The sequence below is a fragment of the Rousettus aegyptiacus genome, unplaced genomic scaffold (assembly GCF_014176215.1).
Source record: "Rousettus aegyptiacus isolate mRouAeg1 unplaced genomic scaffold, mRouAeg1.p scaffold_m13_p_19, whole genome shotgun sequence".
NCBI lineage: Eukaryota > Metazoa > Chordata > Mammalia > Chiroptera > Pteropodidae > Rousettus > Rousettus aegyptiacus.
In genome coordinates, this window is record NW_023416294.1 from 4999391 (window position 1) to 5067744 (window position 68354).

The 68354-nt window shown below is 63.9% G+C and overlaps 3 protein-coding genes across 7 annotated transcripts; 1 reads left to right on the top strand and 2 right to left on the bottom strand.

Annotated features, from left to right (window-relative positions):
• Nucleotides 1–5020: 5020 nt before the first annotated feature.
• Nucleotides 5021–21250, bottom strand: LOC107512583 (granulocyte-macrophage colony-stimulating factor receptor subunit alpha). Of its 5 annotated transcripts, none has more exons than XM_016148309.2 (12): nt 20835–21250; nt 18217–18317; nt 16738–16880; nt 15305–15428; nt 12625–12754; nt 12351–12523; nt 10297–10430; nt 9785–9814; nt 8837–8972; nt 8143–8239; nt 6282–6360; nt 5021–5234 (listed from the first exon to the last, which is right to left on the bottom strand). In XM_016148309.2, the coding sequence occupies exons 2-12, from the start codon at nt 18290–18292 to the stop codon at nt 5112–5114; spliced, it is 1245 nt and encodes a 414-aa protein (XP_016003795.2). In that variant the 5' UTR covers nt 18293–18317; nt 20835–21250; the 3' UTR covers nt 5021–5111. The 5 variants fall into 5 exon arrangements, with proteins under 5 accessions (XP_016003795.2, XP_036091625.1, XP_016003778.2 ...); XM_036235732.1 differs by lacking the exon at nt 20835–21250 and adding an exon at nt 19841–19940 and having other exon boundaries at nt 18217–18320; XM_016148292.2 differs by lacking the exon at nt 20835–21250 and adding an exon at nt 19764–19940.
• A 3272-nt stretch (nt 21251–24522) lies between these two features.
• On the bottom strand, nt 24523–26932 carry LOC107512609. The gene is made up of 2 exons (XM_016148345.2): nt 25495–26932; nt 24523–25316 (listed from the first exon to the last, which is right to left on the bottom strand). Exons 1-2 carry the CDS (start codon nt 26226–26228, stop codon nt 25112–25114), a joined length of 939 nt encoding a protein of 312 aa, XP_016003831.2. The 5' UTR covers nt 26229–26932; the 3' UTR covers nt 24523–25111.
• Nucleotides 26933–47958: 21026 nt separating this feature from the next.
• On the top strand, nt 47959–60570 carry CRLF2 (cytokine receptor like factor 2). The gene is made up of 8 exons (XM_036235748.1): nt 47959–48164; nt 49344–49446; nt 50768–50949; nt 52100–52233; nt 55458–55620; nt 56465–56570; nt 58663–58747; nt 60316–60570. Exons 1-8 carry the CDS (start codon nt 48098–48100, stop codon nt 60568–60570), a joined length of 1095 nt encoding a protein of 364 aa, XP_036091641.1. The 5' UTR covers nt 47959–48097.
• Nucleotides 60571–68354: the final 7784 nt, after the last annotated feature.

Here is a 68354-nt window from a genome sequence, read left to right on the forward strand (position 1 = left end):
CTCCCCCACACTTGGGGACATTTGCCCATCCTGCATCAGATGACAGATAGATGAGAGATAGGTTGATTGATTAATTGATAGATGATAGACTGGATAGATGTACGGATAGATGGATGGATGGATAGATACAGATAGATAGACAGATAGACAGATTGGATGGATGGATGGATGGATAGATAGATGTAGATAGATAGATGATGATAGGTAGATAGGTAGATAGATGATAGATGATATGTGGATGGATGGATGGACAGACGGACGGACAGACGGACAGACAGACAGATGATAGAGAAAATGGATGGATGGACGGACGGATGGATGGACAGATGGACAGATGATAGATAGGATGGATGGATGGATGGATGGATGGATGGATGGATGGATGGATGGGTGGATGGACGGATGGACAGATGGATGGATGGATGGATGGACAGATGGATGGATGGATGGATGGATGGATGGATGGATGGATGGACAGATGGATGGATGGATGGACAGATGGATGGATGGATGGATGGATGGATGGATGGGTGGGTGGATGGATGGATGGATGGATGTGTGGGTGGATGGATGGATGGGTGGATGGGTGGATGGACGGATGCATAGACAGACAGATGATAGATAAAATGGATGGATGGACAGACGGACGGACAGACGGACAGACAGACAGATGATAGAGAAAATGGATGGATGGACGGACGGATGGATGGATGGATGGATGGATGGACGGACGGACGGACAGACGGGTGGGTGGGTGGGTGGGTGGATGGACGGATGGACAGACAGACAGATGATAGATAAAATGGATGGATGGATGGACGGGTGGATGGATGGATGGATGGATGGATGGACGGACGGACGGACAGACGGGTGGGTGGGTGGGTGGGTGGATGGACGGATGGACAGACAGACAGATGATAGAGAAAATGGATGGATGGATGGACGGACGGATGGATGGACAGATGGACAGATGATAGATGAAATGGATGGATGGACGGATGGATGGGTGGATGGATGGATGGACGGACGGACGGACGGATGGGTGGGTGGGTGGGTGGGTGGATGGATGGATGGATGGGTGGGTGGATGGACGGATGGACAGACGGACGGACGGACAGACAGGTAGAGACATAGATAGATGACAGACAACGCACGGATGGACGGACGACGGACATGCAGGGAGACGCGGCAAGACCAGATGCGTCGCCCGCAGGCTGGAGCCGAGTCCCTGCGCCCCGCGGCCCACCCACAAATGACAGTCCCTGAACGGTCGCTCTCCCACGGTACGTCTGCCGCGAAAACCTGCAGCAGACGCTTCGCAGAGGCGAGCTTCCCTCAGGGCGCCGCGAACACACGCGGTTCTGGTTGTCCACTCGGCTCTCCTGCAGGACGTTACCATTTTACTAACAGCAGCTCGAGTCTGCAGAAACCGTGAGCAGAAGGTGCGGGTCCCCACGGGGCCTCCCGCCCGTGTCCCCTGAGCTCGGGGCCCTGCGCTGGGGTAGGCGTGGCACTGGTGACCCCCCACGACCCCCACCCCCACACACTGACACCGACCCGTGCTGAGTTTCCGCTGGGGTTCCCGCGAGGCCGGTGGCTTCTGGACAAGTGCACGGCACCAGGCGGCCTCCGACGTCACACGGGGCCCTTCCCTGTCCTCAGCCACACTGGCGAAGCAGCAGAGCCCTGGGGTCCTGTGGCTTTGTGGGGACCCTCGGCACACGGACTGGCCCTCAGCCGGGGCCCTCCCGGCCCTGCACTGCTCCCCCTTCCGGCATCTGAGAAAACAAAGAGAAGCGGCAGTGGGGTGCGTCCCCGGGGAGTGGGCTGTGTCCTGCGGTCCCCGCTGGGTGTGCTAGGGCTCGTGGGTGGTGGGAGGGGAGGGCTCAGGAACGCGGAGCGGCAGCTCGCGTCGGGGGAGGGGGCCGCGGACGGGTGCCGAGTCCTGCTCGCGTCTCCGGGCCGTCCTCCCCCCACGAGAGAGGCCCAGGCAGAACTCGCGTTGCAGGGCTGGACCCCGAGGCCTCTGTGGGGTGATTCCGATCTCCCTACCCCAACACTGGAGCCACTCCGAGTCCCAGAGATGCTGGGACCTTCAGTCCCTCCGAGTGAGTGGCCTCCCTGCCTGGCCTGGCTCCTCCCCTCGCCCCGCCCCCTGAAGGCTGGGTCCCCGGAGCTCCCGGCTGGTCCAGCCAGACTACAAACCAGGAACTGGTAAGACCACTGGGCAGCGGGTCCTCCGCCGCATAAGAGAACGGGGCGTGGAAAAGGCCCCTCCCGCCCTCGCGTCCCGCCTCGTCCTGCCCCAGTGGCCCCAGTGGAGCCGGGAATCAGGGACAAACGGCAGGAATCTCCAGGGATCAGCTGAGCCCCTCTGCGCCCCGCCTTCTGCACCCTGAGCCCCACATTCTGTCCAAGGACTTTCCGGGCTCCCAGTCCCCGAATCGCCACGCTCCCTGGGGCCGTGAGGGCCCCCTCAAATGCCATCTCTTAGACGCGGCAGACGGAGACGCAGAGAAGGTAAGGGGGTGCCCGAGGTCACAGAGCGGTGACAGAAGACCGCAGATGTGCCCGGGGGGGGGGGGGTGTCCTCGGTGCGGCTGCCCGCCCACCCTGCCCGGGACTCCTGGGACGCCGGCACCTGAGACCCCGAATCACCTGAGGCCCCAGGACACCTGCGTGGCGCTGCGCGGCCGGCGCACGACCGTAATGGCCGTGTCCGTGGGGACGGAGGTGGGAACGGGGGGTGACGCTTGCGGCGATGTTGCCGAGACGCGCAGGGGGACGCACGAGCTCAGGCTCAGGGGCAGGGGCGGGGACATGGGGACGCAGGCAGCGCGCAGGCTCTGGAGGGACCCACCACAACACACCCCCCTCCAAACGTCCCTGGCTGTGGTCAGCGAGCTCCCCAAAGCGACGCCCCGGGACAGACACGGACCGCGCCCGCTGTGGCGCACAGCGCGGGCTCAGGGGCGCGTCCTGGACGCCGGGGCCGGGGCCTCGCAGCTCTCACAGGCCATGTCCACGGACGCGCCTGCGACCTACAGGCGCAAAGCGGACACGAGCGCGGTGCAGGGCGGTCGCGCGGGGCCCCGCAGGGCCACAGGGCTGTGGGTCGCTGAGCGGCGCGGTTTTGGGGGCCTCTCCCACCCCGATTCTGCGGCATGACGCACGCGTGGTGAAGCAGGGCTGCGGCGTGTCCTGCGTGCTGCGTGTTCGCGGGTGTGGTCCAGGCGCCCCGGACCGTCCCGACACCAACGACCCGCAGTCCATGCCGCGGGGACCCCGCAACAGGCCAGGCGCCACCCCCGGTCAGCCGCGCCACGCACAGGCCATAAATCAGGCTCCCGCGCCCCGCCCCGGCACCGGTCGCTTCGCGGAACTGCGCATGAATCTCAGAGAAGCGCCGGGCGCACCCCACGCCCCACTGCGCAGGGTGCGCCCCAGGGACCGGGGAGGAGACCCCAGGGCGGTCCGTGGAAGGGACCCTGAGGTCTGACGAGTCCTCCACGTGACACCGGAGGTCGCAGGATGGCTCGGGTTCCCACGCGGCAAGCCGTGGGTCTCGGCAGGCGCGGCCGTGACCTTGTCCCGCGCCCCTGCCACACACCCTCCACCTGCCGCGTCGCGGATCCCGCCACGCGTGAGTGACGTCGTCACGATCTGACGTCAAGGTACTTTATTCGGTGACTGTTTCTGGGTTTAGCTACGCAGGGGACAGCCGTGTCCCCTTCCTTTTCCTCCGGTGTGGTGCACTTGGTGGAAGCCCCCGGACCCCACCACCGTCCCTAGCGGGCAAGGACCTGGGGACAAGGCTGTCACCTGCCGCCTTCGCGGCCCTGCAGTACCTCCCCCGCAGGCTCTCCCACACCCAGCCCCTGGGCTCCGGAGCGGCGCGCGGGCCTGGGGCTCTGCAGCCTGGGACATTCCTGTCCTGGGGTCCAGCTGCCCAGGCACACGGCACGGCCATCGGGAGGGGCACCTGCCACCTGGGCATTGCGGGGACAAGTGCCACCGTCGTCCCCTGCTGGCCCAGGCTCTCCCCGTGCCTCCTCTCCCTCACTGCGTCTCAGGCGCTGGTGACCAGGAGCCTCGCTGCATCCTGTCCCGACACCTGGCCACTGGACGTACAGGTTGGCAGAAGAAAGTTCCAGAAGGCTGCTTCTGCTCCCGGCCCAGCCCCCGAGCTTGTAGAACAGGGCTGGCAGGCGTTTGTAGCAGGAGCCTGTCAAACACCCATGGGCGTCCGGAGGTGACGGTGCCTCTGGGATGCAGGGTCCGGTTCCGCTCGACCCCGTGACCCGCTGTCTTTGTCCTTCCTCTGTTGTCCATCACGGCTTTACGTCCTGTTGGCCTTCGCTGTATGTGACGTTTACACAGCTGTAACCACGGCATCTCTTACTACTTGCGGTACATAAAATAATGTCCCCAAAGACTCCCATGTCCATATCTGTGTGTGGTGGACAGAATAATGTTCCCAAAAGGCGTCCATGTGCTACTCCTGAAGGCTGTAATGACGGGACCTCATCCTTTGCTCATGTGACTAGTCAGGGAACCTGAGAGCCAGTCTGCAGTTTCCGGGTGGTGCAGCATCGTCGGAAGGTTCTTACGGGGCGGAGGCGGGAGGCAGATAAGCTGCAAGGTGGCAGCTCTGCGCTGTGTTACGTCCCAAGGTTCGGGTCATTTGTCCCGCGTCCAGTGGAAAGCCACGCCTCGCTAAACCGTGGCTGGTGGAGACGGAGGAGGCAGACAGCGTTCGCACAGAGGAGGCTGAGACGTCCTCGGCCCCGGAGGCTGCGGGCGGGAGGGGAGGACACCTGACCACCGAAATATTTGGCCGCCCTCAGGCGAGGCTGGAAGGGACACTGCGCGGTCAGGTTGGACAGGCGTCGCACTTTTGAAAAAAATAATTTTAAAGTAGAAAAACAGAGCCCTGTAAATGCCACACACACATGGAAGGACACAGACACATGTACATACACGCACAGACACACACACATGCAGACACATATGCATACACACATGCTCAAGTACACACACACATGCAGATACACACGCATACACACATGCGCACACACACACTTGCGCACACACACCCCACACGCACACGTCTAGGGTGACGCCGACGTAGCAGCATCGCTGGTGGTCGCCGTGGGTTCCGCCACCTCCTCCACGGTCAGGAGGTCTTCGACGTCCCCTTTCTCTGCAGCTGGTGCGAGTGTCTCCCAGGGGACCTGGGGAGGAGAACACGGGCAGCCATCATGTTCTCAGGAGCTGGGAAGGTGGCCACAGGGACAGAGGGCAGGCATCTGAGGCAGAGCTGCGTGGGTGACCTTGGAGGGGACGGAGGGCAGGACCAGCCACTGGGAGGCCTTGGGAAGGGATGTCATGGACGGGGTTGGCAGATGCAGAGGTCCTGGAGCAGGACGGAGCTCCAGGGAAAGGGACAGCAAGGTGGCTCGTCCTGTCCCAAGGACGTGGGCCAGCCCCCGGGGTCCCGGGGAGCCAGGCTCCGGGGAGGGGCTGACGGCGTGGGCTGATGAGAATGAACCGAGGTGTCCAGGCCAAGGGCACGGTGAGCAGGAGGGGACCCGGGGCACGTGGCGGGGCAGTGGACGGCACCCCGTGCAGGCGGCCAGGGACGGAGCGGGGCTGCCAGCAGGGGAAAGGCGGGCCCTGTCCCAGGGAGACTGCGGCATGTCCCCAGGGGCGGGTGGGAGCGGATGTCACCCTGTCCTCTGTCCTTCTCCATCCTCTCTGGGCACGTGCTCCGTGAGGTCAGCGGAGGCCCCTTCCTGTCTGTCTGTCACATGTCTGTCTCTCCATATCTATCGTCTACTATCGGTCTATTTGTCGATATCTATCATCTGTATCTCTATCATGTATCATATCTATCATCTATCAACTACCTCTTGTCTATATATCTATTATTCATATCTGTCATCTATCAGGTGTCATATATTTATCTATCAATAATGTATCATTATCTATCTATCATGCATCTATCCATCATCTATCTTCCTTTCAGTCTCTGTCTTCTCTCCTTTCCATGTCTTCCCATTTTTTCTCCTACTTTCCCCCCACACCCTAATTTCCCCAGACACAGCTGACAAAGTAGGCGTGACCTATGACCCCGGGCAGAACGCCCCTGAGCAGGTGAAGGCATTGCAGCCACACCCCGTGGGCCCCCCAGTGGGACATGGAGGAGACTGCAGGACACGTGCAGGGTGGCTGTGCCCCTCCCCACGCTGGCCCCCCCACTGCCCACCCGCCACACACACCTGGTCGAGCTGATGCCCGTCGTTCAGTTTGTCTTTGATCTGCGGAACGGGCGAGAGCAGACGGTGCCTCCTACACAGCCTAGAGAGACGGGAAGAGCGAGGAGAAGTCACCCAGGTGCCCGTTTCCTCCTGGGCCGAGGCAGGATGCGGCGTGCCGCGTGACGGGCATCCGGCTCGGGTCTCCGGAGCTTCTCCACTCAAGAGTCCAGAGGGTGAACTCCATCTCAGGTCACTGCGAAGGCCGGGCAGGGGTGGGGGCTGTGTCCAGTCCTGCCCGCTCAGGGGGTCCGGGCTCTCGGCGGTGGAAAGGCCGGGGGCTCGGAAGGCAGGGTCGCTCGCCCCCCAGCCCGACAGGAGGCCTGCGGCTCGCGGTCGGCGTCCGCGCGTGCGCGCACCAGCTGCGCGTTCTCTGCCGCGTTCTCGCCGCCGGCGCGGAAGCCGCGCACTGAGCCCTGGCAAAGCGCCGGGTCTCGCCGCCTTCTCCAGGGGTGTTTTTCCTTCTCACGACGGCAGAAGTGCCCCCGATTCTCCGTCGTCACCCAGTGTGTGCTGAGCCTATCAGTTACCCTAGAAGGCACCATGTTCAGGCCCCAAACCCCAGACCTTTGAAAGTGGCCTTATTCGGGAAAGAAGATTTTTGCGGATGGAACTGAAATGGATCATGATGGAGTCCTCCTGGCGCAGGTAGCCCTAAATCAGTGACAGGGTCCTTATAAGGAGCAGAAAAGGAGAGACACAGACACAGAGAAGCCACGTGGAGACGGAGGCAGAGACGGGAGGGACGCGGCCACCAGCCCAGGGATGCTGGGGCCCCAAAGCTGGGAGAGGCGGGGAGGACCCTCCCCTGGGGCCTCCGGAGGGAGCGAGGCCCTGGGACACCTGATGTCGCCCTGCCGGCCCTCAGAACGGGGAAAGCATGACTTTCTGTTGTTTTAAGCCACCCGGGTTGTGGTCAGGTGTCCTGGCAGTCACAGGAAGCAGACGCTTCCCTTCACGGGACTGTGCATGCAGCGGGCGCTCTGTCCCCGTCCCCGGGACTAGTCCCTGTTTCCGCTGCCACACGCAGCATCCCCGGGGAGCAGGCGGACGGCTCAGCACGCGCAGCCGCAGCACAGCGTCGCCCCCTGGCGGCCATGTGCCGTGAGTACAGGCGACGAGCAGGAGCTGATGGCTCAGCGCACTGCGCAGGTGCGCGTCACGCCAGGGCGCCTGTGGGGGTCCCCAGGCCCCGTAGGGTGCGGGGTCCACACAGGTGACTGACGTGGGGACCGGGCCGCAAGGCGCCTGGTGCGTGTGTGGGGGCCGCGGCCGGGGTCCCAGCGGAGCTCCCGGGGGCTCCGTGCGTCTGCTGGGGGGACGGCGGGCGAGGCGGGGGGCACATTCCAGGGGCAGGGAGCTCGCGAGGCACGAGCGCGGGAACGGCTCCGCGGCCCAGAAGGCTGCGGTCAGCACGGGCCGGCCACCTGCTCGCGTCTCCGAACGTGCCCCTCGGCGCCGGAAGACGTCCCCGCCTGGTCAGCTGGCCGTCTCGCCGGCCACAGACCAGTGTGACGTCACGAGCGGGCTCAGGTCCCTTCCCCACTGTGCGCTTTTCCTCCCCCCTTCTCTCCCTCAGGCACGGCGTCCGCTGGGGACCCCGCCCGCTGGCTGACGGCTGACGGAGCCGGCCGGGGGGTCCCGCAGCCCGTCTGTGTCTCTAGGGCAGGGACCGGCCAACATGGTTCACGCACCCCTGTCTTCCACCCAACGCCCATCTGTTCCGGGGGTCCCGCAGCCCGTCTGTGTCTCTAGGGCAGGGACCGGCCAACATGGTTCACGCACCCCTGTCTTCCACCCAACGCCCATCTGTTCCTGGGGTTACCTTTGGATAAGGCAGCTGGCGGCCAGGGCGCAGATGACGGTCCCCAAAACCACGAGCATATAGACGTGCACGAGCTTGCCTCCCACTTCCTTTGAGCCTGCAGAGAGAGAGAGAGAGGGACATGCGAGCGGCTCCGTGGGGCCAGGTGTCAGCGCACGGCCACCTCGCTCTCTGTTTACCCCACAGCTAAGAAAAAATGCCAGAGCCGCATGGGAACCTTGAGGAAAAGCTGCAGACAGATGCTGGGGACACGGAACGCGCCCGCGAGCGTGCGGTCTCACAGTGCGCGGGGTCGGCTGACAGCCGCACCACCCCGGCCTGCAGGGGGCGCGCGCACGCAGGCCGCGCTGCTGGGCGGAGCGCGGGCGGAGCCGGCCTCCCGCCCTAGCGGCCTCCGCGTCTGCCCTCCGTGTGGGACCGACACTTTTCACAGTTGACATCCTCTTTTCAGAATGGAGCACATGTCTTATTTCGTATTGAAAAATCCAAGGAAAAACCCCCATTCTGCGGGAAGCGTCGTAGCAAACGCAGCGGCTGCTTCGTGGAGATGTTTCAGTCGCGATGGGGGGACACGCGCTTTCAAAACAACTCTGCGTTGGAGAGGCCACCTAGGAAGACCAGGTGCCGGAGGCATAAAAAATAAAAAATAAGATCCTTGCAATCTGCGAGGTCAACCAAGGGTCGGGACACCTACCGAAGGTGACGGGCTGGCTCCAGGCGCCCCACTGCAGGACCCGGGTGTCCGCAGCCCTGATCCTCAGCGTGTGGACGTCTCTGGGCTGCGGGCTCAGCAGCTGGTACTCGTTCCCCAAATAACCGGGCACCTCAATCTTTGGAGAGAGCAGAGATTTAGGGGGACTCGTCGCCCGTGGTGCAGAACAGGTCGGGCTGGCGTGTTCCGCTGAAGTGGCTCGGGGGCTGGCCCGCCCGGCCCATGCGTGCAAGTCACAGGAAGAACACGGGATAATCTGCCATGAAACCCACACCGTTCCATCGCGGTTCAGGTTGTCCGCACTCTGTAGAAACGTGGGGTTTGCAGCGTTCACATCTGTCGTCAGCCGCTGGGGACTTTGCAGGTGGCAGGTGAGTACCCGCCAGCAGTGACTCAGTCACCCGCTCGACCAGCAGCCCTGGGTGTCGAGCGTGGTCCACGGACATGAGGGATTATTGGCCCCCAACACTGGACACGGGACTGGCCCTCGAAGGCCGTCACGCGAATCGAGTCCAACCACCTCACTGAACAAGCAGGAAGGTAAGGCCACAGGGCTGGCGACACTTAGAAAACAGCACCCAAAGGACCTTTGTGGTTCTATCTGTAGCGGTATTTCGAAGGAAGAAACAATGTGTCCTTCACACGTAAAGGGACATTTCCTTGAGCCGCATGCATGGACGAGCAATAAGCCTTGTCAGCCATCGGATGGGACGAACTCAGCTAATGTCGACACACGGGGCGTGACGAGTGGCCAAGACGCGCCCCCTGCACCCGTGACGGGCTGGTTCCCTGGGAAGCCTCTGTCCCCAGTGCGCGTCCCCGTCCCCAGCCTGTCACCGCCAGGCCAAGCGAGCCTCTTCTCTGGTGCTGTGACCGAGGCTGCACGGCTGAGCTACGGGGCTCACATTTCGGGTCCCGGCTTCGACTCACCAGCTGGCTTCCAGCGCGTTCTATGTTGTCCTGGGAAAACAGTAAAACGGAAAACATCCACTTGTGCCAGTCTTGAAGGCCTTGCCCGGGTTTCCGCCACTGTCCTGTTTCAGTGCCCTCAGGGGACCAGAACCGGCGTGGGCCGGTGCAGGGGGGCGACCCGGTGATCCTCGGGACCCGGGAGTCACCGCACGCAGCGGCGGCTCTGCGCCTTGGTCAGACCTGCTTCTGGAACCCGCGCAGGTGACGGCTGCTCCCTGATGTCCCAGGGGACACGAGCTCGCGGTCCTGCCCCCGCACACGGAGGACGGCGCCGGCCCCGGCTCCGAGCGCACTGTCGCGCGGGGGCGTCTCGCTGCACTGGCCCCTCGACCCCTCACAGACCACTGGGCTCTGCGGCTGTGCGTTTGCTGCCGCCGCGCTGGCGTCCGCCCCGACCGCAGCCCCGCCCCGTACCCGGGGCCCTGGATCCTCGGGCGCGGCGCCCCGCACGGCACAGCGCGCATGCGCACCTGCCACTGCACCTGCAGCTGGTACTGGAGGTCCAGGTCCGACAAGCGGCTTCGCGCCCGCGGCTTCTGCCAGCGGATGCAGCAGTGTGTCGTGTTGCAGTGCACGGTGACGTTGCCGGGCGGGTTGTATCTCTCTGCGACGAGAGCATGGGGTGCAGCACTGAAGCGGGACCCTCCTACCCCCCGAGACCTGTGATGCTGCCCCCCGAGAACCCCTCCCGCCTGCCCGGACCTCTTTCCTCCCGCCAAGACCCTCTCCTGCGTGCCGAGACCCCGGGGTGCTGCCCGCCCTCGCCGGGCTCCGGGGAGCGCGGGGCGCAGGCGGCGCTGGCTTTGGAAGCCGCGCAGAGGTCACTGGCGCTGTCCGCGAGCCGCAGAGCCCGGGCTCCTGCTCGGTCAGAGCTACGCAGGGACGGACGCTGTGGAGGGTCACGGCCCTGCGCGCGGGGACCCCGCGCCCCAGATCGCAGCCTGGGCCGGGAGTCGGCAAAGAACAGACAGAGCTGGAGACAACACCGAAAAGACACAAAGAAAAAACGGCGCGGCGCGGCGGGACCGGCTGGGACGGTCGCGGAGGGTTCCGCATGCTCGGCAGGGGGCGGCATCTGTGTGCGTTCAGCTGTGTGGACGCGGGGCCCCCGGGCGGCTGCGGGACGTTCACCCCACGGGACGGACGCAGAGAACGGGGCGCACTCAAGGCCAGCACGACCATGCTGCCTGCGTGGTGACACGGGGGACAGCGGGGTCCCTCCACGCCCTGCCGCCCCGCAGCTAACGGAACCCCACAGACCCTGCGCCTCTGATTTTACGGCAGCTTCGGGATTCTCTGGTTTAAATGACACTGTCAGAAAGCACGGGGCGCGAGAAGACCAGGGTTCTCTCGCAGGGCTTGGCCACCACACCTGCCACCTGCCCAGGTACAGACGGCACGGGATCCGCCAGCAGGCGAGCGCACCGGCGGCGCCCCGGCCATGACCCGGCGGGCGGCAGCTCCCGCATCGCGCTGCCCACCTTCCCCGTGACTCTCCGGCCCGCGAAGAACAAACGCCACCTCCCTGGCTCAGTGAGAGGCGCCGCGGGCCTTGAGAATTCTTCAGGGAGCGCTCACAAGGTCACTGTGCAGAGTGTGCACGGATGCGTGTGCCCGCACGTGGGGAGGGCACTGAGCGGCCTGGGGGACCGCGCTCCGCGCTTACACGATCTGCTCGACACTCCGCCTGCCTTCTCCTCCCCTGGCGGCTTCTCTCTCACTTGGGGAGACATTGCACTGCACCCCCCACATGATGCAAGAGAAAGCAGTGCCTGGCATGTCATGGGGATGTTCCCAGAGCGGCCGGCGGCCCCCACCTCCTGGTCTGACCGTCCACCCTTTTGTCCTGAGGGGCTTTGCTGCTGGCTCCCGGCTGTAGGCTCATGGGAAGGGTCTTTGCTTCCCGGGAGGCAGGCAGCCATGAGGTCACATGTTACCGTGTTCAAGCCCAAATAAAAACGGGTGAGACCCTTGGCTGGGCCTCAGCCCTGGGTGTGTGGCCATAATCTTCCCTACGATCACAATAAACCCTCAAAACAAACAAACAAACAAAAGCATCTGTAATTTTCGCAAGCCCTAAAGAATGTGGTTTCTATTATATTTTGTAACCTTGCTGCAGACGGGGTCTGTGCAGACGGGATTAGTGAAGGGTCTGAGACGAGTTCTTCTGGAGCAGGTGGCCCTAAACCCAGTGACAGTGCCCTTAGAGACAGGACAGGCCGGACACAGACACAGAGGAGGAGCCACATGGAGACGGAGGCAGAGACGGGAGGGACGTGGCCACCAGCCCAGGGACGCCTGGGCCCTCGGAAGCTGGGAGAGGCGGGGAGGACCGTGCCCTGGAGCCTTGGAGGCAGTGTGGCCCCGGGACACCTGGATGTCACCCTGCTGGTCCCCAGGACTGGGGGAGGATGCACCCTCACTGTTCTGAGCCCCCGCTCTGAGTGTTTCGTTCCCGCCCCCCCGGGACAGGGATGAAGATCCCAATGCAAACTGTTTGTCACATGGAGGGCAGTCACCTCACCTATTGTCTTCAACGAGAGAAAAGAGTCGAAGAACCGGATTTCCGCGTGTCGGCTGGTGCCGTTCACCAGGAAGTATGCCTCAGACGCCCATGACGACACATCTTGCATGTGACAGCCCACGTGCATGCCCGACTCCTGTACGTAATGGGGACACTGTCTCCCCAACTGCTTCCTGTAACAGGCCAAGTGTTCAGACAGCAGTCCGGGTTTTGGGGGTTTTTTTTCTTTCTTTACCGTATTTCTCGGGGTCGTCTACCTGAGGTCCACACTTACTTTGAGTCCCGGACATACAGAAAATACTGGACGTCGTCAGGGGCCGCCGGGCCCTTAGTCCAGCTGCAGTTCATGTAATTTGCATTGTAGATGACGCAGGAGAAGTTCTGTGCGGCTGTGCCTTCCTGACCTGGGGAGAGGCCGAAACGAGATGGTTTTCGTGGGAAGGGGGAAGGAGGTGGAGCAGCCGGCTTCATGGAGTGCGTGTCCCCCAAATTGCAGAGACTCATGGCTACCACACAGCCATGGCGCCCTCCACGAAATAAACGCAGGAACCCTTCCAAACTCATTTTATGAAGACAGCATCACCCTAATCCAAAGCTAGACGAAAAGACACAAGAACACAAAACTACAGGCCAACGTCCCTCATACACATAGACCTGAAGACTTTCACCCAAATTCTAGCACACCAAACCTAATGGCACGTTGAAAAGGTGACAGCCGTGGCCCAGTGGGCTTTACTGTGGCACGCGAGGATGGCTCAGCACACGCAAATCGGTCGATGCGATACACCACATTCACGAAACGAAAAGAGAAAACAGACACGATTATCTCAGCGGAGGCGGAAAAAACATGACAAACTTCAACATCCATTCAGGATAAAAACGCTCACCAGGTAGGTACCGAAGGAGCTTGCCGCGACACAATAAATACCAAATACGAAAAGCCCCCAGCTAACGCCATACTCAGTGGAGACAAGCTGACAGCTTTCTGTCTCGGATCCCGTACAAGGCAAGGGTGCCTGCTCTCACCGCTTCTACCCGACGTTGTTCTGGAACTCCTAGCTGCACCAGTTAGACAAGAAAAAGACATAAATGCGCCCAAAGCTGAAAGGAAGAAGGAAAACCATCTCTGTCTGCAGGACATGTGATCCTATAGGTAGAAAACCCTTAACACTAAACAAACACCAAATAAACAAAAACAAGGTTAGGATTGATAGAATAAATTCAGCAAAGTTACAGGACACGAAATCTACGTACAGAAATAAGACGTAATTGTACACACCAGCATCAGCTTATTCAAAAAGGAAATTAAGAAAATGATGTGTACGCATTAGCAACAAAAATAAAACACTTAGGAATAAATTTATCGAAAGACGTGAAAGACGCCGACATTCACTGTCATAAAACATTGATAAAAGCAGTTAAAGGACACACAGAACATGTTCAAGGATGAAAATAATTAATAGTGTTAACATAACCTTAGTGCCAAAGGCAACCGATTTTCAAAATGATTTCGATCAAAATCCTAATGACATTCTTTCCAGAAATAGAAAAAAAAATCCTAAAATTTAAATGGAACTACGAAGAACTCTAAGGAGCCAAAGCAACATTGGGCAAGAAGAACAAAGCCGGAGACATCACCTTTTCCGACCTCGAAAGATATCACAAAGCTACGGTAATCAAAACAGCACGGTGCCCGCGTAAAAAGAGACATGTGGACACTGAGCAGTCTTCGTACAGCACGGGCCAAAGATTCGAAGAGCCGTTTTCTCCACCGAGGAGACATACAGATGTCTAAGAGGTACGTGAACACCTGCTCAGTATCACGGATCACCGGGGACGTGCACATCGAAACCACGGTGAGACACCCCCCCACGCCTGTCGGAGGGGCTGTCGGAGGGGCTGTCGGAGGGGCTGTCGGCGGAAGGGCGGGGCAGAACACGTGTCCGCGAGCACGAGGGAGAAGACGGCAGTGACCACGGCGGAGAGCGGGTTGGAAGTTCCCCAAAAAACCGAAGACAGAAGCAGCTCGGGACCTGCAGCTCTGCTTCTGGGTGTGCGTTTTAAAGACGAAATCTGCATCTCGAAGACACCTGAGCACCCGCGGGGCACCGCACAGTTACTCTCATAGCCGGTACATAGGAACCGCCTAATGGTCATCCAAGGACAGCTGGAGAGAGTCGGCGTGGTGCGTACGCGGCCACAGGGTGGGCACACGGGACAGAGGTTCAGGTTCGCGGGATGAAAACCATGGTGACTTCGTCAGTGATGATGTACTGTTCACTGGAGATGCACGGAGACAGTTAATCTCAGCGGTTCCCCCACGAAAAATAAAATGAAGACAAATAAAATAAAGGAAGGTAAAGTAGAGAAGACTAAAACCAATAACATAAAATACAAAACAAAATAAAAAATAAAAAGTAGAATAGAAAATACATAAAAAATAAATAAGAATAAAATAAAGATAAAGTAGGATAGAATAAAATAAATAACAATAAAATAATAAAGGAAAGCAAAGTAGAATAGAATAAAATAACATATGAAGTAAAATAAAAATAAATAAAATATATAAAATAAAGTAAAATAGAAAATAAAATAAATAAAATGTGAAATAAAATAAAGTAGAATGCAGTAAAATAAAATATAAAATCAAATGAAAGTAAATAAAGTAGAACAGAATGAAATAAATAAAATATAAAAAAAATACGATGGAATAGAATAAAATAAAACAAAATGATGAAAATAAAATGACACGAAAGCAAACAGCGTGGGGGGTGACGGGGTGTTAAGTAGCTGGACCGTGACAGTCCCTTCGCGATGTGCACAGGCAACAAAACCCCGAGTCCTTCACCTTAAACATAGGCAATTCTGATCTTCCAATCATGTCTCGAGGAAGCCGAAAAAGGGGGGTTCCCTCCGCCGCTGGTGGGCGCAGATGAGGCGAGGCGCTGGCCTACCTGTGTTGGTGTAGACGAGCCTCTCTGTGACCTGCCTCTGGCTGATGTTGACTGTCAAGTGGAACGTGACCCCCGCGTGGAGCGCGTAGTTCCAGAAGGAGCTCGCGCACTGCTTCTCCTGCAGCTGGAAACGGGGAGCGGCTGGTGAGCCGGACACCGCAGTCCCCACTTCCTGCTTCATGGGGCTCTGACCGACCGGTGACCCCCCTGCCTCCCCCGCCTTCTGCCTGACCCCTCCGCTCCGCCCGGCCCAGGCTGCCGGTGGACGTCCCGACGCCAACCGGTAGGGGGCACCCCAACACAAACGCCCTCACTGTCACTGCAGATTTTGCTGAAGTGCAGACGCGGGGAGGGGCGGGCGGGGCCGGGGGCGGCTGCGATGCTGTGTTTCTAACCAGCCGTCCAGGAGTGCGCACGGGAGCCGCTCTGAGCAGCGGGGTCCCGTGTCCCCGGCCTCTGCGAGGAGCTCGAGGCGCTGCCGTCTAGGCCACTGCGTTTCCTCGTCCTGTCTCAGGCCACGGCCTCCCATGGGCGTCACAGCGGCACTGTCCCCGAGTCGGTGTGTGTGTGTTGTTTGCATTTCTCTCGGGGTGAAGGGCGCCCCGTCTGCGGTGCCCACGCAGCACAAGGCCGCTGTCGGCTGGGGGCCGGCGGCCCCCTTCCCTAGCAGCTGACGGGGAACGGGGCGCAAAAGCCACCGAAGAGATGGGGCGTCTCAGCCCGTCACGGTTACACAGCACTTCAGCCCCGAGTCGTCTCTGGAAATTCTGGGAGCATCGGGGAGCTCACTTGGGGTCTGTGCCTGCTTCTCTGGGCCCCTGTCCTGCCCTCTGCCCCGTTACTGTCCTCGGGTGGCCGAACGTCCCTGAGCGTCCCACAGCCCCTGCAGCCTCTGCAGCTCTGTCCTCTTGGAAGCTCTGAGCTCAGACTCCGCCCCTGCGGGCGCTGCTGTCCCCCCAGGCCCCCGTATAGCATCAGACGGGTCCCAGGGGCGGTCTTAGTCCCCAGAGAGTCAGTCAGGCCACCGGCGGCCGCGTCTTGCTCACAAGCCGGCTCGTCCCTGCGGCAGGTGCACCGCTGGCTCCGCCATGTGTCCCATGTCCCATGTCCCGTGTAGTGTTTGTCACTGAGACCCACTGCTGTCTTACTCTAACGGGAAGAGATCTGTGTAGGGCAGGGGTCCCCCACCCCGTCCGTGGGCCGGTACCGGTCCCTGGCCTGTCAGGAACCGGCCGCACAGCCGGAGGTGGGCAGCGTGCGAGCGGGCGAAGCTCCATCTGCGATCGCGTCATTGCCCAGCGCCGGCATTGCCGCCTCGGGTCCACCTCAGGGCATCGGGCACTAGATTCTCACGGGAGCCCCGGGCCCTGGCGCCACAGAGGCCGGGGACCGCTGGCGTCGGGGCCCACAGGAGCGCGTCGAAGCCGTCCTACCTTGACGGAGACCAGTCCTTTCTCCGCGTGGATCATCCCACATTCGACGGCCGTAGTGTTTTCTCTGCAGTCCCAACTCAGCGTCATTGCCCACGGGTCGAACTTGAGATTCAGACAAGGCGCGGGCTCCACGGTTGCAGGACCTAGAACACGGGGTCACCGCATGCAAAACTGGGTCCTGCTTCCACTCCCCCCGCCGCCCAGCAAAACCCGCGTATCCCGCGTCTCGTCAGTGGCGATCGGGGCGGGCACCTGCCGTCCCCGTCCCCGAGGTGGCCCAGGACCTTGGCCCGTCCTCGGACGTCCCCCTTTCCCCATCTGCCCTTCCTTCCCGGGCGTCCTCAGCTCTGCTCCATGGGGACGTGTCTACTGTAGGGCTAAACGAAGATGTAGGTGGTGACCAGAAGTGGACATCGTAGGGGTGACGAGAAGCGGACGTCGTGGGGTGGCTGAGGGGCTCACGTGGCTTTGTCCATTTGGTCCTAAGCTGGAGAACCGTCCGGTTTTGACCGGGGCGCGGTACTCGGGGGCCGACGGCTGCAGGGGCTCCGGTCAGCGGTCCGGAGTGCCGTGGGCACAGTGGCACGGCTCGCGCACGGCCAGCTCCCCGGCGGGCAGGCTCCCCCGCTGGGGCTGCAGACAAGGCGGCTTTGGGCGCCGGTCCCCTCAGGCCGAGCTCAGACCGTCGTCGCCAGGGTCTGGCCGTCGTCCGCTCACGTATCAGGTCTGTGCCTCGTGCCCGCAGCGTGCCTCGGCCTGGTGCCACGTGCCTCTCCCGGGGACGCCTTGCTGCAGGTGCTCAGGGCGGGAGGCCTGGCTGTCCCCACGGCTGCCACAGGCTTCTCCGCCTCGCACGCCACACACGCCACGTGTGGGGGGAATGTCCGTCCCCAACGGCTGTATTTTTTTTCACCTTTATTTTTCCTAAAATGTTGCCGGACTTATCGCCGATAACTTCCACAGGCGGTGACACCGCTGGCCGATGGCGACTGTTCGGCTAATGTCCCCTCTGCCACCTGCCGGGGTTTGGGAACCGGGCGCTGTGTGGCCTCTGCTTGCTTCGTCTCTTCCTGGACAAGCCGGGGCATCAGTTCCGGCCCTGCTGGGACCCCCGTCCTCAACGCCCAGTCGCCGAGGCCCCAGGCAGCTCGTCCGGCGAGTCAGCGTGTCACACGGGTGAAACGGGCACATGCTTGCAGAGATGGTCGAGCAAACGCCAGGCACCTGGCTGCCCGGGTCTTACCCACGCTGTCGCCCCTGCTGCTGGCTTCCAGGTGAAGCCACGCAGGAGTTCGGGGGCCACCTGTCCCGTCGGCAAGTGCCCCATGGGGAGCGAGGCCGCCAGGCAGAGGGTGAACACGTGCACTCCACGTGATGACGCAAGGAGACGGGACCGATACAGCGGGGCGCGTCCTCGGCACCCCCAGACGCAGGGCCCCCGACAGGGGCGCGGCCGACGGGGTCGGCGCGCTCACTCACCCGGGAGCTCCTGGACGAGCAGCAACGCCGGCTCCAGCAGCATCGCGAGCAGCACGGCCTCGGCCACGGGCCCCATGGCACCTCTCAGGGGACGGCGGGTGCTGGCGGCAGAGGGTGACGTTTAGAGGAAATCGACTCTCACAGGGTCCCTGGCGGGGGGCCCACAGGGGTGCTGCCCCGAGCTCACGCTGACCCCAGGACACCCGCACGCCCCGTCTCCTCGCTATGCTCTGTCACGTCTGCGAGGCCCCTTGGCCACATGTGCGCGACGCACTGCCCCCTGCCGTGGCCGCGGTCCGTCCTCGAGCTGGGTCCCGGGCAGCGCAGAGGCTGACGGGGACGGGCGTCCACCGGGATGTCGTCTGCAGCCTCCCCGCCTTCCGGCCTCTACTGTCCCTGCACGGGGCCGTCCTCCCCACTGGCCCAGCCTGCGACACACCCGCCGGCTTCCTCTTTCACAAGGAGCCGGTTCCGCAGACAGGCGGGGACATGCACAGCCACGTCCCCCACTCGGCACGGACAGGGGCTCCCCAGAGGCCCGCGGCTCGGTCACACACGTTGCACACCTGCCTGGCGCCAAGGCTGGCACCCCGGCTGCTGCTGCTGCCGGGGCTTGGGGCTGTGGCCAGTTCGCTCAAGGTGCTTTTTGGGGGGACAAAATCGGTGCCCCCTCTCTGAGTGCCCCTTTTGCTCCCAACCTCTGTCAACGATCAGAGCGGATCTGGGGACAGGGACAGTAAACGGTGTCTCACGCGCCCATGGTGGTCGTCTCCACCTTCCTTTTTACTTTTCGTAAAAAACGAGTTTCGCAACAATGAAAAAAACCTAACTTAAAAAAAAAAAACCCCAGCAGAGAGACAAATAGGGGGAAACGAAACAGGGTCGCGCACGGAGGCCGAGGAGGGCCCGGAGAAGCATGTGACCGGCGGGGCGGGCCCACCGGGAAGGCGCGGACTCGGGCTCCCGGCCGCGGCATGGAAGTGTCACAGCGAGGCCGGAGCTCCCGGGAGGGGAACCTGTGATAGAACAACACCTGGCACGGGCAGAGCCCAGCACCTCGTGGTGTCGCCTGTGTGTGCAAAACCACCCAGGAAGCACACGAAGGGAAAGAGCCCGGCGCCTGCGGAGACCGCGCCGAGGCCGCCCGGGTGGGGGGCGGGGCCGGGAGGGGCGGGGCCGGCGAGTCTACCTCGCTGTGCTCCCCGGGGGACACCGCGCAGCCTGCGATGCTGGCCTCCCGCCCCACCCCGTCCCCTCGCGGGGACCCTCGCATTCCGTGGAAGAGGAAATACAGCCCCTGACCATCCGGCCTCCCCACCTCCCACGTGTGTCCTTGTCCGCCCAGTGGGGATGCAGGTGCTTCGTCCACCCGCGAGCCGGACCCCGCCCCTCCCGCCCTTGTGCAGGGCTTCTGGGACGGGGGCTGCACGCTGCGGGGGGGGGGGGGAGGTCCCCACCACACCCACAGGACGTCGCCCTCCCCGCCGCAGGCTGCTCCCTAGTTCCCCTCGCTGCTCTCTGCTCCTGCCTTGGTTTCCGCACCTCACCTCTGGGCGCCGGCCCGGGGGGCAGGGCCCTCTCCGGGACGTGGCACCTTCCCGTGGCCGCACACCTGCTCCCTCAGCTCTCCACGCCCTCCGCGAGCTCCCCACAGCTCGTCTCCCTGCTCCTGCTCAGAGGCTCCCACCGCACCTGCTCTGGGCTGGCTGGGCGGCACGGGCCCGAGTCCGCGCCCCCTCCCACGACGGGCGACGCCCCGAACTGCCTCCCAGCCGGTTCCTGGAGCCGCAGTTCCCCATTTGGCTTCCTCTACACGCAACGCCCTCTTGCTGCTCCTGGCTCATCTCGGTGCAGCCGCCCCCGGCCTCTGTCAGCTGGGCCGTGACAGCGACGCATAACTCGGCGACTGCCCTGCGGCATGACTTTTCAGTACACGGTCACTTGCATCGTGCACCCTCGGCCAGGGGCAGTGGCACACGCGGCCCCTCCGCAGCCCGCCGTGCCCGCCCTGCCCGCCCTGGAGCCGCCGGCTGTGCCGGGTCCCTGCTGGCGTCTCGCGGAGGAGCTTCTTCCTCTCCCGGCCCCGACTCGGCTGCCGTGTCGTCCTCATGGACACAGGTGGAGACCTGAGCTCCAGGCGGCACTTCTCACATTCAAGTCAGTTACCGGGAGCATGGGGGCGGGAGGCGTGCTCCCCAAAAGCAGTGCGGCTCGCCCCGTTGTGGGCTACGGGGGATGTTGGGCAGAGCGTGGCCTGTGCGCTTGCCGCAGTCTGGGGGACTGTCAGTCCGTGAGCTCAGATCAGGCACAGACTCTGCCCAGAGCCAAGTGCCGCATTCCGCAGTGGCAGCCCTGAGATGGCTGCGCTTGTGCTAGGGAGCCCGGGCTGTGGGGCCCCGTCGCCCTGCGTGGGGCGCCGTGCATGCAGAGCTCCCCGCGCACCGAGGCCCGTGCAGCTCCCGCTGTAGGCTGGCTGCATGCGGGGTGACTCAGACCAGCCAGCGCGTCCCCCCTCAACCTCCTCGTGCTCTGGGGTCACGGCCCTGTCGCCTTCCTGAACCAGGCGCCTGCACCCCGCTGTCTGTACCCTGACCCCCCGTCCTGACGTCCCCACTCACCTGCAGCCAGAGTCAGAGCGGCAGGGGCAGCAGCAGGACAGCGCGGGGCGGCAGTGACAGCTCTCAGGGACCGCGGAGCACAGGGACCGGCCTGCCCCCCGGCGCTGGGGTCTCCCCCGGAGCTACGCCTCCGTTCCCTCCGTTCCCTCCGTTCCCTGACGCCCTGACGCTCACGACACAGGAGCACAGGCTGGCGCCACGGCAGAGCAGAGACGTCCGCCCGAGACCGCCCCCTTCCCCAGATTCCCTGCCGCTTCCTCTTGCCTTCTGTGCACGCCGTCTGCGTCTGTGTAGGCGGGTGGCACACCCTGGCACGCTCGGCAGGAGTGTGCGGCACACGCACCGCACACATGCACGCACGCACACGCCTGTGCCATCCACGAAGTGCCGAGAAGAGCAAGCCCAGAATCGCCCAGCGGGCTCAGAACCTGGAGCGCAAGGTGCAGGGTGCGACACCCGCGACACAGCAGCACAGGGAGGCGGCGTCGGGGAGCCTGTCCCCGTCCCCCACGCCCGTCCCCGTCCCCGTCCCCGTCCCCCCGTCCCCTCGCCCGTCCCCGTCCCCCCGTCCCCCACGCCGCGCCGTGTCCTCCCAGCTTCCACACGTGTCCCTGTCGCCGTCCCCCAGCCGGAGGACGCGCTCCCGGGCGGCGGCGTCGTGAGAAGGGTGTCTTCCCGCCAAGGGAGCAGACGATGCGCGAAGCCGCTCGGGGAGGGCGCCAGGCGGGTCCCCTGGCCTCGCTGGCTGCACGTGGCGAGCTCGCTCCTGTGCTCGCATGCACCGGGCATTAACTGGGCACCCGTCCCGCCCACGTGGCTGCTCGCGGGATGCCGGGCACCCCTGCGGCGTCAGCAGCCCCGGGAAGCGTGGCGAGCGGCGGGAGCAGGCGCCGTGGCCGGGGCAGGGCTGTGGCTGCACGCGGGGCACCGAGGGGGGCGGAGTGCCCAACGCGCGAGGCTGTCGGGACGGGGAGACGCAGAGGCTCAGCTCCGTGTCACGGTCGAGGGCGCACAGGGGCCGGCCCGCAGGGCGGGGTGAGGGGACGAGACTCACGTGCTCGGCCACGCGTGTGCAGCGTCCTGCAGGGACCGGGGCTGGGGGCGGCGCGGGACGCAGGGAGACGCCGTCCTGGGGCCGGACACGCTCCGTGCCATGCTTTCCCACAGGCAGGACCGACACGCACGACCTCACAGCACTGGGGTCTCTGCAGGAGGAACAGGCCCGGACGCACCGGAGGCTGCTGGAGCTGAGGCTGCGGGCCGGGCCGTCCCCACCCGCTCACAGCAAAGACGGGGCTGGGGCTGGGCCTGGCCCACGCCCTGGGACGGCCCCTGAGACCCTGGAGCACGCATGCTGCCCTACACCACGCCCTCGTCCGCCTGTGACTTCGGGTCATGCCGCATGAGACCTGCGGGTGGCCGGCCTTGCCAAAGTCCCCTGGGTGGGCCCCGGCCAGGCTCGCCATCCCATGTCTCCGCTGGGAGCTGCTAGCGCTGTCCGTGACACTCCGTGGAGGGAGGACGCCCGGACCCGCACCACGTCTGTCCCGGCCACTGCCCCGGGCACCACCTGTCTCTGCCGATTGTCGCCCGTGTGCCTTCACCGCGCTGAACCGGAGCTGTGAGTCTAACGGCCGCTCTGGGTCCCGAGTCTCCCTCGTGTGCCGTTGAAACCGAGCACGGTTGCGGAGACGCTGACACGGTGTCCACTTGCTGTCGCGCAGGCCAGCGTGTCTGGCCAGGCCTGACACACGTGGAGGACGCTGAAGAACAAACGGCTGGACACGAGACAGCGAGACAGCGCGCGCTGTGCGGCCGGCTGCGCTTCCCACTTCGGTTCACGGTGTTGCTCTCGGCCTCTTCAGATCCGCTCAGAATCCACCCCAGGGAATGGGCGAGGGGTCGAGAGTAAGGGGCACCGTGCACAGCCCTGGTGGCCTGCTCGGGTCTTGGGGACAGCAGGGGGCACTGAGTGGGGGATGGGGGCCCAGGTCGTCCAGAGTGAGCAGAGCTTACTGCATTAGGCCATTAAACACTGTGACTTTTACAAACACGCTGTGTGTTCCCTTTTCTACTTTCTCTATCTGGAACTTGGAATTTTTTTTGTGACACAGGAACTGTTAAACCGTTGCTGTGTGTTGCATTCCGGGAACTTGATGTGGAAGTGGACGAAGCCCACAGTCTTCTCAGAACTCGCGACGAGGGAAAGTTGAACTGCTCCTCTGGGCGGTGGCCTTCTTCCCCTCTGCCACTCCAGCTGGTGGCCGTGAGGGCTCGATGTCCCCCACAGCCTGGTGGCACGGAAGGAAATTTGAAGAAAGACCCGGACCTTCTACATGGTCTCCTTCCTTTGAAAAGAAGACTGGGAGGGTCCCCGAAGCATAGTCGAGAAACCGTCACCAACCCATGTTATGGTGCTATGATGATGGTGACGATGGTGATGGTGATGGTGACGGTGATGGTGATGATGGTGACGATGGTGACGATGGTGACGATGGTGATGGTGGTGATGCTGCTGCTGCGTGACTCTAGACAGACAGACAGACAGACAACAACTGTCGACTGCTACACCCCTCCCTCTGGGCGTAGCTGTAGGTCCACGATGTTGGTTCGCATCTGCATGAGTCGGGGTGCTGCAGAGGCACAGCGCCCGTGGACGTGGGTCTGTGCAGAGCCGCACGTGTTTCCGGAACTGGCTCGTGTGGCCGTGCAGGCTGAGCGGTCGCCCTCCGCAGCGGGGACCCGCGGGCCACAGACCCGCAGAGGCGCTCGCTTCTGCAGGCCGTCTGGGGGCGGGATCCTTCCTAGGTGCGACCGGGTCCCCATCGCTGACACGTGCTGGACGGGTCGTGCCGCGGCACACCACAAACTGTCACCACTCTGTTTCTTGACGGACACAGAGCCCCTCACCCCAACCACTCCGGACGCTCCAGAACCCGCTTAGAAAGCCCTTCCTTCACACGCTGAGCCCCGACAACCGCCAGGCGCTCGGAGTCCCAGACCAGAGACAGACACATGCGTGTGCCGTGTGGACGCGCGTCAGCACACGCGCGTGCACACCGGGAGCGTGTCCGCACGCCCGCCGTCCCGGCTTCACCGCGCTTTCACGGTACTCTCCCTTCTAAGGAGATGCAGACATCCGCACGCACGGGCGTAGACGGGTGTCACACACACACGTCTCCATTCATTATCGCAAGACGCAGCTGCGTGCGGCCACAGGTCCTGCACTGCGAGGGGGCGGACGCCCCGGCTCACTGCGGAGAAGCATCTGGCAGCCGCGCAGACGTCGCCCCGCTAAACGGGAGGACGACAGTGCCCAGTATCCCCCGGTGCACACGCCGCGGCTGTGAAAAACACTGAGTCGCGTGTATGCAACCTGCAGGGATACGTCCGCGACTCAGGCGCTCTCCACGTGCTCCCTCATCGCTCTCTATGTTGTCACTTTAATGTTCGGCGACAGCTGACACTGCACTTCGTATCAGCTGCGAGCGTGTAGCTCCGTGGTGACACATTCGTGTAACTCACGCAGGGACCCCGCCATGGGTCTTGCCCCGCCTCGCAGCACGCGTGGTGGTCACAGGGTCACTGACAATATGTCTCGCGACCGCTGGGATTCCAAAGGACAAACCGGCCGTTGCGACACATCTCTAAGGGGACAGAGAAGGAAGACGCCGAGGACGGAACAGAGCGAAGGGCGCCGAGCGCGTGTTTGTGGGCCTCCGCTTTTACAAAAGTCCAGCCCAACGGGAAACAACGACGAGTGACCGTGTCTCGTCACGAGGAGACGGCACTCAGCACAGATCACTGAGAAGGCACTCAGTGAGGCGGCGTGAGCGCATCAGGGCACCTGCCTCGCGCCGTCCTTGTCCTCGGCAGAGGCGAAGCCCCCTCCCAGGGCCCAAGGGCGCAATGCTGGGCTGTTTGTTCTGAAACCCTTGCTAGTCTGAGGCCCTTGAAACTTTCCAGAACAAGATCACAGTCGTCAGAACACTTCCTGGGAGAGGGGACAAACCCATTTCCAAGGAAGTCTGAGGTCCTGCCCACTGGGCACCGTCTCCTGCTCTGGTAGGGAATTCTTGGGGGTTTCCAGTCCCCACCTCCCACTGTGGGATGGGATGCGGCTGCCTGAGGCCCCCTCCGGGGACCGAAGTCCCCAGGACTAGGTCTGCTGGGGGCGGTGGCCCATCGTACAGAGGGGGGCCATGGAGCCAGCCCATGCACCCAACGGCCGCTCAGCTGTGTTCAGGTCGACCTGGTGCTGTCTCCCTGGGGGACACTCACATTTGGGGACGCTCATACCAAACCTGGTGTGTGGTGGATCCGACCTTGAAATCTGAAGGGAGCTTCTCTGTCCCCGCCTGTGAATTCAGCCGGCAGCTCTCGCGTCCACGTCCAGAGCAGAAGCCTGCGCGCCCGTGCGCTGTCTGCACACAGCAGTGCCCAGGCGCTGAGTGGCTCGGGGGTGGGACTGGTGTCCTCGAGCTGGAAACAAGAAAGGGGACCGGGGTATCAGGACGGGGGGCTGGGGTCTCAGGACAGCAGGCCAGGGGATCAGGACGGGCACCGGGGTCTCGTCTGGAGCCCCACTGAACACTGAGTGCAGGGACAGCAATGTCAGGGGGCGGCAGGGCAGAGGCCCCTGTGGACTGTCTCCGCTTACAGGGGCAGGGCGAGGGCATTGGAGGGGCTCTGCTGGCCCCCCTCCCCCGACACGCACAGAGCCTTCGGCTTGCGAGCGGTGGCGGCGCACAGTGGCACACGGTGGCTCAGCAGTGGGTGCTGCCATCCCAGCTGGGGAATCCCGGGCTTGGGGTTCTGTCCTTCCCTACAAACCCCGTGGCGGAGGCATGTCCCCAAAGCAGGAGACGCAGAGGAGGCAGGGAGGGCGGGGCTCAGAGACCAGGTGGCCCAGCGGGAAGGTGGCGACTGCTGTGGTTTGCGTTGGCCCCCCTGCCCCCGGCTGTCTCGGCCGCCCCACGACGGACTCTGCCACCGGGACACGTGTGAGGTCCGTCTGAGCCTTGGTCTCTTAGTCTCTTCACCGGTAAGTGGAATGACAAACGCTCCTTGCTGCAGGGTGCATGGGGCGCCAACGGGTTCAAACGACGAAGCCATTAAAACAATGCGATTCGCGGGTGGGAAGCTCCACGACCTGCCGTGAAGTCTGTTCACACCCGCGTCACAAGTGCGTGATCGGCGGCTGCGTTTGGACGTGTGTGTTTCCGGGGCGGGCACCTCCCCCGTGGCCTGCTGCCCCCCGGTGCTCCGTCTGCCCCCCTTGCCGTGGGCCCCGTCGTCGCCGCCTGCCACATCGTCTGCCGAAGACGCCAGCCCCCTGCGGAGACGCCCCGTGTCCTCTCCCGTGGCCGTCCCATCTGCGCCCTGCTCACTCATTGCGGGCACCTTCTCTTCTCTTCCACGGTTCGATTTCTCTGCCCTAGTCTCAGATCAGGGGCCCTGCCCGGTCCCCGTCTCTGTGCCCTGCCTGGAGATCTGCCCCGAGCTTCCAGCTGGAGACTGGAGCAGTCGGTGTTGTCCGGCCAGAGTCCCGTCTCTCAGCGTTACTGTCCTGTGCTGTACGGACTTCAGTGACTTCAAATTAACCATCTTGTGTTCTGTGGGGTTGAGTGGTGCCCCCCCCCCAAATCTGCATCAAATGGATCCAAGAGAGGAGGTCATCGTAGACTGGGTGGCCCTAAACCAATGGCAGTGTCCTTATAACAGAGGGGGACACAGACACAGAGGAGAGGAGGGAGGCAGAGAGAATTGGAGGAGGGGGGAGAGAGAGGGAGTTTTGGAAGCAGGAGGGAAAGGGGGACGCAGAGCAGAGACCGGAGCGTGGCTCTCAGGCCCCGTGCTCTGGGCTGAGAGCCGCCCGCCTCCTCTGCTGGCACCGCTGGGAGGCGCAGCCTCAGGGACAAGGCCGTGTCCTGGGTGGGGACTTTCCTCTCTCCTGGCCCGCAGCTCCCTGGGAGCTGAGACAGCTGCGGTCACAGCGGCCCCTCCTCCTCCTCTGCTCGAGGGCGGGAGTAGGCGTGAGGCGTTGGGCGGGACCGGACCGGCAGCGCTGAGCGCGGTGTCCCGAGAGCTACACCAGGGACAGGTGCCTTTGACGAGTGGGTGTCTGTGACGCTGGGGTGAGCAAGGCCATGACGGAGGGTGTCCGGGTCACGTCCCCCGCCCAGCACGCAGGGAGGTGAGGAGATACTCCCACCCACCCACGTACGAGAAGCGTCTGGAAATTATCTGTAAAACCATTACGTAATCCAAGGGGTGTCTCATCGACGATGGCCTAAGTGACGATGACACGCAGATCGCTTCCGAACAGAAGGCTCCCTCCTCGATTGTGCAACCGGATGCGGACGCCGCGCTCAAGCTGAACTGAGGCACGTGTGAGACAATAGAGGGGACCCTCCCAGGGGACCCGCCGAGGGGCCCAGCCAGGCCCACAGGGTGGGGAGCGGAGCCGCCGTGGGGACGGTCTTCCAAGTCTGCTCGTCTTCATTGTCATGCAGCACTCTGTGCCCGGACCGTGCAGGAAGGTGACACTGGTGACGGGGACCCCGCGCCTCGTCCCCGAGCGGCCTTCGCTGTGCTCGTCTAAAGAGCGAGCAGCCCCTGTCCTTGTCCTTGGCCTTGACACTTGTGCGTCCTTGCCCAGCAGTGCTGGATAAAGCCCTGGGAGCCGCCGCGCGCGGGGAGTTCACATTTCAGATAACAAAGGAAGGTTCGCGCGAGCCTGCCTGTGAGGCCGCAGCCCCCTGCTAAGCCCGGCTGAGGGGACAGGGCGGGCCCACCGCGGGGCTGGCCACCTGTTCACCCCCTCCAGGCCGCCGCGTGGGGACACGGACGGTCAGCAGAGGGAACACACGCTGTGCGTTCCGGCTGCACGGATGCTGCTCACGGTGCGTTTACCGTGCACCGCAGATGCCCACTGCGGCCTCTGCTAGTGAGCCCAGCGGTCCCCTGCTGGGACGCGGTGACTAAGCGTGGCTCCTGGTCCCCGTGTGCACAGCCCGCTCTGACCCATCCTGAGTGCTCACGCTGATCCCCACAGAGTCCTGCCTCCGCTCTGCTTGAAACTCACCTCCTTGCAGGTGGAACCTTCCTGTTTCACATGACCTTCACCCTGTGACCCTGTGACCCCGTGCCACACGGCCCCCCACCGCTGCACCTACCGTCTGCTGCCTGCCCTGCACTGAGGTGTTCCCCACGGGGGTCCTGCCCCCAGGGGACACGTGGCAGTGTCTGGAGACGTGGTCACAAATAGCGGGGGACGGGAGGGATGCTCCTGGCACCTGGGGGGAGGAGACCGCGGAGGCCGCTCCCCTTCCTAGGGTGCCCAGGTCACCCCATGCCAGTCATGAGCCCGGACGTCACTAGGGGAGATTGACACACTCTAGTTTAGCACGTGAGAGTCTGTGACTGTGGTCTATCCATCCGTGCATCATTTATGTCCATCCATCCGTCCATCATCTACCTGTCCATGTATCACATCCATCCATCCATCATCATCATCTCCCGTGTATCTGTCTCTCTGTCTACTCATCTTTCTCTGTAACGTGTCATCTGCCCGTCTACCCATCCTCTCTCTCTCTCTGCCACCGGTCATGCACCCACCGACCTTTCTATCATTTATCTCCTTTCCAGCTATCCGTGTATTACGTATCAATCTATGTGCCCACCCATCCATCCACTTATCCGTCTGTCGAGTCGTCATCCGTCTCACCTGTGTGCAGCAGCCGTTCAAAACGGGGGCTGATCTCTTTCCTCCATGGGACATGTGACAATGTCGAGATATTTTTTGTCACGAGTGGGGGACGGTGCTCCTGGACCTGGTGGGTGGGGACCAAGGAGGCCGGCTGCCTTTCTCATCACCACGGGCCTCGTGGATTCGTGCTGATCACGCCGTTGGCCGCTCGGGGCAGCTGGCCAGGGCACAGCCTCTCAGGCTCGGACACTTCACGCACGAGGACACGATGGCTGCTCTGTCCGTGCCCCACAGAGGAAGACACAGCACTTTGATCATTGTGTCCCAGGAGCACGACCGGGGTGATGGCCGGATTCAGCGCGCATCTCGCTGGAGTGCACACGTGGAAGCCCTGCCCCCGCAGCAGCCCTGTGAGCCGGGGCTTCCAGCAGGCCACCGGGGTAGGAGGACGGATGGGGAGCAAGGCCATGATGGCACCAGTGACCCGAGTGGACGGGATTGGCACAGCGGGGTCTCTGCCACGTGAGCACCCAGCGGGGGCCCGGTGCCTGCTGTGACCCAGGAAGACGGTGCTCACTGGACCCGGTCCTGCACATCCAGCTTCCAGGGCCATGAGACACATCTGTCCTTTATGCCACCCCGTCTGCGGTTGTGGGTCCCCAAGGCTGACGTCCCCATGACAATCTACAACGCAGGTGTTCCTATTGATTGGGGAGGTTTCCGTCACCGCGCTGAGCAAGGCGTGCACGTGAGAGGACGACGTGTTCTCTGTAGTCAGCCTGCCGTGTCCTCGGCCTGGTGGCCGTGCTCGTCACCCACGCAGGGGGCAGCAGCGGAGCAATCACGGGAACCTGTCACCGAGGGACGCAGGGAGCAGACGCCGCGCCTTGTGTGAACACGGAAACCAGGGGCAGCTGCAGACAGACACGGGAGGAAGGACACACGGGAAGCTACGGCCTGGGCCCAAATGAGAACGACCCAGGGTGGCCAGAGAGCGACTCCGGGCCCGGTGAGGACGCGGTGGACGCAAACGCCACGGCCACGCCCTGCGGGGACAGAAAGGCAGGGGGTCTGCACGTGCTGTATGGGACGTTTTCTGTCTCACGCAGCTACGCGGCTAATGTACAAAACCACCCCATGTGCTTAAGTCACATACGACGTACACAGCAATCAGTGAACCTTACATACATCGTATGAGATACTTCATATGACACGTGCTTTCACGAAATACATACTTTCATATGTTCTATATATTCACATACGTGTATCTATAACAGAAAACATCTACTTTTCTGTAACATATATGGTATAGACTATTTATGATGTATATGTAATATATACTCATATGCAATATATATTGCATTTTATACATTACATAGATATGTATGTTTATATAATAGAAAATATGTACCTTTATGTAATAGATGTGTGCTTTTATAAATTTCTTATGTAATATGCATTTGTGTAATATTTACAATTACCTATAACAGATGTTTACTTACTATATTTTCATGTGATATATTTTATATACATTACACATATTTACATGTCATAATGCAATTTTATGTAACATGTAGAACTAATATATGTATTATATTACGTTACATCACATTATATTTTTGATTATATGTTAAAAGCACAAACCTAAGTCTAGTTAGACTCGGAGAGTACCGATCTGGATCAATTTCATGTTTGAAGGGATCGCGTCCACCCAGAATCTTGGGACGGGACCTTATTTGGAAACCGGGTCTGTGCAGATGTGATTAGCGAAGGGTCTGAGGTGAGTCCTCCTGGTGCAGGTGGCCCTAAACCCCGTGACAATGTCCTTATAAAGGACAGAAGGGGAGAGACAGAGACACAGAGGAGACGAAGGCAGCGAAGGTAGAGACGCGGCCACCAGCCCAGGACGCCTGGGCCCCACACGCTGGGGAGGACCCTCCCCTGGGGTCTCCGAAGGGAGCGAGGCCCTGGGACACCTGCATGTCACAGCGCTGGTCTCCAGGACGGGGGGAGGACGCATGTCTGTTGTTCGAGGCAGCCTGGCTGTGGCAGGGTGTCATGGCCACCGCAGACACTCACGTGCTGGTTTTCGGGGGGCTGGAGGTGGCCTGGGAGCGGATGCCCCGGGCCTTGCGCCTGCAGTAGCTGCACCCACAGCGACCTGCTGTGCTCCCGGCGGTGGCAGCAGAAGGGACACGTGCCCCCCCTACTCCATGCAGCCCGACGGCGTGTGTCCCGGGTGGATGTCCCCGTCGGAGGCGGAAGCTCCTCTTGGCCACCGGCCTACCCGGGTGAGTGGTGAGCAGGCGTGGGAGACGCAGGCGAAGTCCCCTGGTCTGAGGCAGAGCACGGGCCGATGGCAGGACCTTCTTCGTCCTCCGTGCTGCAGGAGGGGTGGACGCGCCCGGCGCCTGGACCGTCTTCGCCTTCGTGCCCGGTCTGCAGTCAGGCTCCAGGCAGCTGCTCGTCCCGGCTGCGAGCCCCGGCCCTGTCTCCCTCTGCAGATTCTCCAGGCCGGGGGCAGGAGGCGCCTCCGCAGTGTCCCCGAGCTCCGTCCCACCCTCGCCTCGTGCTGCCTCCCCGTGCCTCATCCCCAGCACAGGGTCTCCAGGCCGTAGGAACTTGCTGCCGGCTCCCTCTCCTGCCTGCTCTGTGCCCCTGCGGCCAAATCCAGGGTCCCTTCCTAGTCCTGTTCTCCGCACGCATTCTCCACAGGCAGCTACTGACCCCTAGCGACCACAACTTCTTGTCCAGGCCTGACAGGAGCAGGAGCTCTCAGAGGGACGGTCCCGGGGCCCGAAAGGCAGGTTGTGGGGCCACGAGTGTTCCTGCCCCTCTGGGGACAGCGCCTCGGAGGATTTGGGGACTTCAGTCGCTTCCTGGGGCTTTTCTACTCCTTTCTCCTTTCCGCCACATCCTAATTGTGGTCAGTGTGACACGAGATATGAGTGTCCCACGGTGGCGGGAAGAAACGAGCACCAAGCGGGGCCCTGCAACCAAAACTTGTCCACTCAGTCCCGGGGGCCAGCGGGGTGGCATGCAGCGGTCCCAGGGCCTTGCTCCCTCTGCAGGCCCCAGGGGAGGCTCCTCCCTGCCTCTCCCAGCATCTGGGGGCCCCGGGCGTCCCTGGGCTGGTGGCCATGTCCCTCCTGTCTCTGCCTCCATCTCCTCTGTGTCTGTCTCTCCCCTCTTCTGTGCCTTACTAGGGCACTGTAGCTGGGTTTACGGCCACCTGCTCCAGGAGGACTCATCTCAGACCCCTCACGGAGTCCCATCTGCAGATTCCCAGCCGTGGGCTTCTCACATCAGCATTTTGGAGGAAACAAGACATTTAGCCACACGGGGACAGGGGCCAGAGCAGCTAGGACAAACTGTGCCTGGTCACAGAGCTCCTGGAACCTGCTCTGCTTTCTGAGGTGGGTGTCCTGAGGGGCAGGAAGGCCTCTGTCACCACGTCGCCATGTTCTGTGGGCGGGACCCGGGACCAGCTCCCTCTGTGACAGACAGCTCCTGCTCCCTGTAGGGCCTGGATGAGAAGTTTTGGTCGCTAGGGGTCAGTAGCTGCCCATGGGCTGTGCAGCTGCTGCTCCAGAAAAGGACTGCCTGTGTCCCCACCCTTGGTTAAGATGGACTGTGCCCGCCTGAGACCCTGAGTTTTCCTCCCCCGGCCTACCCAGGTCCACATGCCGGGTGCGCTGAGCTGTCCACATGGGCTGGGGGTGGCCGTTCCAGAGGCATCCCCTCCCTGTGCGGGGGCAGCAAGGTGTCATGGGCTGGGCCCGAAGGTGTCTCAGGACACACGTGCTCTTCCTAGAAGTCACACGCTGCCCTCCCCAGGGATGCCGTGGGCTGTGCACAACACGGGACGGGCACACGCATGGGACAGGCACTCCCCGGCACACAGCCCATGGCCCACCAGGCGGAGGCAGGTGTGTGACTGAAAGGGACGAAGGACAGAGACGGACTCCCGGGCAGGTTGGGCCCGTGAGGCTGCCTGGCCCTTGGGGAGGCGGGGGACCTTTTACCCTGGGGACAGAAGGCAGGGCCACAGAGGCATGACGGTGACGGGCAACACCCCCTTCTGCGGTCCTCAGACGGAGCCCGGACCTGAGGGGCCGCGCTGCTCACTCGGGGTGTCACCGGTCACCAGTTCTCCTTGCTGCGGCACACACAGCCACATGCACGGCCACACGCACAATCACGTGTGCACACACACACGCACACACCGCAACACTCACATCTTCACACACGCACATAACCACACTCACGTGTGCACGCATGCACACGCACACACACATGCACGGACGACAGCGACAGCTACACCCAAAGGGCACCACCAGGGTCCTCGCCCGCCTGCCATGCGGCGCCCCCCCCCCCCCTGTTCGGGTCTGTTTTTGACTGTCCCGGCAGGGGCGGCGCCAGGCTGCTGAGGACAGTTCCCTTTCCACCTTCTCTGCTGCTGGCTGACCCCGGCCCCACCTCCTTGGTCTCTCAGTCTGCTTATGAGTCACTGGACTTCGGGTGACACCCAGGCTCATCCCGGTCACACGCGGGCTCATCCCACATTTCTGCCCCTCACCCCAGACACCCACTCACCCTGAATTTCCATCCCTTAACACAGGGGCCCTAAGTCATCCCACACCTCCATTATTCACCCCAGACACCCCCCTGCTCACCCCAAATTTTCATCACGTAGCACAGCACCCCAGTGACTCACAGCAGGGAACTGCCAGGCTCACAGAAATTTCCATTGTTCATCCCAGGGATCGTCACCCTATATTTCTATCATTTACCCCGTAGACTGCTGCATTCGCCCCCACTATTCATCTCTTGGCCCAGGAAACCCACACATTCACCCCAAATTCCGTCACGTATCGCAGAGATGCCCAGAGTCACTCCCGGACCCCACGACGGGTCCACCATAGCCCCCATTACCGAGCCGGGAAGGCTGCAGGGCTTGGTGGAGGTGCGGCCGTGGGCGGCTGGGCCCGGTGGTGACAATCTGCTGGTGACATTCAGGGCAGCGGCGGGCCTAGCATCTTTCAGTTCCCAGTCCATGTGTCAGGCACAGGGCTGTCCGCTCACCGAGTCGCCCGTCAGCGTTGCAGAGATGACATGGCATGGGCCCCGGGCCGAGCGGCTGCGGACGGCTACGTCCGTGCAGAAGGCAAGCGGTCCCGTGATGACGGAACCTCGTCCCCAGGGCCTTTTCCTCCGTCTCCCGCACCTTTTATGTCCTTACTTCTCGGGGGGGGGGGGGGGCGCGGTCCTGCGACCAGCAGCATGCAGGGGCCTTGCCTAGGGGCAGGAGGAAAACGCAGAGTCCCAGGCCCCCAGAGGGTCACGCGGGGGCGTCACCCCTGCAACGCGTCCCCAGCATCCCGCAGCACCCGCCTTCCATTGCCTGCCCAGCTTCTTTGCCAGGATCGTTTCGTTTCCATGTGGCTGCCACACTGCTGGCGTCCTCGTCCCTGGACTGTCACCTCCGAGTCGGGGTCCTGCCGGCCTCTCTGTGCAGTTTTGAGATCCTCCCCTCTCCCCTGAGTGACATCGCAACAAGTTTCGGACTTTGTCAGCACGTGTGAAATAAAGCGGCCAGGGCACTAGGCGCGGGCAGAGCCGCGCAGAGCCGCGACTCGGTGGCCAGACGCCCGGGGCCAGCGTCCACCGGGCGGGCACCGGTGCTCGGCACTCAGGCTGGAGTCCAGCTTCCAAGCCGAGTCGTCTGGTGGACGTGGAAAGGGGAAGTGAGCCGCAGCAGCCGGGGCTCCCGGGGGTGTGTTGGTGACGCGGTGTCCGTGGGGACGGTGACAACGCTTGCCTTGCCCGGTTTTCCACTTGACGTCACGACGACAGGCCCCGTCCTGAAGTGCAAAGGTCAGCTTCCCCGTCACCCGCTCAGGTCCCTCTCTGAGGGCTGCGGGTGCGGGGAGTGGCAACTGCCGGCCTTCAGAGCCAGGAACCCCGCAGGGGCCAGGTCACGGGGTGGTGACCTTACCCCAGGGGGATTGCTGCGGCCGCCCTCGTCCTCCACCGCGGTTCAACGTGGGCGTCGGGTGACTCCCCGCTCTGCCGCGAGGTCCCCGGAGCCAGGCGGCAGCGGGACCGGGCGGGGCCCGGGGCTTCTGCTCTCCTGGCGTCCCCTGGGCTCCGGGGAGGTGAGTGAAATGCCACTTTCCGAGGTGACGAGTCCCCCGAGGAGGCGGACCGCTGAGGCACGGGCCGGCCCGTCGCCGTGACGCCCGTCACTGCTGTCAGGGGCCGCGGAACGCTTCCCGGGCCGCCCCGCCAGCGCCCGGGAAACCGCGAGGCGCCGCCCCCGCCGGTCCCGCCTCCTCCGCTGGGACACGCAGCTCGGGGCCCACGGCGGCCGGGAGCACGGGCGGGGCGGCCGCGGCCCCCTCCGCCGGCCGCGGGACACCCCGTCACCTCCGCGGCAGCGGCCGAGAAGAGACGCGGCTTTCGGCGACCAGGACCCTAAATCGTCACCCGCTTTCAAGCAGAAGGCGTGAGATGTGCGCGCGCGGCAGCGGCCACGGCGACAGCGCGCGTCTGGCGGGAGTGGGGGGCCGAGGCGGGCGGCCCGTCGTGAGGACCGCGCAGGTGTCCCCAACGCGCACACGTGCAGCGGCGACGCTCGCGGGGCGGGCGTGGCTGCCCGGTGCTGCCGACCCGCGCCCTCCCGGCTGCGTTTCCGTCACCTTCGCACGAGGACAGGCTCCTGGCGGATGGCAGCGCCGGCCTCGTGTCTCCTGTCGGCGGGGCGTCAGGGCGGTCGGCCGCCGTCCTCGCCATCCCGGCTCCGCCTGGGAGAAAAGCCTCACGCTGAGGCGGGGAAGCCCGACGCGACGGGTTTCCGGGCCTCTCAGGCCTGACGCAGCGCACGCCCTGACGTCGTGACGCATCACACGCCCTATCGTCATGACGTAGCGCATGCCCTGACCCAGTGACGCGGCACACGTCCTGACGTCGTGACGTAGCGCGCGCCCTGACCTAGTGACGTGGCTCTCATCCTGACGTCGTGACGTGGCGCACGCCCTGACGTCCTGACGCAGCTCACGCCCTATCGTCGTGACGCGACACACGCCCTGACGTAGTGACGCCGCACTCGCCCTGACGTCGTGATGGGCACACGCCGTAACCTCGGCGACGTCCCCCGTTGTCACTCAGGCCATGGGCGCCGAGCACATCTCCCTCGTCCTGCCCCCGTCACCGCCGTCCACCCGCAGGGCTCTCTCGTCGTCCCAAACGGCCCCTCGGTCCCATGGGACTCTCGGCCCGGCCTCGCCTCGCAGCCCACGTCCCCACCGGCCACGTCCTGTCTCCGTGACTCTGACTCCTTCACTGACCGGCCAGGAGTGAACTCACGCGGCCTCTGTCCTTGCCCGTCTGGCTTGTCCCACTGAGCATCACGCCCCGGGGGTCACCTGGGTTGCGGCCTGTGCCGGCGTCCGACTCCTGGTCGTGCCGGCGTGATGTTCTGGGTGCGGGTCACCGCCCTTGCTGTATCGTCCGCCCACGGACGGACGTGGACCTAGTTCCCGCCTCCTGGCGATTGCGAATCATGCTGCTGAGAACAGGGGTTGAAAAAACATGTCCAAGTCCCTAAGTTTAGTTCTGTGGAGTCTGTACCTGGGACAGGAATTGCTGGGCCCTCGGGTGACAGAAAACACACTTTTAACTGAATGATATTTGGAGGCACTCCATCGCGTTCTCCCTCCTGCCTCTAGCCATTTGCAATCCCACCAGCAGTGCGCGGGGGTGGGGTGGCGGCACGGACAAGGGGGGCGGCAGAGAGGGGCGGCTCTCTCTACTGCTTGAGCACTGTACCCGAGATGGCTGGGCCGCCAAAGCCCCGCGGAAGGAGCGAGCTGCAGGAATCACAGCAGGGGGCACTCGTGATCCCGGTGCAGACATCTCTGCAGGCCGGAAGCTGCTCGGTTCACATGCTGAGGTCATCAACACCACCTCAGCTACATGTTTACCTGAGGGCGATGCCAACACAGGGGGAAGGCAGGGCTGCGACCAGGGAGAGGGAGTCTCTCTGCCGGGACCTTCTTATTCTTTATCTGGCAATGAAGAGACCCTTTGGGGGTCCCGTCCTCACCCCCGACCAGCTCCTGGTGACGCTCCGACTGGCTGGGCGTCTGGCATTTGGGCAGCACATGGACGGCGCTGAATCGTGTGCCTCCCAGGAGAGTGGCGTTCATTTTATTTGGAAGTTGGGTTTTTGCAGACGTGAGTAAGTGAAGGGTGTGAGATGAGTCCTCCTGGAGCAGGCTGCCCCAAACCCAGTGGCGGTGTCCTTATAAGGGACAGAAGAGGAGACACAGGCACAGAGGAGCAGCCACGTGGAGACGGAGGCAGAGACGGGAGGGACGCGGCCACCAGCCCAGGGACGCCCGGGGCCCCCAGAAGCTATGTGAGCAAGATCTGCAAACAAAGAGAATTGGCTGTATACGATGTACACGTATTCAGGTGTATTTATATTTTAATATTCACCATGAGGAACCAATTCACGCAACTGTGGGGCTGGCAAGTCCAGAGTCTGTGTGAAGAGGGTCGGCCAGCGGGCCAGAAACCAGGCAGGATTTATATTTTGCAGTCTTCAGGCAAAATTGATTTCCTTCTGCAGAAACCTTCACACTTGCAATGAGGGCCTTCACCTGGTCAGACCAGGCCCACCCACGTGACAGAGGGCGATCCCTTTCTTTAAAGTCACAAGGATGTGGGTGCCGACCACTCCTACCCACAAGGTGCGTCTGTGGCCACTGACCCCGACACCACTGCCTCTTTCCTGACCTGTGCCATGAGCAGGCTGGGGGACACTGGGTCATGTCTGGGGACATCTGTGGTTGTCACAGTGGTGGGAAACTACTGGCATCAGGTGAGCGGAGACCAGAGAGGCTGCTCAGCACCCCACAGTGAACAGGAGGCCCCACCACCGAGACTCATCAGCCTCAGGTGTCACGGTGCTCGGGGCAAGGAGCCCTGTCCCAGCATGAGAGACTTTCTGTCATCTACCCATTATCAATCTATATATCTATCATCTATCTATATCTGTCATCTATTTATCCCTCCATCTATCCATGTATCATCTTTCTATTATCAATCTATATCTATCATCCATCTATCATCTATCTATCTATCTATCTATCTATCTATCATCTCTCATCTCTCATCTATCATCTCTTTGCGGCAGTGGGTAGCCATGAGGGGCAATTCTGCCCGTCCTTTCAGAATCCTGCTTACATTTCCTCCCTGTTCACTTGTGTCACTACAAATGAAGCTCCTGGTAGCATGGGACGCGGAGCCGGGGAGACACTGCGTGGGGACATGGGTGAGCGAACGGAGTCCTGGTTGGTTGACTTATTTCAACACCAATGGGGCTGAGTGGCCGGGGCAGAGGGCCATCGTCCTTGCTGGCCAGACATCTTTCTGCATGGGACCCGATGGCTGCTCTGGACGGGGTCGGGAGAGGGGCTCAGGCAGGTCCTAGGGCCCGACTTTTAAAATACAGCCACCTGTGTTCATCCACACACTGCAGTGTCATTCCCGGAACAGAAGAATTATGTATCAAGCCATGAAGGACACTGAGGGACCTTCAGCGCAGGTGACTAAGGGACAGAAGCGCGTGCGAACAGGCCACCGAGCGCGCGCTTCCACACATACGGCCATAGACCCGCGGCTGCAGAGCAGGCAGGAGGAGGGACGAACAGCTGAGGCACGGGGGGTTTTCGGCGCTGTGACACTCCTCTGCGTGACACCGTGATGGCGGACACATGCCATTCATTGTACATTTTTCTGAACCCATAAAACATCCAACACCGAGTGAACCCTGTTGTTCACCACTTAGCCGATAGTGACGCGTCACTGCACTGATAACGGCCCATGAATGACACTTTAATTGCAGGCGGCCTGTTAACAGTGTATCCACGCATTCACCGGCTGTAACAAGGTAGCGGGACCTTCACAGCAGGGGGCCTCGGCAGGGGGAGGGAGGCCGCGGGAACTCCCTGCGCTTTACCTCAACTTCGCTGGGAACTGAAGTCTGCTCTAAAAATAAAATCCGCGCCGTGTCTTTTTTGAAGCCACTTCCGCAGGTTCTGTGCTCGCCCCTCCCACTTGCCTTCGGCTGGACCCCTCGCAGACCCCTCGCAGTTCCTCCTCGTCTGACAGCAGTGAGCTCAGATGGCCTCTGAGTAGGAGCGAGCGATGGGGACGGCAGGGGACGGCATTTACCGAAGTCGTTCCCGTCACTTCTAACGGCGAGGCGAAGTGGGCGTGGGCCCGGGCCGGGCGGAGCTGGTGCCATCGCTGTTCCCGGCCTGGTCACCCGGTGGGGGGGGGGGGCAGGGACGAGGAAGCACGGGTGTCACAGATGCGCGGTGCGGCGCAGGGGACATGTCCACGGTGCCGCGGTTCTCCCAGCACCACGAGTGGGCGATTCCAGCGTGAGTCCGCCCACCCTTCCGTCCACCCTCCGTCCGCCCGTCCACCCTCCCATTTGTGCATTCTTTTACCCACTTATTTCTTCTGCCAGCTTTTGGGATCGCAGACTTTCTGCGTGTCAGACACAGAGGGGCCCCCGAGCAGTCCAGGCCCAGCGAGGCGGAGCCCTGCGCCCCGTGTCGACCGCCCCCGCAGCGTTCTCAAAGTGAACCAACTCGTTAGCCGACACACTCACGTCCCTGCTTCAGCAGTGTTTGACGTGTGATTTCCTTTGTGAGACTTGCTCACACCTCAAGCACAAGAGCTTTGTCGTTGTCACGTTCTGTTTCATTGCTCTGGGACGGTGGGGCCAGCGCTCCCACGTCTGCCCAGGGCACTGGTCAGCACCTCGCCCTCTCCCTGGTCCCTCTGTGAGAAGGAAATCTGGCTGGGGTTGTGGGGGGCGGCGGCACAGGGGACTGTGGGCGGAGGACCCGGCACCGGCCCCTCCTCAGCTGTCATCTCCAGGGCTCGGTGTCTCGGGCACGGAGACGTCCTCGGCGGAGGCAGAGTCCTCGTGCCCAATACTGTCATTACCTGGTCAAGAGAAAAGGTGCGGTTAAGGAGGCTGTTTTCTTTGGCTGGTGACCTCAGCACGGTACACGGGTCCACACTCCACGCGATGCCTGTGCCTGTCGCCAGGGACGGCGGTGGCCGGCGTAGCTGTGGACACGGCTCCCTTCTCCCAGGTCAGACACGCAGGGCCCCTGAGTCACCCCCTCACCCGGGAGGCCGCGGGTCACACGCAGCACCGCTGCCCACCGGCTCACGTCTGCCGCCGTGAAGAAAGGGCCGAGGGCTGTGCACCCCGCTCTGAGCTGCGAGGTCGCTGCCGCGTGGACATGCCTGCGGCCCGGCCCGTCTGCCGGGCGGGGCACTCCGTCTCTCACGTCGCGGCTTCCCGTACGGGCGCGAGTTGTGACCGGCTTTGGCTCTCAGGTGGGTCTGATGGGCGACCACAGGCTCACGACAGCCGCTGCCCGCGCAGCTGCTCACGGTTACGTGCAGCTCACCGAGCAGGTGGAGAAATGCAGCTCCGAGCCGGGAGGGAGGAGGCTGCTGTTCGTGCACTCCTCCGAGGTGTGAAGCGATTCGCCGCCCGTCGGCGGGTGGCCGGAACGACACCTGCACCCAGGACGAGTGACGTGGAGTGGCGACCCCGGCTACGCCGAAGCTGCTGCCCTGTGCACACGCCATGCTGGCGTCTACCCGATGCCGACTCCCTGTGCCCGTCTGGGACTGTGACCCGCGAGCCGCACGGCACTGTGGGTGGCTTCGCGTGGAGGTGACGGGGAAGAGGGCATGGCACGGGGGTCGCGACTCGTGTCCACGAGGGAAGAGGCCACGCGCAGCGTCCGTGGGGGGCGCTCGCCGGCCCCGCCCCGCGGTTCTATTTCCATAGGAAAGGGAGGGGCCGAGACCGTGACGGCGCCAGCGACAGGTCACCTGGGCCGCCCGAGTCCAGCCGGCGCGGCGTCCCTGCCCTCGCTGCCCAGTCCCTTCTGGGGGACGCGAGTCTCTCTCTGTTCCAGCGTCAGGAGCGGTGACCCGCGAGGCCGGCGCTCGGCAGTGCGCGGGGACGCGGCTGGGGGCACGTCCCGGGTCCCGGGGTGTCCGCGTGCTTCTCTGCTCCTCGCAAGGGGCAGGGGCACGCGCTGCTCCGGCTGCCGCGACTCGACCGCGCGTGATCGGCCCCGTCAGACGCCCCGCCGCCGCCGCGTCCCCCAGAATCGCCAAGCTCAGCAATCGCCACGCCCAGGCCTGGGGAGAGGCACCGCGGGCCGAGCCGTCCTCCTGACCGTAGAGCTGCCTCTCTGCCCTGTGCTCCCCATGGGTCACCGCAGAGTCACCCGGCTCCGAGGGACGCTGGCTCCACGGCGGAGGGACCGTGAGTCGGCACGCGATGCTGCCCGTCTGCCCGCCCACTGCTGTGTCTGTGCCTGTGCGCGCGCAGCCAGCCCCCCGCCTTCGCCGCTGCCCGTCCTCCATCGGTTACCTGTCCATCATCTACCTACCTGTCCATCATCTGTCTGTCTATCATCTCTGTCTGTGTATCATCTATTATTATTTATCTATCTATGAATCTATCATCTATCATCTATTGATCAATCTATCTATCATCTATCTATCTATCAATCTATCAAGCATCCCTTCCTGTATCTATTATCCATCTCAGTAGGTTGTGTATGTCATAATCCCATGTGTTGGAAGATGCAATAATGTCCCCCAAAGTGTCCACGTTCTAATCCCTCGAATTTATGAAAACGTGATGTTACGTGGCCAAACTCTGGGCACGTCCGAGACAATCACCCTTTACGTGGCCTCTGTGTGCGGATTTGTCCGTATGGGTGCCGTGCTCACCGCCGCTGGCTGGAGGCCACCCAGGGGTCAACCTGTCACCTCCCGCTGACCAGTGCACCTTGCTGTCCAGGAGACCTCGGTGACGTCGTGGCTGCAGAGGCCACGGGAACCTCAGGGTCCCAACCCCGCGTGGGGCGCGGACCCCGATCGCGCTGTCCGCGTGGGATAAGCTCGCAGGCAGAGCCCGCCGGTGCAGCGGCCTCTGTGAGCCTCTGTGACCGCCCCCTGCTCGGGAGATAAGAGTCATCCTCCCAGGCGCAGCATGACTCTGCTTCCTGTGCTCACTTCCCTACTTCCACCGTTTAAAACCTGGCGAGCGGCCCGCGCCAGGCATGAGCTGCCGAGCGGCAGCCGCCCCGCCCGCGCCCCGCGCCGCGTCCGAGCATGGGGGGGCCCCTCGCGCCCCGGGCGGCTGCCACCCTCCTGCTGCTGGGGGTCCTGACGGCCGCGGGCCACGCGGGAACCGGTAAGGCTGCGGGACCTGCGGCCGCGCCTGTGGGTGAACGTCCTGGCTTTTTTTTTTTTTTTTTTTTAACATCCTTTCGTTTTTAGTTATTTCTGCTGTGGTCTCGCTGGCAGTGCCACTGTCATCCGCGGGAAACGTGCCGCGAGCCGGCACAGGCTGCGAGAGCCGAGGAACCGGAGGCCCCCGTGGCCAGGGCCCCGTGTGGCACCGGGCTCGCGATGAGCAAGGGGCGCGTGACCCGTGTCCCGTGTCCCCGGGCGGGACGCGGCCGCGCCTCGCTGCTCTGCGCCTTCGCGGGTGCCGGCCTTCCTCTCGGTGACCGGGCCGCTCCCCGCGGCGGCGTCGCCAGGACAGCTGCTGTCAGGAGAACGGGGCGTGCCCGCCGTGCGTCCGCCTGGGCATCGTCCACGAATCCCGCGGCCGTGGTTTGTGACGGCGACGGTGACGCTCGCCCTGCCGCTGGCCTCGCCGCCTGTCTGGGTCCTGGGCTTGGCTGGGAAGCCGCAGCCAGGCGCACGCTGGGAGCAGAGCTGCCGGAGCAGGAGGGGGCCAGGGGGAGGGACGCGGACGGGGGGACGGACACAGATGGGGGGGGCGCGTCTCGCACCAGACGACAGCTCGGGCGACTTTCCCGCTGGCGGGTGGCCCAGGCGGGGCACGCGGCTCCTCCACGGCCCCCGTGCACCCCCCAGACAGGACGGGAACGTTTACTTCTGACGCCGTTTTGCCCAGCCTGCCCACCTGGTGGGGGAGGGTCCCCCCTCTCGCTGCGGTGTTGGGGCGGCTGCTGACACAGCGAGGAAGCCTGGGCGCGGTGTCCCCTGAACTGCCACCGACGGGATTCCCAAACCCCGTGTGGGGCCCGTCGCGCTGTGTGCAGAAGCTGGAATCGGGGCGTCCGCGTGCAGGAGGCGGGAGGCGGAACGGTGGCGGCTTCTTGGTGGTGAGCTGCCGGGGGCCCCGAGTCCCCCGAGGACCCGCCGTGTCCACACAGCCGCCGGCGGGGACTTTGACAGGGGATCCTGGAGTCGACACGCGCTCTGGAGCCCGGACGCAGCTGTCGGGACGGGAGGTGGCAGGTCCGCGAGCCAGCGGCGTGGACACCGGCCGCCACTCCGGGGCCGTCCAGCGGCTTCCCAGACAAGCAGCGGAGAACGGCGCTTGCGCTCGGCTCGCTTTGCCCTGTCCGTCGGCACGGCTGCCTTTCCCGGCGTCGGAAGAGCTGTGACGACTGTCGTGAGCTGGGTGAGGGCCGGGTCCGGGGTCTCGGTCACGGGAAGGGGCGCCGGTCCCGACCCCATGCGGCCCCATCGTGTCTGCATGGAGCTCCGCCGGGGGTCACCACGTGAACCCACAGACGTGAGAGCTGGGCTGCGAGGCAGGGCGCCCCCGAGGCCGTGGCCACCGTGAGTTCCCGTGGGCTGGTGCCGAGGGCGAGACAAGGGGGACGAGGGGCCCGGGACAGGGGCCGACTCAGGCTGTGTGTGTGGGTGAGAGAGGGAGCCGACGGGGGCCCCCTGAAGGCTGAAAAAGGCGGGGGCAGGTGACCCCCAACACACAGACCGAGGGCACCTTCGCTCTCCACACAGTGCGGGCTGCGGCCGGAGCCGTGCCGCGCGCCTTGGCCGAGCTCAGACGTGGGCCGCGGACTGCGAAGGGCGGGGCATGGAGCAGAATCGCCACCCGGGTGCAGACAGAGGGGGGCCGAGGGCGGCCCAAGCCGTGCGACCCGAGGCTGGCAGGGCGACCGCAGGAAGGGTCGTGCAGGTCGTAACGTCCGGTCAGCAAGCCGAGCCCGAGTGTTTATTCACCTGAAGGGACCTCGTCTGGAGGCGGGGGCTGTGCCCACGGGAGGGGGGGGGTCTGAGGCGGGGCAGGCGGCCCTAAACCCGGGGACAGTGTCCCCCACGAGGGACAGAAGTTGCAGGGTGAACGGTGTCCCTGCCACATTCACGTCCGCCTGGAAGTTCCCGGTGGGACTGCGATTACAAACAGGGTCTTTGCAGAAGTGGCTCAGTGGATGGTCTGGCAGGAAGTCGTCCTGAGCAGCTGGCCCCCAACCCGGGGACAGTGTCCTCATAAGGGACAGAAGTGGAGACACAGGCACAGAGAAGCCACGTGGACGCGGAGGCAGAGACGGGAGGGACGCGGCCACCAGCCCAGGGACGCCCGGGGCCCCGGACGCTGGGAGGGGCGGGGAGGACCCTCCCCTGCAGCCCCCTGAGGGAGCGAGGCCCGGGGACACCTGGATGTCACACTGCCGGTCCCCAGCAGTGGGGGGCCATACAAAGATACATTCTTGTCCAGCCGGGCCCTGGCCTGTGGCCGCCACCCGGGGTGGCGACTCTGCAGCCAGGGTCTGCGCAGGACCTGCCGTGAGCTCGGCGTGGCCCACGCGGGCCTCCGAGTTTGCAGGCAGCGTCTGGTGGCCTCTGGTTACCAGAGCAGGAGCTCCGAGGACGACGGGTTATGGTAGCGGAAAGGCGGGACCCCGGATGCCGCCGCCATTGCCATTTCAGCCGCCGAGTTGCGACCCTTTTCCAAGACGGTTGAGGAGTTGCCCAGGAGAGCGCGCTGTGCCCTGGGACCGGGCGGCCAGCTCTCAGCCGCGTCCCCGTCGCTCGAGACAGAGCCACGGGCGCGGAACGCAGGCCGGGGGCGGGGGACGCCGGGGCGGGCCACGGCGAGGCCAAGGCGCCCCCGTGTGTGCCCCGCGTGGCTGACGGCTGCAGGTTCATTGTCGGGGGCGGGGGTCCCGGCGACGGCGGGGTCAGGGGCTCGCACCCCATGCCACTGGCGGTGGACTTCGAGTGCGCTTGATCCGATGGGCGGGCGGGGAGGGGGGACAGGGTGCCCCGAGCCGCCCTGACGTGCTGTGCCCGACTCGGCCGGCAGAGCCCGGGCTCCGTCTCTCGCTGCGCCTGGCTCAGTGCAGCCCGATTTTATCATTCATCGGTCGCCTTCTCTGTACGTACGTGCATTTTATTTTATTTTATTTTTTTTTACCCGGGAAGCGGGTTCTACGTCTCGAAGGAAATTCTTGGTATTTACGTGGTGACCCCGGGGTCGGCGAATCTCTTCATCTGCAGATATCTCGCGGGGCGCGTGGTTTTCTGAGAAGAGGTGTGAGCGGGAGGGGCATGGATCACAGGCGGCTCGTCAAAAGCCCCAGAGGCTTCGCAGGCGCCTGGGGGCGGCGGGCAGGCGACAGGGAGCCCCGGGGCTGGCACCGCCCGTGGGGTCCCCGCTCAGCGCGAGGGTCCGGCAGCTCGGAGCGGAAGCCGGCGGACGCCAGTGGCGGGAGTGGACAGCTGTATGGGGCCGCGGCCGGCGCATCGTGCATTCGACCAGCGAGGTCTCAGCGCTCCGGCTTCGCGGCTCACAGGGCCGTGCGGCTGCCCCCACATGCCTCCTGAGACCTCGCTCACGGCCCCAAGAGCACCGCATCCCGTAAAACCACCCCCACTCCCCTCCCCCGCCCCTCCCGCCCACGTCCTGTCTCCGCGAACGGGCCCCCTCTGGGTGCTGCACACGCACGGGATCGTGCAGCGCGGGACCTTCTGCGTCTGCGCCTGGCACCGAGCATCGTGTGTCCGGGGGCCCTGCACGTCCTACGCAGCCCATGTCCACGCCTCCCTCCTTTTCACGGCCGGGTAATAGTCCACTCCGTGGGGTCACACCACTGTCCACGTATCCGAGGACGTGGCTTTGAGACGTGGGCCCCGAGGCCCCCCCACTGGAATGCCTGCCGGTCGGGAAAGGGCACCGAGGCGGGAATTCACCGCCACCGCGGTCGATGCAGCCGTCCCCAGTCCGGAGCACGAACGGTCCCTCCAGGAGCTGTCATAGAAGGGTCTCGAACCAGAGTTTTAAAGCTCAAAACGAAGTCGCTTATCATCTCGAAAAAAAAAAAATTTCGGCGCGATGCACACGACCTAACGCCTCTCTCATCGTGACGCGGTACACGTCGCCTTTGGGGACACAGCTCGTGCAGGGCCTTCTGCGGCTGCCCCCGGCTCCAGCCCAGGGCTTTGTCCTCGTCCCGGACGGGAACTCTGTCCCCACCGAGCACTCGCCCCCCGTGCCCCGTGCCCCGGGCGCGCGCCCCGCCGGGTGCCCCCGTCTGCAGGACGCTGACGGCTCCGGGACGCGCGTGGGCGGCTCCTGCAGACCTGGCCTCTTCGGGGGCTTTCCCTGCAGCGTCCCCTGCGGCCTCCCTGCAGCGTCCCCTGCGGCCTCCCTGGGTGGACGCGGGGGCCCCAGGGAGGCGGGGATTTGCTGTGCAAACGCACAGCCGACGGGGTGCAGATTGGCCCCCCACCCTCATCTGTCTCCCTGTCCATGCGCAAACGACCTGGGTCACCACGGCGGCCTCCCTCACGGTGCTCTGTGCGGTCGGCAGCGGACGTCTGTGCCTCGTGAAGCATCCGACAATGCTCCTAACAACCAAGAAAAGGGGCAGCACGTGCTCTGTGAGCGGCCGCCGTGGCGGACGCGGCTGTGCCGGGCCCGAGGTCCTGCTGCGGAGCAGCCGACACCGGAAAACAGGGACGGCGAGGCCACCGGGAAGACGCGGCAGCGTCCGGTGCACGTGGTGCCGGCCGCGAGGCTGGGAAGCGGCAGCCCCGAGGCCTCGTCCGCGCGCAGGGGGAGGAGGGAGGAAGCCGGCGTCCCTCGCGAGGGTTCAGCGCACAGCACTGCGCCTCACCACGAGGAGTTGATGCAGATGAGACCGTCGCCCCCGCGGGCTCAGCAGGGCGGCGAGCGGAGCTCCCGGGGGCCGGAGCCGCGTGGCCACGTGACTCCCGCAGCCTGCGGTCGCCTCAGGCCGCCTGGCGCGGCCCCGACCTCCGTGCTGGACGCTTTGTCCAGCACAGACTCACACTTGTCCTTGCAGTCCGGGGGCTGGCTGTGCCGGACACCGACCTGCTCAGAACCTGGGGGCCGACAGCTCCGCGCCCTTAAATTACGTTTCAAAGCCTCGACCGCAGGACGTGGACCAGCTTGGAGTGGCAAACGGCTTGGTGTCTTCCGAAGGCTTTGCGCACATCCCGCAGGGCCGGGACAGGCTCCTGCAGGGAGGCCTGGCAGAGCCGGAGTCTCCTGTGGAGTCGGCAGACCGCGCGGAGCCTCCGTTTCTCATCTGGAGTCCCCAGAGGGCGCCGAACGGTCGCGGGGTGCCCATCTCCAACCTGCTTTGTGCCCCCCCCCCACCGTGAGAACACCCCGCGTCCAGGGCGAGGCTGCGGACGACTCGCAAGACTGGCAGGGCCCCCCACGCCTCTGCCCTCCCGTCCCCGTCACGGTTCTGACGCCCGCTGGGCGAGACCCAGCCCAGGCCTCTCGGAGACTCACCAGAGGCGGCCACGCACGGCGGCCGCACCGAGCAGAGACGGGACGGGGCACAGCCCAGCGGCCCCCAGTCCTCCCTCCCGGAGACGTCGATGCTCTTGCCTTGTGCCTGGGGCCTGGCTGCCCGTGTGGGGCACGGATGGACGCGGTGACCCTCACGCCCGTCTGCCTTCCAGCTGGGAAACCAGGCGCCTGGATGACTGATCAGACGCTTTCCACAGCGGGTGGCCGGGCCGGACGGCACGCTGGCCGAGGCCCCAGTGGCCACCTGCTCCCCACGCAGGGCCCGAGGGCAGTCAGCGCGGGGGAAGGGCGCACTGCCCAGCAGCCTCCCCGTGTCCCCCACGGCCCCCCGTGTCCCTCATCTCCAGCAGCAGTGAGCTGCAGGCCCCCCACCCTGCGGGCAGCGACTTTGGGGTGACTTCAGGAATGGCCACGGAGCACAGCAGGAGAACCGCATCTGCCTCGGGGGAGGAAGGCCTGGCTCGCGCACCCACAAACGTGGCCCCCGCGGTCCACCGATTCCGAGAGCCCGCGTGGCACACGCGAGCCGGGAAAGGCCCCTCGGTGCCCCCGACCCACGGCCAGCCAGAGGGGTCCAGACAGGTTCCTCTACGCCCCCTACGGGACCCCGCGCCCAGGGCCAACTCTGCCGTCCTGGGCCCGCAGCCGCCGCCCCCCACCGAGCCGTCCCCTCCGCCCAGCACGAAGCCGTCCCTCCGCCCGCTGCCGGCACCCTCGCTACGGCGAGTTCTGGGGAAACGGGTCTGCCTGTTCTCATTCTGGGGGGGGGGGGTCCTTGATGATTTCCACAGGGTGGAGAGCCACTGACCGTGGGATCGGGACAGGCAGAGGGACGGGTGGCTGTAGATCTGGAGACAGATGGATAGACTGCAGGATGGGTTTGGGGTTCACTCTGGACGAGTGAGGGGCCGTGCCGGGGGACACGGTGAGCTCCGAACCACGGGATGAGTGGGGACCCCGTCCGTGCCCAGCGGGCAGAGCAGGAGGCCGTGCAGCGGGGCCGAGCCCACAGCGCTGGGGCCTTGGGGGTCCCCGCGTCTTCCTCCGGGGCGGAGCGGGGGGGGCTGCCCAGAGCTGGACGTGCGATGCGAGCGCCTGACCCCGGGACCCCAGCCCTCTGCGCCAGTGTCTGCGGATGGGGGTCCGCCCTCTTCCCGCTCACCCCCATCCTGCCGGGCGCTGCACGTGGGGGCCACTCGCCCACCCTCCCATCCGCCCGTCTCCGTATCTATGTGTCTCTGTATCTCTGTATCTATGTATGTGTGGATGTATCTATGTATCTATCTCTGTATCTATTTATCTATGTATCTATGTATGTGTGTATGTGTGTATGTATCTATGTATCTATCTATGTATCTATCTGTCTGTCTGTCTGTCATCTATCATCGATCTATCTATCATGTATTATTCACCTATCATCTATCGAATAGGTATCTACGTTTCTAGCCGTCTATCGTCTATCATGCCTCTATCATGCATCTATCTAGCCGTCGCCGTCATCATCATCCTCATCATCATCCATCTCTTCCTCCATCCGTCGATCGGTCTCTCCATCCTTCAATCACCTATCATCTTCCGTCTGTCTGTCTGTCTCTGTGTTTACACATCTGCGCATCTATCCGCGTCTCCACGACCTGCTTATCGTCTCTTCACACTGCCGCTCCTAACGCAGCACCACGGGCTCCGTCCCAGCCTCGCGTATTTGCGGCTTCTCCGGCGGGCGGAAAGCCAGCTTTGTCCCCACAGTGTGCCTGCGCCTGCGCCCAGCCCTGAAACCCACGCGCAGACTGGTCTCGGCGTGGCCGACCCAGACCTAGGCTGAATCCTGCGTCGCGTTTGGAGACCGAAGGCCCCGCCGGCCCTCGGCCTCTCCGTGCCGTTGTGACGCGGCAGCTCTGAGGACGGCAGGGAGCTGGGGGGACAGGCGGCCGCGTTTCAGGCCGTGCCCCGTGCCTACGAGGCGCGGCGTCGCTGGCTTGTTCGCGGAGGTCAGGGACGCGCCTGCGCCTTTGACGCGGCCGCGCGGGGTCCCCGCCCCCGCTTGGCGGGTCCCCCCGGCGTGACCGCGGCCTCACCGCCTGCTCTCTCTGTCCGCTTCGCCCAGAAGACGCCCTGCAGCTCCACATCGTCAACTTTAACTTCGAAACGGTGGACGTGACGTGGAATGTGAGCGAAGTCCCGGGGGCCAATGTGACACTGCTGTACACGTAAGTGGCCTGGGGGGGGACGAGCCGCCCTGCGCCTAACGCGTCTGCCTCCGGGGACAGGCCGGGGACAGGCCGGGCAGCGAGGCCGGGAGGGGGCGTTCGGCCCCCTGCCCACCACGGCCACGGCCGCCGGTCCCCGAGTTCCCAGGAGGTGGTGCCGGCGACCTTCACGCAACCACGCAGGTCCCCAGCAAAGCGGCCCCGCGGGATGCGCCCCGCGGGATGCGCTCCACAGGGGGGCCGCGGCCGCTGTGCACCCGCACGCCTGGCTCCCGAGGGCCCCGCCGGCCACGCTGCGAGACGCGGGCTCCCCGTGGGAGGCAGGGTTTTTCCAGCGCCCGCGGTTTCGGTTCTGCAGGGCGAGGGGCGTGACCTGAGGTCGCTCGTCAGCCGTTTGATGACCCGTGAGATAAACACGCCGCAGCGCAGAACAGGGAAACTTTTAGATGAGCTGATTTGGGAACCAGGTTTCCGAAGAAGAATACGCCCCGGGTTTCCGGGGTGGGGGGGCCACACGCATGGTCCCCTGAGTTTTCTGGGCATCGGCGTCTTCGTTGATAAAACGGGGGGTCTCGATCGAGATGCTGGGGGGCTTTGAAGTGTTAAGGACGGAGCCTGAGCCGGCCCCAGGCTGGACACCATGGCTGTGCAAATCCAGGAACAGCTCAGACGCGGCCGGTCCTGCCCCACCCTGATTAACGTGGCCTTCGGCTCAGAGCGGCGTGACCCTGCGTCCCGAAGTCCGTCCGCATTAATTCCCGGGTGGTCGTAACGGCGTGCTGCAAACTGCACGTCTTACAACAACGGACTTGCGTCCTCCCCGGTCCTGGGGGCCAGGGGTGTGAGATCCACCGGTCCCAGGGCCTCGCTCCCTGCGGACGCCCCAGGGGAGGGTCCTCCCTGCCTCTCCCAGCGTCCAGGGGCACCGGGTGTCCCCGGGCTGGTGGCCATGTCCCTCCCATCTCTGCCTCCGTGTACACATGGCTTCTCCTGTGACTCCGACAACGACAGTTGTGCTGAGGGCCACCTGCTCCCGGACAGCGTCCCCTCAGAGCCTTCGCTCAGTCACGTCCATGCAGACGCCGTCCCACACACATAGTCACTCTCCAGGAGCAGGGCGAGCACAGGAGTCTGGAGGGTCACGGTGCGCGCCCTGCGTCTGGAACATTCCGGGGCCCTGAGCCCTGGACTCGGCGGACGCTGCGTGTGGGCGGGTCTGGCCGTCTGTCGCGGGCGAGCAGTGTGGCAGCGAGGGCACAGGGGTCGCGGGGTCCCTGCGCACGACGCTCGCGGCTCAGGGGCCCCCGCGCTCCACCCGCAGCTTCTGCGAGGATGACGACTGCAGCCAGAGAGCCGATTACGGCCAGTGTGGCCACTACATCCTGCGACGGGGCCGCACGGCCGGCTGCCGGCTGGACGCACAGGGCGACTCGATCCTCCGCCTCTCCCTGTGGGACGGCGCAGCCCCCCTGCTCAACCACAGCGTGTGGATCAGCGAATTCTGTGAGTGCCCGTCCCCCGCCCCGGCTGCAGCGTGGTGGCCCCATCGTGCCCCAGCCTGGGAGGGCCAGCCTTCCAGAAACCCTCGTCCCCGCCCAGGGGGGCAGCCGCAGGCCCCCGGAACGCTGTGCTCTGACCTAACGTGCCCAGCGTGCCGCACGCTGCTCTGCCCCCGCTCGGGGACGAGGGACCCGCTCGGGGACAAGGGACCCCGCCTGCCCCGGCCCCGGGCCACCGCTTTCCGCTGGGCGCTGGAGACTCGGCCACGCATCTGGGATTAGGGAACTGTGGAAACACAGCCTCGCCGCACTGCGTCTACGCGTTAGTCTGCGTTTCTGCGAGACACGGGGCGTCACAGCTCCACCTCGGAATCCCACGGGCTCTGCGGACCCCTGTTCATAAGTTACTCACGGGCCCCGTACGAGGTCCCGGGGGTGGAATCACAGACCCCCGGCAGCTGGCGGGTCATGCTAACCCGTGCCCAGCCACGGCTCGGGAAGTCCTGACGGGGCGTCTGTCCCAGGCTTTTTCTAACTTTGGGGGGCTGCTGCTCACCCCAGGCGTCCCTGGGCTGGGGGCCGTGTCCCCCCCCATCTGCACCTCCATTTCCTCTGTTCTGCGTCTGTCCCCTTCTGTCCCTTGTAAAGACACCGTCATTGTGCTTGGGGCCGCCTGCTCCGGGGCGACTGTCGTTTCTCGATTTTGTCTGCAGAGATCATGTCTTCCCACAAGGTCACCTTCGCAGGTGCCGGAGACGGGGCTTCAGCGTATTTCGTGCACAGACACCCCTCAGCCCTCGGCAGTGTCTGTTTGCTAACACGCAGCCCGCTCGGGGGACCCCGTCTCCGGACGCGGTCACACCCGCGTCACGTGCGTTTTGGGGGACAGACACGATTCGTCCCATCACAGAAACGCGAGCGTTTTCACGCCGTTTTGGGGAGCCGGATCCCCGACACACCCGCGGGTCCTCGTAGCTGCAGTGAAAACCCGCAGTAAACAGGACCCAGGGCGTCCGCACCCCCGGGAGCCGCCGGAGGAGCGGCCGGCAGAGGCAGCAGGACCCGCGTCCACGCAGCCCGGGGCCGTCGTTGCGGGCGTGTGCGGCGTCCGCCTCGGTCGGGGTGACGACCACGGCGCCGTCTCTCGCCCCCAGTGAAACCCCGCTCCCCGGCACGGCTGAGCTTCCAGTGGCAGGAGGACTCGGTGACGGTGACGTGCTCCGACCTGCCGTTCCGAAGTCTCCTGTACGAGGTGCAGCACCGCAGCACATTCGACAGCGAGTGGCAGGTGAGTGGGGAGCTGCCGCCCACGCGGGGCCAGGGTGCAGGCGGGTCCCCGGGGGGGTCGGGGACGGACCCGCGGCGCCGAGTCCGGCCGTGGGGACTCGGTCGTGCGGCTGCCTGGAGTGGCCCGTCCCCGGCCAGCAGGCCGGATGGTCAGGCACAGCCCTGCGTAGGGCTGCTTGTCACCAGGGGTGCTGCGGTCTCGCTTCGGACGCCTTCGCCTGATTAGACGAGGCCCACCCACGTGAAGGAGGCAAGTGGTTAGAAACGTCAGTCACACCTGCTGATCCCCGCACAGGGACAGCTCGCCTGGCATGGCACCTAGGAGCCGGACCCCAACCTCGGCAAGCGGACGTAAAATTCACCGTCATTACACCCGGACCATCCGGGCGTCCTAGATACTCAGGGCCGGCTTCTGGCTCCGAGTCCGTGAGCTTGGCCGCTGGCATTAACCCCTCCGCGCAGAGCAGAGAGCAGGGGCCCCAGAGGCGGGGCGAGTCCCACCGGCCTCTCCGCCCAGGACGCGGGGCCTCCACGGGGCCCGCACGTGCCGCAGGGACCTCTGCCAAGCTCGTTCGAGATGCAGCCGCCGGGCACTGAGCAGGTCGCCGGCCCCGGTCAGGGCGCCTCTCGCTGCTGGGCACCGGTCACTCTGGCCGCGGTCCAGCTGGCTGCATCTGTGCAGGCGGCAGGGGGACCCGTGGACCAACGTGCGGAGGGGGACGGAGACCAGAAACATACGTACAGGGGGAGGGGGCAGAGGACAGGCGGCCGAGGGCGCTGGGAGGCAAGGCGAGGAGGAGCAGGCTTTTCCGGAAGGTTCCGCCTCCCCAGGGAGGACGTAGAGTCAGGTTGGGGGCCGTGAAACGCTCGCACGCTGTGTACAAGGACAGAGCAACCCACCCACGCATGGACCCCCGCGTGGTCACTGTCCCCTCGACCTGCTGTCACACAGCGCCCTCACGACCCACAGGTCAGGCGGGGCGGCCCGGCATCCGGGCCAGCTCCCAGAGGCGGTCCGTGGCCGGCCTGGGCTCCCCGCCCTCACCCGCTCGCTCTCAGGGCCTCGGCCCCGTCGCTCCCAGCTGGGCGGTGTCCTCCCCGCCCCCACTCCGGAGCCTGAGGGGGCCCGCGGAGGGAGCCCGAGGGAAGGAGCGCTGAGCCTGCGGAGCTGCGCTCCGGGCGCACGGCCCACCGCGCGGCGACGAGCCCCACACCGCTGAGCCCCAGCGGGACTCGGGACGCGGCTGCGGGGTCCAGGCTCGGTTTGCAGCTGTGGTCACGGCGCCTCCCGGAGCCGCGGGCTCCGCGGTCTGCCCTGGACATCACACGGGGTGGTTCCCCAAGCGGACACGGAGGCTTTCGCGCTGCCCAGCTGCGCGGCTCCCGCACGGCCGCACGGACAGACGCGTCCCCCGCACGGTGCTGGGCCCGGACGCCTGGGGTGGGGGTGGCGGTGCCGGCGGGGTGCTTCTGTCTGGGGACTCTGCTCCCGGCCCCTCTCCCAGCTGTCGGGGGCTTCCGGGGCCCTCGGGGCACCTCGCCTCGAGGCCACGCCCCTACGCCCGCGCCCCGCTGGCGAAGGGCGCGCCTCCCCTCTGCGCCTGTGCGCTCCCGCCGTGGGAGGACTCATCGACCCTAACGCGCACGTCCTGACGTCTCCACGTCTGCGAGGACTCTCTCCAGATACACCGACACTCGTGGGCACGGGCCTTTGGGGCTTCGGCGCTTGCTTCCGGGGCCCGTGACTGAACCCAGAAGCCTGACCCAGTGTGCAGCACGGCTCCGGCCACCCACCCCACGCCCGCCCTGGTGTGCCCTGACTGTCCCCTTGTCGTGGTTCGAAGGCCGTGCGTCCGGGGTCTCCGGGCTGTCAGTCTGCCTGCGACCATCGCCGAGCATGTCTGTGGCTTCACCTCCGTGTGCGGACGAAACGGCCCCGTCGGTGGCTGCTCGGTTCTGTTTTACGACCCCGGGCTCCGTGTCCGCAAGAAGACGGGCGAAGGCGGGTGACGGCGGGGGTCAGAGCGGCGACCGGGAGCGCGGGAGTGAGCGGGCCGGGCGGCCAGCGGTGCCACGGTCGCCTTCCGCCTTGCTGACCGGTTGGCAGCATCGCCCGAGCTGGAGACTTTGCAACGCACCGAAGGAGGGTGGAGCGTTGCGGCAAAACGGGCGTCCCCGAGTGACGCATCGGGAGCGGGGGAGGGTGCCGCGGAGTCCGTGTGACTCACGTCGCGACCACAGACGCTGGGCTAAGCACAGAAGTGGCCGCTACGAGGGGCTGAGGGGCCTCACGAGGCGGCCGGACGTCCGGGAGGGAGAGGCGGCCCGCGAGGACAGGGACGGAGGAGCTCGGAGCTGCGGCCACGGGGGCACGGTCGCGACCATCCCGGGAACGCGAAGTCGAGCCGCAGGGGACCGAGCAGTTCGCGCGCGCAGCCGGCGGCTCATCCGGGCGGCTCTCTTCAGTGGCGTGGAGTGCCGACCGCCTTCCAGAGGCCCTGCGTGGTCCTGCTTCTGACCTATTGATTTGGCGGTTTCAGAAATTGATCTTAAGGATAAAATTCAAAATGCAGATGAGGATCTATGCAGAAATGTGTCTGTTGGAGTATTATCTTAAAAAAAAAAATGCAAAGCATGAGAACACCTGAGTGTCCTACAGTACGAGAACGGTCAAAGAGATTGCGGTCCAGCTGTGTAATCAAAAACTGAAGGAGCTGCCAAAGGGTGGTTTAAAGAATGTTTCGTGGGGAGAAGCCACGCGTCCCGAAAAGCATTGTGTTCTGGTGAAAATCAAGAAAGAGTGGGAAATAAACAACAGCAATTTTTTTCCTGGTGGTGATATTTTGGAGCTAGAAAAAAAAAGGTTTTTAGGTTTTTTATTTGGCCTTTGTTGTGTGTGTGTGCACGGTTTCTGCAATCTCGAAAGTAAGCAGGCATTCCTTCTGCATTCATAAAAAAAAAATTGCCTTTTTTTTAAAAAAAAAAAAAAAGGAAGACGTTGTCACCACTCAGTAATGCCTCCGAGGCGCCCGTACGTGGTTTGCTATGTTTTTTCCTTCCTTTTCGGAGGGGAGCACAGATGTGTGGCCCCATCTGTTGCCCGATGGTGCTCTTTGAAAGACCAGCACGTGGACAGAGGAAGAGGCCGCCGCGCCGCCGGCTGCCTGCGGGAACAGGCCCAGCCGCGGCCCAGGCTCTGACGGTCGCGTTTGTCTCTAACTGCAGTCCAGGGAGGAGGAGACGTGCCGCATCACCATGGAGGGCCTGGACGCTGACAAATGCTATTTCTTCCGGGCCAGAGTGAGAACAGACAAGTCCATCTATGGCCCTGACACCTACCCCAGCGACTGGTCAGACGTAGCACACCTGCAGAATGGCGAGCTGCGAGGTAATGTCTGCAGGCGGTGTCGCAGCCCAGGGGAGGGGACGGGCCTGCTCCGTGCCCGGGGGAGGGGACGGGCCAGCACCACACCTGGGGGAGGGGACAGGCCAGCTCCGTGCCCAGGGGAGAGGACAGGCCTGCTCCGTGCCTGGGGGAGGGGACAGGCCAGCACTGTGCCCCGGGGATGAGGACAGGCCAGCACCTGAGAGCACACACAACCTCCATCCCTCCTGCTGAGATCAGTGGAAAGACGCTCCTCTGTCTGCTTCTTCCTCCTTCGTGCGGCCGATTCTTACTTTTCACTTCTATTAACTCAGCAACAATGACAAGCGGCATTTATGGATGTCCTTGGACTGATATAGGTGCAGATGTGCAGATAGAAGACACGATAGATGTATGATAGATAGATAGAAAGATGATGGATGGATGATGGGTGGATGGGTGGATAGATGGATAGTTGAGAGATGATAGATAGATAGATAGATAGATAGATAGATAGATAGATAGATAGATAGATGATAGATAGATGATAGATGGATGGATGGATGGATGGATGGATGGATAGATAGATAGATAGATGGATGGATGGATAACAGCCCAAGTCAAGCCCAGATGCCCCCAGGGCCGGCACAGGGAGGTGTCCGGGGGAGGGGGCTGAGTGTCCCCGGCCTCCCGTGGTGTCGGCCACGTGTGCGTCCAGGAGGAGACACCAGCTCTGCTTCCGGGACACTTTCCACGGATTTGCCGGCGCCGACCTTGGCACAGGGACGCCGTGCGGGGCGGGGGGCAGAGCCGAGCGTGATCGCGCGCCGTGCCCGGCACCGACGGTGCCCGCTCTGTTTCCCCGCAGACTCGTGTCGGGACAGAGCGCTCTTCCCGAAGTTCGTCCTGATCTCCGCGGCGGTGGTGCTCACGCTGCTGTCCCTGCTGCTGCTGCTGCTGTGGAAGCTGCGGAGGTGAGGGCTTGCTTCCCACGTGTCCACAGCCGGGGGAAGGGCCCGCGCCCGACGGGGTTATTCCGCCGGGCCCCGCGTCCCGCGCCCTGCACTCCAGGCCAAGGGGACATTCTGGGGACGGGGGCGGACCCGCGAGCAGCGGCTCAGGACAGAAGCATTGCTTCCTAGGGACTGTCGCCTCGGAAACCGTGGCGCAGACCCGCGTCCCCTGCGAGCAGCGCAGTCGCCGGCTTCCTGCGCAGACCCCACCGAGCGAGACTCCTGTCCCCCTCAGCGTGCCGGGCGCTGACGTGGATCACGACACCTTCGCGCACACGATTTGATCCGTGAAGGGACGAGACTTGCCTGAGAAAAGCTCGTCTGCTTTTTAGCTCCGGTTACGCGACCGAATGATAATCCTTGGGACGCGAGACAGCATTTCAAGAACATTCCGTTCAGTCGTTTTCTCTGTTAACCTTCGACACAACGATTTGACCGCAGCTGTGTGCACCTGTGCTGAAAGTTACGGCGGCGCAGGTGTTCGGCCGTTAAGGACGCGCGCATGCTCGATGCCCAGGGCGCGCGGGCCGCGTCCGCTTCTCCGGATGGCGTTCCCATAGCAACGGCGGAGCGGGGTAGAGACACAGATCTGCCCGCTGCAGCGCGCAGGCTCCGGGTCTGGGCTGGGCTGACCTGGGCGGCGTCACGCGCGTCCCCGTCACAGCTACACGCAGCACGAGGACGCGTCCTTAGCGCCTTGCCCGTCAGCCGTGACCTCGGTCCAGTCCTGCCTCCTCAAGCGGCTCGGGTAGAAGTCCCTGACACGCTGGCCATGCGATGGCACCGTCGGAAAAGAGAGTGGACAGCCGACGTGTGTGGCGGTCTGAACGCAGAACTGAAGGACCCAGAAGGGTGCCCTTCCTGGAAAGTCCCGCACTGGCCTGTCTTCACGGAAAGCCCGCCTTCTCGGCGACTGTGAAACCGACTGTTGGTTTCCTAGCGCTTCCCCATGAGACCGGCGAACACTGGGCACGTGAACGACAAGAATTTGTTCTCTCCCCGTCCTGGGTGCTGCATGTCCGAGACCCAGGTCCAGGCGTGGGCAAGGCTGGTCCCTCCCGCGTCCTGCGTCCTTAGCGTGTGCACAGCTGTCTTCTTGCCATGTGCTCACACGGGTTTTCGTCCACGGGCTCACGCATCCCTGCTGTTTCTGCCTCTTGGCGCAGAGACGGCAGTCGTAGTAGGTTAGGAGTACCGTAAATTACAACCTCTTAGGTTCCTTCCCCGGGACCTGTGAATTAAACTGTCCACGGACAGATAACAGGAGAAAAGGTATCTGTTTCTTTACTGATGTAATAATTTTACACTCTTGGGGACTTCGAAGAAAAGAAATTAAACCATTGCAATGAAGGGTGATAGAGTGTGCAGAAGGGGCCCTTCAGAGGAGTGGCCCGCGTGGGCCTCTTCACGGATCCATTGTGGGAAGGAGGGAACTGCGTGGATAAAGTCTGTCCCGTGGAATTACGGTGAACACGCTGCGTTTACTTCCGCTGCGGGCAGGGGGCGCTCGACCAAGGGTAGCGGCCTCTGCAGAAAGGGGCTGGGACGCCATGAATCTGGGGAGACGGGCTGGGGGTTCACAGAGCCCTTGTCTGTCTACGCGTCCTGCAAAGAACCAGCGTCTCGTGGCGGCCTGCTTTGGGGTGTCCCCGCTGCTCACCCTCAGGGCCCATCTTCGTCACCTCCTTTCCGTGGCTTCGCCTCCTGAAAACCCACCTCCCAGTCCAGTCCCCCCGGGCTCAGGGCTTCAGCCCACGAGTCTGGGGAGACGCAGCTCAGCGCAGGCCCCAGCGACCGGGGATAAGCATTCCTGCGTGGTGGGGCCATCCTGTGTGGAGCGGTGTTCTGTGCCCCACCTGGGGGGTGGTGGGTGCTGGGGACCCCGGTGGGGGGGGGGCGGCGCTCGCCTCGAAACGGAGGCCTCGGTTGCGCCAGGGACCCGGGTGTGCGAGGTCGCCGTCCGCGGCCCTCGCGAGCCGCGTGCAGGGCCCCTGCGCCTCGCAGCCGAGCCCGGCTCGCGCCCCGCCTGACCGGCTGTCTGTGTTCGTTTCAGCGTCAGGAAGCTGCTCATGCCCAGCGTGCCCGACCCCAAGGCCTCGTTCCCGGGGCTGTTCGACGCGCACCGGGGGGACTTCCAGGTAACGCCGGTTCCTGTGCTGCCTCGTCACGCCCTGCTCGCCCCCGCCCCCCCCCCCCCCCCCCCCCCCGTTTCCCGGCTGCTGGGTCTCAACACGGCCGCGAGCCCCTGACCTGCGCACGGCAGCTCCGCGCTCCCAGCTCGGGGTCGGAGGCGGCGGCTCAGAGGGTCCCGGAAGCCTCGGGGCTGTAAATCAGCGGGGAGATCAGCAGCCCCGGTGCGCACCTGCTCAGCCTAATCGCCCGCCCATCTCCGCAGGAAGCCGTGTGAGCCTCCTGCGGGGCCGGCGCCGGGCGGGAACTTCCGCTGTGCAGCGTCTGGGGCGGCTGTGACCCCGCCGGGCGAGTGCTCCGCGGAGCGGCTGAGCGGCAGGCGCTGGGGCCGCGCGCGGGGGCCTCACAGGACACTGAGCTCCCTGTCATTTCAGTCGCTGGGGCTGCCGCCCTCTCGGAGGTGCTGGAGGCTGAAAACACCACAGAGTTACCCTCCCCCCGTTCTGGGGGGCAGCGGTGGGACATCATAGGTCCCAGGGCCTCGCTCGCTCCGGAGGCCCCAGGGGAGGGGCCTCCCTGCCTCTCCCAGGGTCTGGGGGCCCCAGGCGGCCGGGGCTGGTGGCCGCGTCCCTCCCGTCTCTGCCTCCATCTGCACGTGGCTTCTCTGTGTCTGTGTGTCTCTTGTTTTGTCTGTACTAAGGGCAGTGTCACTAGGTTTAGGGCCACCTGCTCTAGGAGGACTCATCAGGTTCCTCAAAAATCACGCTGCACACACCCTGTTTTCACACAAAGCCACAGTCACAGGTCCTGGGCACTGGGACTCAGGAATACATTTATTTTAGGCAAAGTGTCTGCACCATTCCACGTCCGACAAGAACAAGGTGAACTTCAGAGCTTCTTAGGTGTGGGGGATGAAGAAAATCAGGGGGACGTTATTTTCCCTCTACTCCCTCGGGTTCCGTGCCCGAGGACTATAATTAAGGGGGAGGGGAAAGGGAGATTAAAAAGAGAGATGAACAGGAGAGGAGGCGTATTTTACACACAGATGAGGGGGCGCCCTACACAGATGAGGGGGCGCCCATAGGGAAGAAGAGAAAAGCCCTCAGAGGAGCGGAGCCTGGGCCCAGGCCTGGTGGGGGGGGCGCAGGAAACGCCTGGCGAGTGGGGGTCGTTGTGTGGCGGGCTTGTCCCAGGTGCCGCCTGGGCCTGGGAGGGGACGAGGCCCCTGTGCAGACGGAAGTTTCTTCATAAAGGGGAAGTGGATGCCATGGTCCCAGGCAGAAGGGGCGGCGGCGTCCTCTGCTCTGTGTGTCTCAGCTCAGAGTCACCCCTGTGGGGAGCGGTGTGCGTGGGGGGGGGGCGGTGCAGACCCCTGCGGGGCGCAGGGAAGGGATGCGGGCAGCAGCAAAGCCCCCTGGGGCGGCCTTCGCCCCAGGCCCTGCTCCTGCTCAGCCTCTGGGGCTGGCTGGTCACCACGCCGCCCGAGACGCTGGTCGCCCAGCCGGGAAGGAGCTGGGCTGGGCCCGGGGGCCGAGCGCGCATGCTCGCATCTCAGTCCGCACCTTCGGCCCCGCAGGAGTGGATCCACGACACGCAGAACGTGGCCGTGCTGAGCAAGGTGGAGCACGGCGAGCGCGCATGCGTGGTGGAGGACGCCCCGGGGGTCCCGCTGCCCGCGGCCCCGGCCCCGGCTCGCGTGACGCCGGCGGGGGCCCCGGACGCCGCCGGCCAGCCCGGCCAGCCCCGCGGCCAGCCGCCGCCCGGCAAGGACGAGGTCTGCCTCGCCGGCTTCACGTTCCTGATCGGCGACAACGCGTACGTGACTCTGTGAGCGACGCCAGCCCCGGGCCAGCCGCGGCCGTGCGTGGACATTTATGGACCGCTGGGCTTCTCGGGGACGCGGCCCAGGCCGGGGATGCCGGCGGCTCCGGCCCCCGAGGACGCACGCGGCTCCCGTCCCCGCCCGGGAGGCTGCGGGCAGGAGGGACGTTCCTCGCCGCAGGGCCCCCGGGGCTCACGCGGCGGCGTCCTCGTGCCTGAGGTCTGCACGTCTGTCCGTGGCGCCTCCCTCCCCAGGGACAGACAGAGCCCTCGCCCCGCCTCCTCCCTGCCCGATCCCCGAGGCCCGGGCGCCGGCAGCCAGGGAGCGAGCACCTGCCGCCCGACGCCCACCCAGCCCCAGCTCTGCAGCCGAGGGGGACGCACCGCGTGGCCCGAACGCAGAGATTTCGTCCTCGGAGACCCCGCCTGTGCTGACCACAGACTCCGGACGCCGCTCAGCACCCCCCGCCCCACCCAGCCCCGGCCACGTGGACTGCGAACTCCGTGTTGTTTTTTTTTTTTTTTTCCTTTTTCATTGAAATAAAGACAAAAAAAAAAGCCTGACTCTGGGAACTCGCCTGACGCTGGGTTGGTGGAGGGGGGGGGCAGGTCGGCACCGTCCCCAGGTCCCTGAGACCCCGCGGGGTGCCCTGCCTGCCCCCCCACCCCCACCCCTCTCTCTCTTTCTTTCTCTGCAGCCCGTGCCCCATCGGCTGAGTCTGTGTGTGGGGGGCTCGGGGAAGCACAATGAAAACATTTCCTCCCCGCCCCCCACCCTGAGAACCGTCCCCGAAGGCGCAGCAGGAAGAAAGGCCTTTTGTCTCTGAGTGACAGAGGAGCAGCCCCGGCCCCCGCCGCGGGGCCTGCACTCGGAAGGAGTGTCCCTGCCTTGCCCCGCGGAGCAAGCTGTCCCTTCTCATCCTCAGGAACTCACGGCTGCTTGGTCGTATCTGCAGGGTTCGGGTTTTGCAGTTTGGGGCCAGGTGCCAGAAGCAGGCCGGCCCTCATCCCCGAGAAGGCTGGGACGGGGGCATCACCATCCTGCAGGGACACAGTGCAGAGAGGCCAGGGACAAGCCGTGGCTCGGCGTCCCAGGAGCAGGTGGGGGCCCCCCAGGCACAGCCCCCCAAAGCATATTCTGGGGGGTCCACGTGACAGCGCCCCACTCTCCTTCCGGCCGTCACAGCTGTCAGACCTTCACGTGTCAGCAAAGTCGCGTTCTGTCCCGTGGCAACGGGGAGATGAATGAAAACCGTGACCGGGAGCCGACCCGGGAGCCGGCGGCTCACAGCCGTCTCCGCGCCCGGGTCCAGCAGCCCGACGTGGCCGGGTGGCGAGTGTCCTGTGTCACTGTGGCCACCTGCGGCATGGGGACCCGGAGCCAGCAGCCCGGGTGGCCCGTGACGCCCAGACGCTGGCCCTCCGGCGGCCTCTGCACAGGCTCTGCTCGCGCCGTGAGCTCGGCTCTCTCTTCACGGAAGCCGCTCTTCGTTTCTAGTTTCTTCTCCGTTACGGGTGAGGCTCATGTGACGTCAGCGTCAGGCGCGCAGCACGCGCTCAGACATGCACGTAGCTTACGCAGTGACCCCCCCCCCAGGGCCGTCCCCGCCTGGCACCACCCTGGTTCTCGCGCTGTCACTGGCTCTGTCCCCTGGGCCGTGGCCACGTCCCCCTGACTTCCTGCGACCGGCGGCACCGTGTCCCCTCCCGCGGCCCCCCCGCCTGGCGGCCGGTGCTGTCTGTGTCCGTGAGTCTCTCCCCATGTTGTTCTGAACTCGGATCTTTACTCCCGCACCGAGCAGCTCGCCTCGCGAGAGATCGAGGGACGTTCACGTTAAATCCCCGTGACGTGCTCACTGCCCGGTGATCCGCTGTCCCCAGCCCATCCCGGGGGGGGGTGCACGTGTGCCCGGCCGTGTGCACGCGTGCCTGACACACCCGTGTGCGCTCCCCCGAGCGAGGACACTCATTGTCCAGGGCAGGAAAGGGCGGCTGAGCTCGGTTCGCAGGACGAAGGCTCACGCACAGCCTCGCCTGCCCCTCTGGGGCGCCCCGCCCCCGGCTGCAGCCACCCCTCAGCCCGGACACCCCGGCCGACATGCGCCGGCCCGGCCTAGCGACTGCCTGTTGCTCCCAGTGACCCATGTCTCTCCTCGGGGTCAGCTGTGGTCTCGGTCACCTCAGGCCGCGCAGCAGGGACCCCGGAGCGGGGGGAGGGGCGGGTTACCCCGCAAAGACGAGTGGAGTTGCAGCTCTGGGGGCTGACGTCCGAGGCCGGTCGCCCCGAGGCCCCCCTCCTGGGCGTGTGGACGCCGTCCCCTCCCCACGTCCTCACGTGGTCCCTCCGTGTGTCTGTCCCCATCCCCCCTCCTCCTGAGGACACAGTCCCGCGGGATCGTGGCCGCCACGGTGACCTCATTTCACCCTAACGCCTTGTGTAAAGAAAGACCCGTGTCCACCGCCAGCCACGTTCTGAGGTCCTGGGGTTCAGGCTTTGGTGTGTAGTTTTGGGGGTGCACAGTTTAGCCTGTAATGGTCGGCAAGCACCCCACGATGAGCGCGGGTTCCTTCGGCTCGCGTGTGGCCCAGGCAGAGGCGTCCCTGCCCGTGCCAGCTGCCACCACTATCCTCGGTCCCCTCCCCACTGGCCGGGGCGCTCGGAAAGGTCTCTCAATGTGTCCACACCATAAGCCCCCAAACCAGCGAGTCACTTCACGTGGCACAGGGGATCAAAATAAGGGGCGACATGAGGTTGCCCTGGCGCAGGTGGCCCTACACCCAGCGACAGTGTCCCAGCCCGGAGACGCCCAGGGCCCCCAGTCGCTGGGAGAGACAGGAAGGACCCTCCCCTGGGGCCCCCAGAGGGAGCGAGGCCCTGGGACCCCTGATGTCATCCTGCTGGCCTCCAGGACGGGGGAGGACACATTTTTGTTCTTCTAACCCGTCCACTTTGGGGCGCTTTGTTACAGCAGGTCCAGGACACCCGCACACTGATGACACCCCAAATTCCGGCCCGACACACTCCCTGCACTGTGCCATCTGCCCTTGGCGTGTGGTTCTCCTCCAGCAGGGAGAAACGGGGGCCCCTCTCCCTCGTGCAGAGCTCACATTCGCTTCAGCCCCGAGTCCCCGGGGGCCAGCTGCAGGATGCTTCAGGGGACAGTCACTCAGCACGTGCACGTGCATCCGGCATCTGGACGTAAAGACCTGTGGCCGGACGTCCCTCGAGACAAATGGGCCGTCAGAAATTCAAAATGTCCTGCTTGAAACTTTGATGCATGTTGGAAGATGTTATGTTAGTAAACTCGTAGCTTTTCGTAAAAACAAACAAACAAACAACAACAAAAAACTTCACGTTGATGAAAATCCCATCGTACTTAAGCACGAATCACCGAGTCTCGTCACCCACGAGATGGGTGCTTTCCGTGGGTCCCTATTATGCAGGAAAATCACTTAGGTTTTCAACAGAGGAAACACATTTCCCAGACATGCGCTGGCCTTGAGAGGGGCCTCTGGTTATTGTGAAGAAATACGTCATAAAAACGTCTGTGTTTGGTTAGCGTCGCTGCTGACTACATTTCCCATTTCTTCAACTTAGAAAAATCCCCTAAGACGACAATTTAAAGGCTACACATGCTGCCTCTGTAATGCTCGCCAATAAAAAGGGGTGAAAAAAAAAACTAAACAAAACAGGGATTTAGGACGCGCTGAGCTGCCGGGGATGAGAGGCAACAGCTCCTCAGTCAAAAGCACTTTTTTCCCCACCGTTCTTAGAAGCAAACGCAACTTAAACACACGCACACGCAGCCGGCGTGCTGAGTGCAGCGTGGTGCCTCGTCGGCCGATCTTGGAATGAGCGAGGCGGCTGCTGGTGGGTCACTACGCACCCGGCCTGGTGCCTGGGTTTGTCCCCCTGGCACAGCTGGCCGGGGCGAGACCCCCGTGACTAGGGAATTGTCGGTGTTCCCCCTGGACGCCCGGGGTTCGTATCCGGGCGGTCTCTGCGTCTCGAGCTGGAAACACGGGGTTTTAGGCTTTTTCGTGTCCGAGTCACGCGTTGGCATCCGAAGCGAGTCGTGAAGGTGTCCTGGGTGGCAGCTGAGCCTTCGGAGTCATCTCAGAACTTTCCAAGGGTTCCAGGTGGACATTGAGAAACGGGGCGAGGGACCAGATGGGCCGATTTTCATAGACGTGTAAACGTCAGCGGCCCTGCGGCCGCCATGGGGACAGCCCGCGCCGCGAGGCCCCGAGAAGTCCTGCCGCTCAGGACTAGCGCACGCCCACTCCACCCGGCTGGCCCCGCTCCACGCAACGGGCATGGAAAGATCCCGAAACCCTCGCTCCTCGGGACGTCCTCGGGGGCCTCGCACTCCTCTGTTGCCTGAGCGATGGACGTTAGCGTCCTTTCCGATGTGTCGGCCATGGACAGCCGCCTCCATCCGCAGGTTCGTTACCTCGTCCTTGTTACGTAATGACGGCAGAGTCTCTCCAACTTGGCACTGTCAAAGCGCCTCTGGAGATGCAGGTCTTTGGAAGGTTTGTTGCATTTTTTTTCCCTAAAAATCCTATTTCGAACACGCTTTTGCCAACAAGCCCCCCCCCCCCCCGCTTCCCAGCGACAGATGGAAATGACGTCGGAGCAGCCAGGCCGCCCGTCTTGGGGTGCTGACGTCTGCGGAGGCCACGGTCACGTTTCTTATTCCACGTGGAGATTTCTCCACGTCCCGAGCGGCCGGGGGGAAGCTCTCCCAGCCTTGCTTTTCCGTTACTCATTTTGCCATTCATGTTTATTGTTAACACAACAGCAGCCTGGTGGGGACACTTTTGTTCAGGGCGGCGAAGTCCTGGAGCCCTTGGACAAGGGCCGCACAGGGAGCAGCGTGGCTCAGGGCGGCGTGGAGCTGCAAGGTTCTCGAGGCAGAGTGCACGCAGACCCTACCCGGGCCCGGCAGCCACGGGTCTCTGGTGACAGGCAAAGTGACAAACAGGAGACCACATCGGGCCCCCCGCCCCAGACGTCCAGGCTCCCGGCTGCCACTGTTTGTAGCTTCTGTGAGCTGCTCAGAGTCCGGCAAAGTCCCCGTGGTGGGGCCTCTGCTGCCTCAGAGACGTGTCAGCCTGTCACTCACTGCCGAGCCCGGGGCTGGGGAAGTGTGGGGACAGAGGCCCCGAGTCCCGTTGCAGGGAGCACTGTGTGTCTGTAGGACACTCTGCTTCCAGACCCTTCTCCCGAGGGATCTTTACGCCACGCAAGTCCACAGACGGCTTAGAACTGTATCAGAAGAAACACGTCATCTGTACCCTCTTAGGTTCCGCACCCGAGGCCTGTGAATTAAACAGACAGAAGACAGATTAACAAGGGAAAGACACTGGCGCTGGGTCGCGCGGGCCCCGTGCACGCGTTCGGGATGCAGGAGTGGTGCCGGACGGGGGCGTCTGCTCTGCGCACTGCACATCCCCCGCCCGCCTCCCCTGCACAGCCCACTGGCCCCAGGCGGCTAACGGCCGACATGCACACGCCGTTTCTGGGCCCTGCACCCCGTCTACGCCCAAGAGGACTCAGAAGTGAGTGATGCCGAGGTGGCGAGAACAGGCCAAAGCTCCACGTGCGGCTGAACGAAGGACGAGGCATTTGGGACTCCTGCGCGGGGGCGGGGGTGGGGGGGGGCAAGTTACAGGAAAGGGACCAGCACAGTCCGCTGAAGAAGGCTGCTTAGCGGGGTTTGTCACAGAGATTCAATCAGTTCTCCTTCCAGTGACGAGAGGCAAGGAGCCACCTCGCAAATGGGCCTTTTTTGGATGAACGAGAATTTTCTTTACAAAAGGAAAACATGTCCCCTGTTTTGGGGGCTTCTCCTGCCTCAGCTGGCTCTCAGTGGCCTTTAACCCCAAGCGAGCCCCACACCGACAGGCTCCTTTCGGGACGTCCTGTTCTGGTCTCTCCCGTGAGTCACTGATAAGGGCGATTAGGATTTTAGGGCTTCGAGGCCACGTTACTAGGTGAAGGGCATTTCCGGGAAAGGAGATAAGTTTTTGGAGAGATAAGTCGGTTTTCTGAGAAACGGAACTGGTGATAGGGGCTGCCTGCTTGCCTGCACGGCTGTCAGAGGTCTTCGCCCTGCTCTGGGGCGGTGAGCCCCGGAGGAGGGATCCAGGGCGGGCCTCGCCCCCCCGCCAAGTCCCGGCAGCGGCTCTGCCCCCAATGGGAATTTCTGGAGCCTCCTTTCTCAGAAGTTGCTGGTTCGAGTCAGAAAGAAGGATCTGAGAGGCTTTTTTTTTTTTTTCTCCCTACATCTGTCAAACCTCAAATGTCTTCAAGTTAAATAATCTTTGCCTCAAGTCTGGGGTTTGGGTGGGTCCTCCCTGAGTGGGCAGACACAGGGAAGGCTGTTTACAGAACTGTATTCTCAGTGGGTGCGGCCCAAAGTGTTCTGGGGTTCTTTTGGAAAAAACAACCCCCTGCGTGTGGACCCCATTTCCCGGTGTGCAAGAAGGCGGGGGCCTGTTGGCGCCTGGGGGTGGGGGGGTGGGGGGGTGAGGGGTGGCCGGCTTCCCGTCTGAAGTGAGTGACAGCTTGGGATGCGGGGTCACCCTCTAAATGAGCACATTTCTGACAGAGCCGCCGAGGTCGTGTGTGCGAAAACCATGCCAAACCGTCCCCCAAATAAAGTGAAGTCGTTTGCCAATAAATAATAAAAAAAGATCGGCTAACATTTTAAAACAATAATTAGAAGTAAACCAGGGCCGCATTCTCTGGGGGTTGTAATTCCCCTGGTCAATGGGAAATGGATCCCAAAGGCAAGGGGACCCCGGGGAGGTCTCGGGGGAAGGAGGGCACGGCCCGAGTTTGCACACTCTGCCCCGGCGCCTGGAGCCCTCGGGTGGCCCCTCCTGGCGCACGTCAGTGACCACGCTTTTTCTGACATCTCAGACGTCTGACCGCTCGTGCTGAAACACCCCCCTCCCGGAGGCCCGCGGGCTGCTCCCCGCGCTTCTGGAAACGGGGCAACCGCGGTCTGGGCTTGCCTGACCTGAAGGCCGAGCGCCCCCTCCCATCGCGCGACGCCGCTCTCGTTCTCGGGGCATCTGTCCCGGTTCCCCGTCCGGCCTCCCCTCCGTTTGTCGGAGGGCAGTTGAGGTGGCCTCACAGCGACCTCCCTCGGCGTCCGGCTCCCACGGGGCCGTTTCTCCTCCTTCTCTATTCTCGGCCGTTCGCGTTTGCTCGTCCGCGTGGGGAACTGCGGCGTGTCCAACGCAGCCGGACGCTCTCGTGGAAGTTTGGGGCGACCGGACGGGGTTTCCAGGTGCCGTCGCAGCGTCGCGGGCTGCTGCTCGTCTCGCCTGCGCTTCACCCCCGTCCACATCCGCCTACGTCACCCGGGCGTCCCCGGCCCAGGGCCTGCCCCGCCCACGCCCGGGACGTTTCCTCGGGCCCCAACTTTCCGCCCCTGCTTCCCCCCCCCCCGCCCCCCGTGTCTCCTGCAGCTCGTGCGTCCTCGGGCGCAGGCTCTGTGCAGTCGGTCCCCAGCTGCCGCCGCATGGCTGCCCGCCCTGCACGCGTGGGGGATACGGTCCCCGCGAGGCCGCCGGCAGCTGCACTGCGGGATGGGCTCCAGGACGCGAGACGCGGGGGCCCTGGTGGGTGCGCAGGGCGGAACATCTATTCCTTTGACCTTTCCCGGCTTCGGTGACATATACCTGGCAGGTACCATGACGCGGTTCTCAGGCGCGGAGCGCGACGCTCTGGCCTCAGTACGGGCCGCGCAGGGACGAGCACCGCGCGCTCAGCCGCGT

Coding starts and splice junctions, on each gene's coding strand:
- LOC107512583 (XM_016148309.2), bottom strand. CDS start 18,292: ATGGGGCCCGTGGCCGAGGCCGTGCTGCTCGCGATGCTGCTGGAGCCG. Junction 12,755..15,304: donor GCTCGTCTACACCAACACAG/GTAGGCCAGCGC, acceptor GCCTCTCCCCAG/GTCAGGAAGGCACAGCCGCA. Junction 5,235..6,281: donor ACGGGCATCAGCTCGACCAG/GTGTGTGTGGCG, acceptor TCTCCTCCCCAG/GTCCCCTGGGAGACACTCGC.
- LOC107512609 (XM_016148345.2), bottom strand. CDS start 26,228: ATGAGTGAGCAGGGCGCAGATGGGACGGCCACGGGAGAGGACACGGGG. Junction 25,317..25,494: donor AATGCCCTCGCCCTGCCCCT/GTAAGCGGAGAC, acceptor TCTTGTTTCCAG/CTCGAGGACACCAGTCCCAC.
- CRLF2 (XM_036235748.1), top strand. CDS start 48,098: ATGGATAGACTGCAGGATGGGTTTGGGGTTCACTCTGGACGAGTGAGG. Junction 52,234..55,457: donor CATTCGACAGCGAGTGGCAG/GTGAGTGGGGAG, acceptor CTCTAACTGCAG/TCCAGGGAGGAGGAGACGTG. Junction 56,571..58,662: donor CTGCTGTGGAAGCTGCGGAG/GTGAGGGCTTGC, acceptor TGTTCGTTTCAG/CGTCAGGAAGCTGCTCATGC.